Source organism: Sceloporus occidentalis, unplaced genomic scaffold (assembly GCF_023333645.1).
Source record: "Sceloporus occidentalis isolate IW3139 unplaced genomic scaffold, rSceOcc1.0.p SCAF_94, whole genome shotgun sequence".
Classification (NCBI taxonomy): domain Eukaryota; kingdom Metazoa; phylum Chordata; class Lepidosauria; order Squamata; family Phrynosomatidae; genus Sceloporus; species Sceloporus occidentalis.
In genome coordinates, this window is record NW_028317074.1 from 2666959 (window position 1) to 2724095 (window position 57137).

General features: G+C 42.0%; 1 protein-coding gene across 1 annotated transcript; it reads left to right on the forward strand.

Annotated features, from left to right (window-relative positions):
* Positions 1 to 9934: 9934 nt before the first annotated feature.
* On the forward strand, positions 9935 to 37821 carry LOC149284403 (cytochrome P450 2D15-like). Its single transcript, XM_089496805.1, has 9 exons — positions 9935 to 10147; positions 23264 to 23435; positions 23663 to 23815; positions 27885 to 28045; positions 29022 to 29195; positions 34934 to 35075; positions 35751 to 35938; positions 36745 to 36886; positions 37637 to 37821. The coding sequence occupies exons 1-9, from the start codon at positions 9935 to 9937 to the stop codon at positions 37819 to 37821; spliced, it is 1530 nt and encodes a 509-aa protein (XP_089352931.1).
* The last annotated feature ends 19316 nt before the right edge of the window (positions 37822 to 57137 follow it).

Genomic DNA, 57137 nt, shown 5'->3' on the forward strand with positions numbered 1-57137 from the left:
CGATAACTTTTTAGCTCTTCTGGGTTCTTATTTTTTTTAAGAATTGGAAGGATATTAGCTTGTAGAATTTCTTTTGGAAGTGTACCCGTATTGGCAATTTCCTCAAAGGTCATAATGAGTGGATCTAATATTTCTAATTTCATAGTTTTATAAAATAAATTAGTAAACCCATCAGGACCTGGAGTTTTAAACTTTTGAAGATTATCGATAATATTACTTAGTTCCTTCTTCTCTAATGGCCTGTACATAATTTCCTTTTGTTTTTCGGATAGTACTGGTAAATTTATTGTTGCCAAGTATTCTTCTATATCAGTATCTTTCACCTCAATTGAGCTACTGTAAAGTTTTTCATAATATGATTTGAAGCCCTCCGCTATATCTTCTGGAGAAATTCTCGTACGACCATCTGAGACAATTTTTATTATTTTTTCATTTGCTCTTTTCTTTTTGAGTTGATTACTCAGAATCTTATCTGGTCTGTTGCTTTTATGATAATATGTCGCTCTGAGTTTCTCCATGTAATATCTTGTTCTTTCTAATTCCTTTTGGTTAATTATATCTCTAATAGTTTGTACTTGAGTTATAGATTCTAATGTGGGATTTAATTTAGTTTTTGAGGCTAAATTATAATATTTTATATACAATTCGTTTAATGGCTGCTCCCTATTTGTTCTCATTTTTTTCTTTATTTTAATAAAGTGACCTCTTATGACTGCCTTATAGGCACACCATCTAATAGCATTTGTTGTTTGGTCTATTTTATTTTCTAGAAAAAAAGCTTTAGTCATCTCTGTAATATACTTACTATTCTCTTCAGAATGTAAGATATAATCGTCCAGACGCCATGTTGTAAATGGCGTTGGCTCCCATCTCTCTTTTAGCTCAAAAATAATATAACTATGATCAGACCAGACATTATCATACATCTTTATATTTTGTAATTGAGTTAGTAAAATATCATCGCCAAAAGTCATGTCTATTCTGGAGAAAGTATTATGTACTTTCGAAAAATGGGAATAGTCTCTCATTGTAGGAAATTTCAACCTCCATAAGTCGTATAGGTTCGCTTTTATTATAATTTTACGAAAGGATTTTGACCTTTTTATTAGGTTTTTATTAATCGTTTTCCTACCCGTCTCTTTGTCCATTTTTTCATCTAGGAAACAATTATAGTCTCCAGCCATAATAAGTGCTCCAGTTTTTATTTTATCTACTTTATCTAGAATTCTTTGAAAATATTATAATAGAGCTGTATTAGGGAGGTAAATATTAACCAAAGTATATTTAATATTATTAAGAGTCCCAACCCAAATAGGATAGCACCCATCTACATCTTGCTCCAAAAAATTCATTTTGATCTGTATTTTATTAGAAAAAGCAATAGCTACTCCTCTCTTTTTTTTTATCTAACATCGAAGCATGAAAAATGGTGGGAAATAATCTACCTCCCCATTTGATTTTATCTATAGTACGCCAGTGAGTTTCTTGAAAAAAGGCCACATCTATTTTGTCTTTACGTAAGCAGGAATAAACTCGATTTCGTTTAATCGGCGAATTTAGCCCCTGTGTATTTACCGAAATACACTTAATCCCCATTTTAATAGGGGATCTTGATTTTCATCATCTAAGGGGATCACCATTCGCCCGAAAATCTTATCAATTGGTCCTATCTCACCCCACATCTCCCCTGCTCCATCTCGAAAAAAAGCATATAAATACATATACATATTAAAACATATAAAGGGACTAATTAATATTACAAAAAAATTATACCTAAACAAAAATAAACTAAACATATGCATCAAAGAAAAAACTTGTTTATCTCGATACATGCTTAGGTTCTTATTGAACCCAAAGGAGGAGAGCGTATGGGTTTCCTAGATGGCATAAGGAGCTCGGAGACACATCGGTATATATCGTAACAAAATTAAATAAATAAAAAAATAAAAATAAAAAAAATAAAAAAAAAACAAGAAAAAATAAATTTAGGAAATTCTTAATAATAAAAAGATAAATAAAGTGCAAGTGCTATAGTGCAGTCATATATAAATTTCATTTCTAATTTAAGCCTTGAAGCTTAATTGTTATCCGTATATTGTGTGAAAAAAAAAATTTATTTTTTTTTTTTTGGCCAAAGGAAGAGAAAGATTGAAATCTTCTCCCTTTTTTTTCTCTTTTCTCATTTTTATCCTTTCTTTTCTCTCTTTTCTTTTTTCTTTTTTTCTTTTTTTCCTTTTTTTTCCCCTTTTTTCTTTCCCTTTTTCCTTCTTTTGGCCAAAGGAAGAGAAAGATTGAAATCTTACTATAGATATTGAAAAGAATTTAAGGATAAGAGAACAATATAAAGTGCAGGTGATATAGTACCGTCCATATAAAGAATTTCATTTCTAATTTAAACCATGAAAAATAGCTTATTATCCATACTATGTATACAATTTTCTTTATCCGAAAAGCTTAAGGTGCAAAATTGTGCACTGTAGTAATGTGAATAATTCATTTCTAAATTTGGAGCCACTTTAATTATAATTCCAATAAGAAAAAGTATATATATATAGTTATAGTGCATACAAGAATTTTATAATTATCTTCTTAGAATAATTAAAAAAATAAAAAAAAAATAATAAAAAAAAAAAAAAAATAAAAAAAAAATTAGGAAATGCTTAGTAATAAAGAGATAAAATAAAGTGCAAGTACTATAGTGCAGTCATATATAAATTTCATTTCTAATTTAAACCTTGAAGCTTAATTTGATCTCCGTATATTATGTGAAAAAAAATTTTAGCCGAAAGAAAAAAGACATTGAAATCTTATTATATATATTGAAAAGAATTTAAAAATAAGAGAGTAATATAAAGTGCAAGTGATATAATACTATCCATATATAGAATTTCATTTGTAATTTAAACCATGTAAAATAGCTTATTATCCATAAAATATATGCAATTTTCTTTATCCAAAAAGCTTAAAGTGCAAGATTGTGCAATATGGTAATGTGAATAATTAATTTCTAAATTTGGAGCCACTTTGATTATAATTCCAATAAAAAAAATATATATATAGTTATCGTGCATACAAAGTTTTATGATTATCTTTTTGAAAAGTAAAAAAAAATAAAAAAATAAAAAAATAAAAAATAAAAATAAAACACTATTTAAAAAAAAAAAGCTTAGTGATAAGAAGATAGTATATAGTGCATGTACTGTAGAACGGTCATATAAAGATTTCATTACTAATTCAAACCGTGAAGCTTAATTTATTCTCCCTGAGATATGTAAAGAGTTTTTTATCCAAAAAGGAAAAGTGTCAGACCCGGCGGGGACCACCTACCTCGCTGCGGGGTCCTTCCGCCCGGACCACGATCCCCGTCGGCCGGCCTCCTCGCGACATGGCCGCACGGTCCCAGGACCGTGCGCCACGCCGAGTCTCGGGTCCCGCGTCGCGGGAACCGTCAGGCAGGAGGTCTACTCCTGCCCGCGGACCTCCCGATCACGGCGCGGCCCTGCCTCGTGGCGGGCTGCGCTCCCGGCCTCGCGGTCTGCGTGCACGGAGTGCCGCACACGCGCCGCGCTCTCGGAGAGGAGGGGGCGGGGCTTAGCCCCGTGATGCAACCTCCCTCTCCACAGCCACCAGAGGGAGGGGGAGGAGATAGACACGGCTCTGTCTACCTCCCCTCAGGTGTAGCACTCAGGGTGGGAGGGGATCAGGTGACAGGGGTGGATACACATTACCTGCCCCTATATAATCCCCACAAACCTCTGCACCAATGCTTCTTTGTTAAGCTTCCTCATAGCGTATGACCTCCCTGTATTCTTTGAATCCCTGGTATCTTGACTATTTGGCTTTCGTCCCACGTTTATGCTGTCTGCTGCCTGCCTTGACCTTTGGACCGTGACCCCGACTCTTCTATTGGATTTGCCCCTCTTTGTACTGCGTACTGGACTTTGTGTAGTGGTGCCTGCGCCACGCTCCGCACCCCCCCACCTGACAAAAAGGGACTGAAACCTTATTATAGATATTAGAAAAGGATTTAAGAATAAAAAGATTTTTTAAAGTGCAAGTAATATAGTACCATCCCTATAAAAATGTAATATCTAAATTAGACCACAGAACATAGATTATTATCCATAGAGTATATACAAATTTCTTTGTCAAAAAAGCTTAAATAATTATACAATATATTAATGTGAGGATTTCATTTTGAGTTTGGAGCAGCTTTAGTTACCAAGCCATTTAACAAAAAATTCTTATGCATTGCCATGCAAACGTAGATTTATAGTTGTCTTCTTATTCAAGTATATAAAAAATAAATAAATAAATAAAAAAATAGATAAATAAATCAAATTTTGTTCTGTTTTATCCATTCTTTTAATGTATTTGAGTTCATAAATGTCTCAGTAGAGCCGTTCCAGAATATTTTTATAGCCCTCGGAAAGATCCATATATATTTGATGTTCTTTACCCGTAAGTATTTTAAGTCATGAAGAAAGGTTCGTCTCCATATCCTAGTTGCTGGAGATAAGTCGGGATAAATTTGGATTTCAGAGAACTTTTCATTCATTGAGGTATTCTGTCTTCGTGATTTTAATATATTTTCCTTCCAATAGGCGGAAATGAAAACAACAATAACGTCTCTAGGAATATTATCTACTAGCTCTTTAGGCTTCCTCACTCGGTAACATCTTTCTATTAGATTGGGAGGCAGCTCTTCTGCTATATTCATATCTTTAATCAACTCTAGAATAAATAGTTGCAGTTTATCTATTACATAAGATTCAGAGATATTCCTGAAACGTAGATTTGATTTTCGAGAACGGTCTTCCAGTTCTGTAATCTTAATTTGTAAGCCTTCAAATTTATTTTCTAGGGACATAATCAAATCTGAGGTTGTGTTCTGTTGTTTCTCCAGTAGTTCATATTTAGCTTCCACATTTGTAATTTTTGTAGATAAATTAGCAATTTCCAACCTAATATCAGTAGAGCTAGTCAAAATTTCCTGTTTTATGTTCTTCAATAACTCATCTAGAGCATCCTTTAATGTATCTTGTGCAATTGTAGTAGGATCAGGACGAATAGGGCTAGAGAGAGTATCCTCCATAGAAGCCATTGAATCCGCCTGAGAAAAATCCAGACAGTCTTTAGTTTGTCTTGGTGAAAAAAAGACCGTAGCTCCTTTATTTGGTTTAGAGTCTTTTTCGCCTTTTTCTTTACTTTTTATTATCTGCTGTTTAGGAGGCATTTTAAATATTTATATTTAAATTGATAGCACTATGTGGAACTGACAAGCCCATATCGATATTATAAGAAAAGATACAGTGGGATATCTCTAAGTTGTCTATATAAGCTGGATACATACAAAACACAGAAAAAAAAAAAGAGACGGGGAGATGAGGCGCGTGACGCACGCTTGGACGTGACGTAGCACGCACCAGTAGGAGGAGGACGATGGACTTCCACGCGGCGTGTGCCGCGAAATAGGAGCTTGCGGAGTCGGTCGGTCGGTCGGGCGGGAGAGGGAGCTAAACATAGACGGAGGAGGATGATGGGCTTCCACGCGGCGTGTGACGCGAAATAGGAGCTGCTGAGTCGGCTGAAGCGGGAGCGGGAGCTAAACAAAGACAACCAAATAAAAACGGTTGGGCGCTCAGAGCTCCTAGGTGTCCCTTTTGCAACCCCCGTGATACGGAGAAGAAAGAACTGCCGGTAGGTCCGGTAGCTGAAGCGGAGGTGGAAAGTAGCCGTGCGAGACATTGAGCTGCTGAGTGGGTGAGGGAGACGTCCTACCACTGTCGCTCTGCTTCAAATATTTGTTTGTCCCGGGGATGGTATGGCGGCCGAGACTGCCATGATTGACGCGTTCTAGCCGTTCCAGCTGTGCGTCAGCCGAGTTTCAATTTGGCTGGGCCGATACATCTTCATTAAAGAGCTGACATCAAAGAAGAGAAGGCATAAATACTTTATATGTTTATTTTCTCCATACTTCGGGCTGTGACGTCTGGCTGATACAGAATTGGGCAGATAAGTGCCTTCAAATCTATACTCTATACTTCTACTGTTTCATATGAATATATTTTCTGTGTTGATGAACTGATTAGAAAAACTTATGTGGGCCTAAAGCTATACAATTTATACGTTTTACCTTCTTTAAACATAAGAACTATTTACTCTTCTTGGCTGACGCCTTATATATATATTTTTTATTTTTATTTTTATTTTTTAAAGAAAAGAAGTGGAAATTATCGAGGAAAACTGAATATAAAATGTTATCTGGGCTTAATTACCTTTAAATTACGGCCTATATTTTCCTTCAATATTAGAAGTATTTATCTCACTATGTTGATCTTCCAATCTCATTGTCTAAAGGGTATCCATCTTCTGAAGGACCTTATGCTGGAAGACGACTGGTTTACCAGACTGCACTTGATGGAAGTTTACCTAGCGGTGCCGATCCACCCGGATTTCCGGAGTGCCTGAAGTTCCGCATCCATTAATCTCTGTTCCGCCACCCACCTGCGTATCCTGAACATCCTCTTTGTCTGTAAGGGAGGAGATACAAACTCTATATGGAAACCCCTTACCGTTTGACAGATCCAGGCATCGGAGGATATCTTGTCCCAGTTGTGGGCGAACAGTGAAATTCTCCCCGCCACATGAGGAGGGAAACAAGGGTAAGAAAGAAGTGTGCTTGCCCACGCCACAGCGCCCTTTGGGGATGAAGGAAGATCCTCTGCCTCTTGCTCCACTTCTCGGGAAATACGGTCTCTGTCAGAAAGCCCCTTTTTGCAAGGACCTCTGAGGGAAATCCCTGAAGCCTGAAAGGCTCAAAGGAAAGCTTCGCCTTATTCCAGGATATGGAAGGGAAACGTGCCTTAACGAAGGAGTCCCCAAATAAAAGCCTATTGGCTGCTGCTGCTCCTAGGTCTGTTGAAGCTGGGTCCATACCAAGGAGGGCTGCCTTGCATTGTTCTGTGGTTTTGGCCACATTCGCGTTGCCTAGCAGACACACGGTGCGAAGAGCCCAATCTCGGATCAGCCCTAATGGTTTCCTAATATAATAAGAAATACATTTCGTAAAGGTATCCACTCGGATAAGCATGGATGCTTGATTTTAACTGGATCAAGTAAAGGAAAACCCTTTTGTCTTATAAATCAGCGTCAGAATTCCCATCTTCAATATAGATGGGTACAGTATGTTAGAATCCTCTACATCAGAGTAGTCAGAGGTATAAGGAGAGGATGGATGGGAAGCGGTTCCTTATCTGAAGTCTCTTGCATAGTTGCCTTAGCTGTAGAGATGGCTTGCTGAATGGATTTCTGTAGAATACAAAGAGTGAAATCCAGTGCCAAAATAAAAGCGAATACAAAATAATAATAAAGAAATACTCTCCTTCTTCTGATCGAGTGTACAGCTGCAACCCTATACAACACTCTCCACACAATGTTGAAAAACTGATTCAAATGGTTTGGGGGCAAGTCTTGGGGTGGGGGCAGAGTAGCATACCACCGGGGGATGTGGCATATCTGTAAGTACAAGACATATCAGGGGGCACAGTGGCATATCTGGAAGTATAAAGCATATCAGGGGGGCACAGTGGCATATCTGAAGGCATAAGGCATATCAGGGGGCACAGTGGCATTTCTGGAGGTATAAGGCATATCAGGGGACACAGTGGGATATAGGGAGATATAAGGCATATCAGAAGGCACAGTGGGCTATAGGGAGGTATAAGGCATATCTGGGGGCAGAGTGGCATATAAGGCATATCAGAGGGGCAGAGTGGCATATAGGGGGCATAAGGCATCTCTGGGGGCTATAAGGCATATCCGGGGGGCAGAGTTGCATATCAGGGGGTATAAGGCATAGCTGGAGGTCAGAAGGCATAGCTGGGGGGTGTAAAGCATAGCTGGGGGGGCAGAGTGGCAAGCCTGAGGACAGATGTGCATAACTGGGAGACAGATTGGAAAACAAAAGTCAATACAAATGCATTTTTCTCAATCAGTTTTTATTAAATATGAAAAAATAGTTTATATGTGAATTAATATTTACTAGTAAAACCTTTTTACATAATAAAATATAGTTTGAGAAATATTATGTTGTTGGGTTTTTGTACCCTTAAAATATAGCTTTTTATTATCAGTTAAATAGGAAGGTGTTTAGAGAAATGCCATTGTGATAATGAGAGAAAATTTACATTAACATGTGACATTGTAAGTTTTTTATTCTGCTGTTTGTTTTTAACACCCAGTTTGTTCATTAAATTATTTTAAATAAACAAAAAACAACAACATTTGCATATTGTTTTTTTATCCGATTAATCGAAAAAATAATTGGCCAACTAATAGATTATGAAAATAATTGTTAGTTGTAGCCCTAGTCAGGTGTCCCAATACTTTCTGCACTTAACGAGCCTTTGGCACTTATTGGGGAATTCTGAGCCTCTGCAATAAATTGAGGGATTGCGGTATCTGAGCCTTTGCATTGCTCCCATCTGCCTAGAAACCTACAATGCATGTTATGTTCTCTAATTAGGACCTTGCTCTACCACACAATAACAACAATTGAACTTACAGTGCAACAAGGGAATTGTAACCTCATACATACCTCCCAAATTTCTCAATCCTGTCATGAACGCACCCTACTCCAAGCGTGCGCGTGATTTGGTTCTGGTGGTAAAAGGGTTAAAATTTATATTGTATATGGCAGTATTTTCAAAATAAAGCCCTAAATTGTTGTCTTTTTTCCCAAAGATTAGACAAGGAGGTGGCCATTTCTTCATTCGCTTTCTAAAGTTCTGTAGCAGAACACAAATGGAATGTTGCACGTCGCACATACACAAACACTCTAGCATCGAAGAACTTGGAGAGGGTCCCACACTTACAAATGGCAGTTTTGCACTGCTGCACTGAAGGGGTTATACAATTTCCATTGGGTAGCCAGCCGCCCCTGCATGCTTTTCCTCTCCCACGAAAAGGGATTTGTCACATGACGCCACAGTCCTCCATAGATCTGTTTGTCTTTCCCTCTCCTGTGGGGCCCCATCTTGACTATCGCACACACACAATCCTGAAGTTAGCTTCTTATTCAGTGATAGACGTTACCTCCATCCCATGTACCAAAGTGGCCCCAGTAATGCAGCTGATCAGACACATCTCAAGACTGAGGTATTTTATATAGCTACTGAAGAATGAAATGAATTCTGCACAAACATCACATGGATGTTTCAAAAGTCTTAGGCTTGTGAAGTGCAAGCAATTCTCGCAGAACATTAAGCAACTTTTAACTCAGAACTGGTTAAAACCTACAAGTCTGGGTCATGAACCTCGAAAAAATAGGGAAAAGGTGTTGCGCTTGTATCTAAAGACAAAGAGTCGTGTCTGAACATGTCTATGATTGGTAGATATGTATGGTATCAGAAGCCAAGCATATGCAGCTGTACAATGTTTTCATGGGAATATTGTGATTATTGTGCAGTGTCGTGTCATATGATGGTGCTACATAAAACAATAAATAATAATAATATTTTACAAAGCGTTTCTGAGCAGAATCCGCCTCTTCTATCCTGTATCCTCTTAAAGCCCTGCAGTATCTCGATGTATGAGAAACCTGGAAATAAATCCATACAATAAGTAAATAGATCATCTGGTGCTTATGTACACATTGAGCTATTGTTTTTTTGATATTTTCATATTCTTCAGAGTTATGAAGATAAGGGGTGGTGCTTAGTATCAAAGGTCTTGTTTCCAGAACACTCTGTACAGCTCAGTGGAAATAGGAGTTGGCTTGCTGGGTGCGCTGTCAGTGCCAGAGATTTCAGCACAGCAACATAGGGAAACAAACAGACAACACACAAACTAAGAGTGGACGTTGAGGGTAGCAGTTTAGCTCAAGTAACTTTAGAGATTTTTATGAAAGTTAGTGGCATAAAAATAAACCAGGATGAGTCTGCTGCCTGAGATTCAGTCATTCTTTCCTGTGACATTATGTAACATCATTGTTCTGTTCATTATTTTTACCGCCTCCCTTCTGCTGCTGGACTTCATGAAACGGAGAAAAAACTGGCCCCGTTTTCCACCAGGGCCCCCTTCTATACCCTTCCTGGGCAATATGATGGATGTAGACTTTAAAAATCCACACATCTCTATGAGTCAGGTAGGTCACAATCAAGTATTTTTTGTTTGCCTCCTTGCTTGCCTCTCCTCACAGTGTTTTCCTCTAACTTTCTTCTGAACTAACCCAAACACTTTTATTGTATAAAAAAGATCTCATCCATCTTCAGCCCTCCCACTGCTCCCATAGCTAGCCCTAGAGTTAAACTGTCTCAAATCGCCTGTATTTTTTACAAAGCATGCATAAAGCAATATACCACTGGCTCATATTTTGTACAATATTGCACTCATCGTCTCCATAATATACATGCACTTACCCAAGCGCTATTTGTTTTACTATGTTCAATAACAATAACATGACACTGGACATTTAGATCCAAAACAGGATGCATACATCGGGAGGGGCCTGTAGAAACACAACCTTCAGGGGGACCCTTGGATGTTGTGTTACACCACTGATGTTTGCATCTATATATTTCCACGTTTGGTTTGCACAATGTAGCCACAGTAACATTTTTGCAATTTATTTTTTCTTAGCAGCCCAGATTTGTATTGCTCAATCAAACAGTCAATTAGATATCATGTTACCTATGATTACACCAAGATGTAATATAACTTTTTATATTGCAAAAAACATTGATATGGTTGATTGTTGCTTTAAGCTGTATACAGTTTTCCGGCCCAAAATGTGAAGCACACAACATAAGTTGTGGTGAGGAAGGGGTGATAGAAAACGGCTCCACCTGAAATTAGGGGGTAGCAGAAGCATTATTAACCCCTTAGGTCAGTTAATGACCAATGATCACCACGTCATGGCATTAAACAAGCTTAGAAAGCAATCTAAGATCACAAGATAGACATTCATAAAAACAAATGTTTTGATGGAGTAAATTGGATTGGCCGGATTAAAAAATGTCCAAAAAATGGCATAGGCACAGACTGACCAAAACAAAAAAAGTGCAATTCCCAAATGTGGCCTTTTAGCCCAAAACAACCAGACAAACCCATGAATAAGTGGTATCACTGTACTCGGGAGATGTTGCGGAACACATATTGGGGTGTTGTTTGGACATTGCATAAACCATGGGCTGTAAATTCGTACCTAAAGCACAATGTGTGTACAAACTTTGACAAAGGCTGGCGGTAGAATTAGTGCATGTAAAGAGTTAAAACACCAGATTTGAAATACCCTGGAATGTCTAGTTTAAAAAAATATAGGGTTTGATGGGGTAAATTGAATCGGCCAGCTTTGAAGATGTCCCAAATAGGACATTGTGGCAGAAGGACCAGATGTCAAGGTTCCAAGTAAAAAAATGCGCATTTCCCAAATTTTGCCTCCCAAATAACCTGACAAACCCATGCATAGATGATATTACTGTACTCAGTATTACTATATTATGTTGCTGAACACATATTGGGGTGTTGTTTGACAGTGGCTTACACCAAGAACTTTATATCCATACCTGATGTCCAATTTGAGTGAAAAAAATACAAAACAAAATTACTACCACAAACTTTGGCAAAGGCTGGTGGTAGAATCTCGTGCTTGGAAAGGGTTAAAATACCAACAGTTAAAATACTTTGGGGTGTCTAGTTTTTAAAAAAAATATGATTTGATGGGATAACCATGGGGGCAGTATGACCAGGTGTTAAAGCTCCAAGTTAAAAAATGTGCACTTCCCAAATGTGGCGTTTTACTTCCGAGACAACCCGACAAACCCATTCATTGGGGTGTTGTTAACAAACCCAGGCACAAAATTAGGAGGGGGAAGAACTACTACACCAGGGGTGTCCAACCTGCGGCCCTCCAGCTGCTGCAGGACTACATATCCCATAATGCTCTTTCAGCTAAGGGGCTGACTGAGGAGTATGGGAGATGTAGTCCTGCAGCAGCTGGAGGGCTGCAGGTTGGACACCCCTGTACTACACCCTAGGCTTATTCTTGCAACATTTTTTCTCACATCAATAGAAATGAAACATTGTTTATCAAACATTGTTTATCGCATGATGTCCTATGGAACCTCCATGTGTACAAGTCAGCCACTTTTACTCCTCAGACAGTTTTATGCAGGCGTTAAGAATTGTGCCTCACACTAAGACAGTTACTCAGTGTAGTAATATGACACGCAGTCACAACCCTATTTTGTCATGACTGGCACAACTGCCAAAATCCAAGCAAAGCAATAGTCACTGAATCTTTCTAGGTTAAAAAACATTTGCACCAGGATTTCAATACTTTTAAGGGAAGTGTAAGTGTTCTGCTATAGATTATACACTCACTGGCCACTTTCTTAGGTACACCTTGCTAGTACCTGGTTGGACCCCCTTTTGCTTTCAGAACTGCCTTCATTCTTCATGGCATACTTTATTCAAGGTACTGGAAACATTCCTCAGAGATTTTGGTCCATATAGACATTGCTGCAGATTTGTTAGCTGCACATCCATGATGGGAATCTCCTGTTCCACCACATCCCAAAGGTGCTCTATTGGATTGATATCTGGTGACTGTGGAGGCCATTGGAGTACAGCAAACTCATTGTCATGTTCAAGAAACCAGTTTGAGATGATGTGAGCTTTGTAACATGGTGCATTATCCTGCTGGAAGTAGCCATCAGAAGATGGTCATAAAGGGATGGACATGGTCGGCAACAATACTTAGGTAGGCTGTCGAGTTTAACGATGCTCAATTGGTACAAAGGGGCCCAAAGTGTGCCAAGAAAATGTCCCCCACACCATTACACCACCCACCACCAGCCTGAACCATTGACACAAGGCAGCTGGAATCGAGACTCATCAGACCAGGCAACATTGTTCCAGTCTTCCATTGTCCAATTTTGGTGAGCCTGTGCGAATTGTTACCTCAGTTTCCTGTTGTTAGTGGACATGAGTGGCACCTGGTGTGGTCTTCCGCTGTTGAAGCCCATCTGCTTCAAGGTTCGATGTGTTGTGCACTCAGAAATTATATTCTGCATACCTTGGCTGTGACGAGTGGTTATTTGAGTTACTGTTGCCTTTATGTAATCTTGAACCAGTCTGCCCATTCTCCTCTGACCTCTGACATGAACAAGGCATTTTCCCTGCCATCCCAGGTGACAGTAAGGATAGACTCCTCCTCCGTACCTGAGATAGGGCAGGACTCAAAACTTTAAAAGCCCCTCCCCTCCTGCTAGCCCCAGTGTTTTTTCCTGGCCTACATCAGGTAGGGGGGACTCGTCATCCTTTTTGTTATTTTCTCCGGCTCTAGGCTGAGCCGTGTTTCCCTGGGCTAAGCCCCCTTCCTGGGGGATACCTTGCACCTTAACCTGGGTGGCTGGTGCTGCGCTGCCCAGCACTTGCTACCCTACCTCGATCGCAGCGACGGTGGTCATCGTGATGTTGGTCGCGGCTGCGGCTCCGCTGGCTGTGTTCGGCGGAGTCGCCAGGGTAGACGCCGGTGCACCTCTTACGTTCCAGGGAGGCTTTCCGGTCAATGATTCAGTGGCTAGATGCTGCTGTTGCAGCGTGCTGACGGCGGCCATAATGGCGTCGACCGACTTCCGGTTCAGGCTTTCGCACTTCCTGTAGTGCGTTCCAAGTCTCGTTCTTGCTCAAGATTTTAATTTTTGGCGCCAAACCTCCGCTGTTGCGGCTTACTGCCTGATTTCAGCCATTTTTTTCAGTATATATGTAAGGTAGGGGATTTTGCTGCTTTGTGTGTTCCGGCTGTTTGCTTTTGGCTGGGTGCTGTTGCATCTTTAGTTATGTCGGCCCCAGGGGCGTAACTAGAAGCCTCAGGGCCCCGGTGCGAGAATCTGTTAAGGGCCCCCCCAACCCAATCTACCCTCCTCTCACACCATCTACCCCCCCCTTCTCAGGCTATCTACCCTATCCCTACCCCCTTCTATCTACATTTTTTTTTTGTTTTTATTTCCTTTTATTCGCCAACCTGACCCCCTCCAGTTATGCACATCTGCCCCAGGCTTGCCACTCTGCCCCCTGATATGCCTTTTAACCCCCTATATGCCTCTCTGCCTCCAGAAATGCCTTATACCCCTATACGCCACTCTGGTTAAAAGGCATATAATGGGACAGAGTGGCATATAAGGGGGTATAAGGCATTTCTGGAGGCAGAGTGGCATATAGGGGGTTAAAAGGCATTTATAGAGACAGAGTGGTATATAGGGGTTAAAAGGCATTTCTGGAGACAGAGTGGCATAAAGGGGGTTAAAAGGCATATCATGGGGCACTCTGCCTCCAGAAAAGCCTTATGCCCCCCTATATGCCACTCTGCCTCCCCGATATGCTTTATACCCTCCTATATGCCACTCTGCCCCATGATATGCCTTTTAATCCCCTATATGCCACTCTGCCTCCAGATATGCCTTTTGACCCCCTATATGCCACTCTGGGAGCTTTCACCCTTCACGCTGCTCTGCTCCCATCACTAGGCGGCCATCGCATAGGCCGGCGCTGCTTTAATACATTTTTAAAATTTAATATGGCAAGCCGGACCAGCTTGCCATATTAAATTAAAAAAACAAGTATTATAGTAGCGCCGGCCGGCTGCATCAGCACCCAGCGGTCGCTTAGATTAGATTTCGGGCAGCCTGGGGGGCAATTGTCCCCCTGCCCAGCTTGCCCCTGGCGCCGGAGGCGGCTTCCAATCCCGCTCCGCCGGCCGAATCTGCGGGCCCACCGGGAAATTTCCCGGTATCCCGGTGGGCCAGTCCGGCCCTGCTTGGGCCCCCTTGAGTGGCAGAACTCCAGGGCCCGGCCGCAGTCGCGACCCCTGAGACCCCTGTAGTTCCGCCACTGGTCGGCCCCTGATAACTCTGAGCCGCCCTCTGTTGAGGACAAGCCTAAGAAAGCTGTTGCTAAGTTCAAGCATGCCCAATGCTCCGGGTGTCACAACGCTTTGCAGGATTCAAGGAAGAAGCTCTGCTCCGCTTGCCTGAGATCCGTAGCAGTTTCTGAGCCGTCTGGGGCTAGAGAGTTTTTGACCTGGCTTAAAGAGGAGATGCCTATCACCACCGTCCAGCAGTGCAAGACCCTGCTCTCCTGGGACGTCAGCCTTTGTTATCTGACTCTGAATTTGACTATCCAGAGGTAGAGGAAGGAGAGATCCGGGAGGAGAGTTCATTTTTGTTCCCGGTGGAAGAGGTTGAGACTTTGATTTCCGCTGTAAGGCCAGCCATGCATTTGGAGTGACCCCTTCTTTGGTGCCAGCTTCTCCAAGCAGTCTTTTCCTGTTCATCCTGCGCTATCTGACATTAACAAGCAGGAATGGCACGACCCGGAAAAGAGGGTTAACCTGTCCAGACGAGTTAAGTGCATGTTTCCCTTTGATGAGGACTTTGCTCATTTTTTTGCTACCCCGCTGGTAGACACTGCTGTTATGAGGGTGTCCAGGAAGACTGCTTTGCCGCTTGAGGATGGCTGTCATTTCTCTGACCAGATGGAAAAGAAAGCTGAAGCTAAGAAATCATTTGAGGCGTCTGCTGCCGTCCTTAACCCCTTAACGTCCATTGCCGGGTCAGGCACGTCATGCAGAACGGTCACTTAACGACCTATGACGTGCCTGACACGTCATGAGACTTAAACAAGCTTAGAAAGTGATCAACGATCACTTTCTAAGCTTAAACGGTGTTGCTGTAATGCCTCGATGTCGAGGCATTCAGCAACACCGAGATCGGCATGATGGGCCATGTCTGGCCCCTCCCCGGGGCGTCAACATCTGCCATACATTGTATGGCGGCGGACGCCTGTTTTAAAAGCGTTTAGGAGGCGATCAACGATCACCTCCTAAACTTCAATGGTGTCGCTGGAATGCCTCGATCAGGAGGCATCCAGCGACACCAAATACTTACCCCAGGGCGGGCTGTGACCGCTCCGGAAAGCGGTCACAGCCGCAGCTGCACGCAGTCTTCGCCATCCGCAAGATGGCGGCGGCCCGGGAAAAAAAATAATAAAGTTGAAAAAGTTCGCTAGACGGTCTCCAGACCCTCTAGAGAACTCTGGCTCCACTTGCAGGTTGAATACAGGTACTGCATTCAACCATACAAGTCAATGGAGCCCAGCTTTATAATCACTATGTGATTAGTAAAATATTTAAAAGAAAAAAAAAAAAACATTTAAAAAAAAAAAAGGAAAAAAAGAAAAAGCTTAAAAAAAACATGGTAACATTTAAAAATTATTATGCTTTAGAGGAACTATCCAGTTCCAGCAAAATGTAAAAAAAAAAGTCCAAAAAGAGTAAAATAAATAAAATAAAAAAATAAAGTTTATTATTATGAGCAAGTGCTAAAATTAGCGCTGTATCTTCCCAAAAATCCTGACGTGGAAAAATTTAAATAAAAGCATTTCAAATACCCAAGGGGTGTCTAATTTAAAAAAATGAATGGTTTGATGGGGTAAATTGGAGTGGCTGGGCTCAAAGATAGGGCATAGGCACAGACTGACCGAAATGGGGGGAAAAAAAGCGCACTTCCAAAATGTGGCATTTTAACCCCAAATACCAGACAAACCCATACATGTGGGGTATGACTGAACTCGGGAGATGTTTCTGAACACATATTAGGGTGTTGTTTGATAGTGACGTATACCTGGAGCTATACATTTATACCCAAAGTACAATTTGTGTGAAAAAAATACAAAAAAAAATACTACCACAAAGTGTGGCAAAGGCTGGTGGTAGAATCTGATACATGGAAAGGGTTAAATACTACCATTTTAAGTACCTTGGGGTGTCTAGTTTTCAAAAATATATGGTTTTATGAGGTAAATTGTAGTGGCCAGGCTCAAAGATAGGGCATAGGCACAGACTGACCAAAATAGGGAAAAAAAAGCGCACTTCCCAAATGTGGCCTTTTAACCCCAAACAGCAGTCAAACCCATGCATGGGTGGTATCACTGTACTCGAGAGATGTTGTTGAACACATATTAGGGTGTTGTTTGATAGTGACGTATACCTGGAGCTATAAATGTATACCCAAAGTACAATTTGTGTAAAAAAAAATACCAAAAAAATACTAACACAAAGTGTGGCGAAGGCTAGTGGTAGAATCTCATGCATGAAAAGGGTTAAAATACTAGCATTTGAAATACCTTGGGGTGTCTAGTTTTCAAAAATATATAGTTTGATGGGGTAAATTGAATTAGCCGGCTTCAAAGATGGTCCTATTAGGACATGGGGGCAGAATGACCAGATGTAAAAGTTCCAAGTTAAAAAATGTGCACTTCCTAAATGTGGCGTTTTACCTCCCAAACAACCCGACAAACCCATGCAAGGGGGGTATGACTGTACTCGGGAGATGTTGCTGAACACATATTGGGGTGTTGTTTGAAAGTTATGTATACCAGGAGCTGTAAATCCATACCTGAAGAGCAATTTTAGCGATAAGAAACACAAAATAAATGACTACCACAAAGTTTGACAAAGACTGGTGGTAGAATAAGTGCATGGAAAGAGTTAAAATTCTAGCATTTGAAATACCTTGGGGTGTCTAGTTTTCAAAAATATATGATTTGATGGGGTAAATTGCATTGGCCGGCTTCAAAGATACCTGAAATGGCACATGGGGGAAAGAATTACCAAATTTGGAAAAAATGGTTTTGAAATAGCAAAACGCTACTTGTACTTAATGCTCCATAACGTGCAGAAAAAAGCAAAAAAACATAAAAACATTGGGTATTTCTAAACTCAGGACAAATAGTAGAATATATTTAGTAGGTTTTTTCATTAGCTTTTTTGGATGAGTAAAAGATTTTTGGGGTAAAAGTCAGAAAATGTGGGTTTTTTTTACATTTTTCATCATATTTTATAATTTTTTTTATGGGAAATTAGATAATATGATTAAAACAATGGTATCTGAAGAAAGCCCTTCTTGTCCTGAAAAAAACAACATTTAATTTGTGTGGGTTCACTAAATGAGTGAAGAGAAAATTACATCTAAACACGAACACCGCAAAAGTGTTAAAACAGCCTCGGTCCCAATGGTACAAAAGGTAAAACAAAGCCTGATCCTTAAGGGGTTAAACCAGGAATTGCTTCTGCCTCAGTTTCCAGAACAGTCAAGATTTGGCTGGAAGAGGATTTTGCTTCCAAGACCTCCAGGGAGACTATCCTCAAGAATGTTGCTGCCGTGAAATTGGCCGTGGATTTTCTCTGTGATGCCTCCATTGAAAACATCAGGATGACAGCCAGAGCTTCGGTGCTTTCAGTTGCAGCTAGAAGGGCCTTGTGGCTTAAGGCCTGGGCGGCGGAGAATACCTCTAAGAACAGACTTCTTACTATCCATTTTAAGGATAAGACTTTATTCAGGGAAGAGCTGGAGTACCTTTTGGAGAAAACCACAGGGGACAAGCATCGGATGCCTCAGCGAAAGCCTCCTACGAAAAGACGGCAGTCCTTTTGGCAATTCTTCCCGGGACAATCTAGAGGCCATGGTTCTAGATTCAACCCCTCGTCCAGAGAACAAAGCTTCCGAGGCAGATTCCCTCGAGGAAGGGGGAGATTTGACAGACTCGCCTTCCCCAAAGTGTTTCAAGACCCCAAGAACTCTGCATGACACCTCCTCCTTTCCGATGGGAGGAAGGCTTCGATTTTTCAGGGACAGTTGGTTCTCACTCACCTGAGATCCTTGGGTGAGAGCCATTGTATCGCACGGCTATCGTCTTCAATTTCGGACCAGACCTTCAGACCGTTTTTTGATCTTCCTCCAGACCAGGCAAGGCGGTCATTTTTTCTGGTCCCCAAGAGGCCGGGATGTCTTCGTCTAATAATAGACTTACGCTTTTTGAACAGTCACCTCCAGTTTGTCTGGTTCAAGATGGAAACCGTAAGATCCACCCTCGACACTTTATGCCTCAACAACTTTATGGCTTCATTAGATCTGAAGGATGCATTTTTCCACGTTCTCATCCATCCATCTCATCAATGTTTCCTGAGAGTGGCGATTCCTCGGGTTCAGCGGTCCAGCATTTTCAGTTTCAAGCCCTTCCATTCGGATTGTCGGTGGCCCCAAGAGTCTTCACAAAACTTTTGGCAGTTGTGGCGGCCCATTTCCGTGTTCAGGGAATTTCAGTCATTCCTTATCTGGACAATTGGCTTATCCATGCCGGGTCGGCGCCAATTCTTCAGGTTCACCTTTCCACGGTGGTCAACACGTTACAAGATCTCGGCTGGATTCTGAACGGGGACAAACCCTGCACCGTTCCCTCTTAACAACTAGTGTTTCTGGGTTTTTGCCTGGATTCCTGCTCCAGGAAAGCTTTCCTTCCTCCTGCCAGGATCAAGGGGATTCGCTTCCTAGTGCGCAGGGCTCGCTCTGCGCACCGAAGCTCCTTGAGGTTATGCATGTCCCTGCTGGGCAAGATGGTCTCCGCAAGGTATGCGGTGCCCTGGGCTCTGGCCCACATGAGAGTTCTTCAAAGATTTGTCCCCAACCAGGCTTGTCTGTCTTCCACCGCATGTCAGAGCTTCCCTCTCCTGGTGGCGCCAACAGAACATCCTTGGTGCGGGGAGAAGATGGTCTCTTGTCTCCAAGGTACTTCTCACCACCGACGCCAGCATCAGCCGATGGGAGCTACGTATCAGAACCTGTTCGTGCAGGGTCTCTGGTCTCCAGCTACGAAACTTCTTCCCTTGAACTGTCTGGAGTTTCTTGCAGTAGAAAGAGCTCTGCATCACTGGGAACATCTGCTCGCCGGCAAGGACATTTTGCTTCGCTCCGACAATCAGGCAGTGGTAGCCTATGTCAACAGACAGGGGGGCACAAGAAGTCCTCGACTGCTCCGTATATCGCTCAGGATTTCCTTTTGGGCACAGGCCTGTCTCATGACTCTGTCCGCTGTTCACCTCAGAGGGACTTTGAATTCTCAAGCAGATTTCCTGAGCAGAACTCCTGTCCTGAGCGGCGAGTGGGCTCTGCATCCGGCAGCCTTCGACCTCATCGTCCAACAGTGGGGCTTACCCGAGATCGACCTGATGGCATCCAGAGACAATGCTCAGATTCCTGTCTTCTTTTCCCTCAAGCCTCAGGATCATCCCTTGGCGATAGATGCCTTCTCCCAGGAGTAGAATTTCCGTCTCGTCTACGATTTTCCTCCATTTGCTCTGATCTCCAGGGTCCTACAGAAAATCAAGAAGGACCGTGCCTCTGTGATCCTGATAGCACCAGACTGGCCAAAGCGCGTCTGGTATTTGGACCTGATCACTCTAGGTCTCTCTCCCCCTCTGAAGCTCCTGGCTTGGAGAGACCTTCTGCGTCAGGGTTCATTCCTGCACCCAAACCCTGCCGTGTTGCACCTGACGGCCTGGAGATTGAACGCAAACTGCTGAGAGCGCAAGTTTTTTTTTCCTGTGGCTGAGACTCTTATGCAGAGTAGAAAGAAGGTTACCTCTCTGCGATACATTAAGATCTGGAAGAGATTTCTCGGTTGGTGTTGTTCCAGGGGAATTTTGCCATCTTTCTGTTCCTTGGCCTCTATTCTGGACTTCTTCCAGGAGGGATTCGACAGTGGACTTCAACCTTCTACTATCCGGGTGCATATTTCTGCCATCAGAACCAGGATGGTTCCGTGGGACCCGAATCTCGTCCTTCGTAGACTCCCATTACCTCCCTTTGAGCCTCTTCAGTCGGTTTCTCTGTATTTATTATCACTGAAGACAGTCTTTTTTTAGCCATTACTTCTGCTCGTCGGATTTGTGAATTTCAGGCTTTGTCTACGAAGGAACCGTTTCTCCGTTTTTCCCCGGATAAGGTGGTTCTCTTTGTACTGCCGGAGTTCGCACCCAAGGTTCAGTCCGCTTTCCACAAGAACCAGGAGATCGTGCTGCCTACCTTTTTTCCTGCTCCTGGCTCAGCTGAAGAAGAAGCTCTTCACACTCTCGTTCTGAAGAGATGCCTCACCATCTATTTGGAACGGACTCTGCCCCTGCGTAAGTCCTCTCGTTTGTTTGTGGCCTCTTTGGGGCCCAACAGGGGTGTCAGCATCTCCAAGTCTTCCATTGCTAAATGGATTGTTGCGGCCATCAACTTGGCATATTCGGCAGCCGGCAAACCTGCTCCTGTGGGGATCTGTGCTCACTCTACTAGGGCACTCTCCACTTCCTGGGCCGAAAGATGTTGTATTTCGCCTGACCAGATCTGCAAGGCAGCTACTTGGCGAACTCTCCACGCTTTTGTACAGCATTACCATCTCGACCAGATGGCTCAGGAGGACTCTCTTTCGCTCGGAAGGTCCTTGAGGCTGTTTTGTCTCCTTAAGTTTACTCACCCTTCTGCTCAGGTACATCTATCCTTAGTGTCACCTGGGATGGCAGGGAAACAGGAACTTCTACTTACCGAGAGCTTCTTTTCCCTGCCAATCCCTGGTGACAAGTTTTTGTTCCCTCCCTTCCTTTTATTAAAATTTTGTTGCATCAGATTGCTTTTCCTGTGTGGTCTTTGGTATTCACTGGGGTTAGTAGGAGGGGAGGGGCTTTTAAAGTTTTGAGTCCTGCCCTATCTCAGGTACGGAGGAGGAGTCTATCCTTAGTGTCACCAGGGATTGGCAGGGAAAAGAAACTCTTGGTAAGTAGAACTTCCTGTTTCTCCACACAACTGCCGCTCACTGGATATTTTCTGTTTTTCAGACCATTCTCTGTAAACCTTAGAGATGGTTGTGCATGAAAATCCCAGTAGATCAGGAGTTTCTGAAATACTCAGACCAGCCCATCTGGCACCAAAAAACATGCCATGTTCAAAGTCACTTAACTCCCCTTTCTTCCCCATTCTGATGCTCTGTTTGAACTTCAGCAAGTTGTGTTGACCATGTCTACATGCCTAAATGCATTGAGTTGCTGGCATGTGATTGGCCTAATAAATTGGCCAGTGAGTGTAAGTGCTAGTTGCATTTTCTATCAGTTGTATTTGAAATCCAGTAGAAAGTATTTATTTTTGAAAAGTCAAGACATATTTAATCATCATGAGAATATTGGCAAACAACAAACTGTACAAGCTAAACTTGTTTCACTGGGCGCTTACGCATAAGCATCAGTCATGAATACCCTATTGAAAAAAATCTCCAAAAATTGCTCAGCAGCAAGTACTGATACAATGCAGTGGATTCATTTGTTTTTATAGTTGAACTGTATTCTGTTTTACAGTGTGCATGGGAAATGGTGGAGTAATGCAGGCCTCTTCGGCTAGGTTTGACTTCATTTTCTTGAAGGTGCTTCCTAGAAGGTTGCACATAGCCCACTGGTTTGCTTATTGGGCTGATGTTTGTGCATGCTTTTTGCAGGTACTGTTGTAATTGTGAATAGTACAGCAAATAAAATATGGGGGCCCTCATGGGTTTAGAAGTTGAGGTTATCTCAAAGGGGATAGCATTCAGTGAAATACATTGCACCAAATTACCAAATGGACCTCAAGCCAGTCCATATGATTATGTCAGCGTAGCTGCACATTATGTATGTATTTATGTATGTGTTGTGTGAGAGGAGGTGCATTTACTGGTACCTGAAATCATATGTATGTGTATGTATATCTGAAGTGTGCATATATTTATGTATTTCCCATTCAACAGGTAAAAAGGATAAATTACTAAAAGAGCAACTTTAAAATAATTGTGTTGCGTCATTAAAGTTCCAAATGATCAACAGGTTTTAAAGCTTAGGGCCATAATGTTACTGAAAAACAAAGTGATACTAATTGATTTCAATTATAACATAATATTTTTCTAATAGGAAGATCTGTTCTAAAAATAAGCTTGAGCAAGTTGAAGAGTAACTTTCACCATACTTTCAGTAATGTAATGTTACTAAATAACAATTTAACATGCCTCGTGGAGTTCACATACATAACCAGCAAATGCTGCCATCTCTATATTTCCCTTTAGTCACCATACATTTTGTATGATCAATGTATACTTTCAGTTAATGAGGTGGTCCTAAATGTGCAGTATGCATGACTACAATTCTAAAATTACAATGACAAACTGCTACCTAATGCAGAATAATATAAAAGACAACTAGCAGAACAATGATAATGACTCTTAAAATAGCATGATATGTGATACCAAGAATATTTGCCTAATGCAGTCAGACTTTAAAGTGTGTCATAAGAGTTAATGTCTTACATGTGACCTCTTGATGCCAAAAGGTATTTAACAAACATTTGGTTGTGTTTCTTAACAGCTGAGTAAAAAGTTTGGGAATGTCTTTAGTCTCCAATTCTTTTGGAAGAATGTGGTGGTGCTTAATGGCTTTGAAGTCATGAAGGAAGCTTTAATCAACAAGTCTGAGGATATCGGGGATCGTCCTAGATTTCCAATATACAAGAAGCTTGGGCATACCCCCAACAGCCAAGGTATCATTTTGCTAAAACTGGTTAAATCATAGTGGAATGATTACAATTTATTGAATGTTACACACTAAAGTCAAATATGTGTCTGATTCTGTAATTTTCTTATGCAATAAGGAAATAATTGACAATACGATACCCTTCATATACATAGAAAAAAGATATCAGCACAATCATTTAAGAGTTACAATTTCTGGAAATCAAGGTATGTTTATTTAACAAAATACATCTAGGTTTGGTGCTAGCACGATATGGTACATCCTGGAAGGAGCAAAGAAGATTCACACTATCAACCCTTAGGAATTTTGGCATGGGAAAGAAATCATTGGAGCAAAAGATAACAGAGGAAGTTGGATTTTTATGTTCCAGATTCCAAGATGAACAAGGTAAGTGACACATGACAGATGACAAATGTGGTCAGTGTGGGAGCTATGTTTTATAACATGTCCAGGATGCATGCCTATATACTCCACCATTGCATTTCTCTATTGTGGCTAGGTCACATATTCTCATACATATTTTACAAAGATTGCAGAACAATTTGGGCACCTAAGGTTTAGCCCTTATGCTTTTAAAGAAACAATACTCTGTGGTACACAGAAAATGTTTCAGCTCTTGTTCCAGAAATATCTTTTTAGTGTAGGTCCCTCATAAAGCATAATGATGTCAGTGAGTTAAAATAGCGAATCACCTGCCAATTCCATCTTTTCTTTTATTGCAGATCCCATGTGTAGCCACAGGCCGAATACACATGGTCTTATGCTGCTAAATTATTTACAGTTGCTGGCCTTGAAGTGCCAGGACCAGGGCCGGCCCTACCATGGAGCAGAGTGGGGCCCCAGGCGGCACTTTTGAAGAGGCGGCACTTTGCTGCCCCAAGCGCCTTTTTTTTAATTTATTTTTTAGCGGAGAGAGAGGGGCGCCGAGTGGTTTTCGCTTATCAAGTTGTCAGTACCCGCTCGGTGCCCCTCTCTCTCCTCTGCGAGCCCTCTAGCTCGGTCTCGGTGCCGGCTTGTAATGCTGAGCGCCGGAATATGACGTTGAGAGTGGCAGAGCAGGGAGACTCACCGCAGGACTGCTGAAAGGTAAGTGAAGTACATAGGGTGGCATTTTAAACTTCGCCCCAGGCGGCATTATGTCTTGGGCCGGCCCTGACCAGGACCAATTTTAAATCCTTGATACTCCTAAAAAAAATGATTGTTTCCACTGATTGGGTTCCCGTGCACATGAATTGAAAGAGATATTCGATCGCTGCATTAGTTGATCTAACACCGGTGCTGACTGCCAGGAGATGTGCATAGGCAAACACATCTTATGAACAGAAAATAGCTGGAGAGGGGGCAAAGGGGAAAATGCAAATAGAGGGATTCTGCCGAATTTCCCCGTGCATTTGCAGGCAGGAACATTATTTATTAAAGTGTATTTGTTTTACCTGTAAAATGCGTGAAGATCTCTGATCAAAGTAGGAACCTACTTCATTTATTTATTATGATTCATTTGTTTACTTTCTATTCACAAATTTAATTTATAAAGAAATAAAAATTAATAAATAATGTATATCGATTGGATTCAGAGTTCCATTAATAATACTACATAATACATATTACTATTTCACAAGAAATAAAATACAGTTGACTGCAGGAGAGTCAAGTGGATACGATTCAACCTGATACTTGCTTGCAGGCCCGGACTGGCCATCGGGCACACCGGGCATTTGCCCGGTGGGCCGGGCCACGGCAGGGCCGCATTTACTTAGGGGCTGATGGAGCTGCAGCTCCAGGCCCCTACCTACGGCCGCATTAACGCAGGGCATAAGGGGCACCTGCCCCTTAAGCCCGCCGCAACTGCAGGTCCGCCACTCTAGGGGGCCGGGAAGTCCCCACCAAGGCCGGCCTTACAGGTCTGCGGCCGCACAGGGTTTAAATAAAAACATCGGGGTTTTTTTTCAACTTTATTTAACATCCTCCATGTGGATGGAGGTTGTTAAATAAAGTTGGGAAAAAAAACCTGATGTTTTAATTTAAACCCTGTGCGGCCGCAGACCCCTAAGCCCGGCCCTGGTGGGGGCTTCCCGGCCCCTTAGGGCAGGGCCGACCTTTGGGGTGTGCGACCGCACAGGGCGCCACACTCCAGGGGGCGGCGGGGGGCGGTCCGCACCGGGTGCCGCTCATCAGGGGGTGCCGACTTGCGGCACCCGGCACTCCTCCAGAGACGGACAGTAATGTCCGCCGCTGGAGGAGCAGGCTCGCAAGGGAGCGGTATCGGAGGTCTTTAACAGACCTCCGGCTCCCTTGAGTAATCACTCAAGGGAGCCGGAGGTCTGTTAAAGACCTCCGATACCGCTCCCTTGTGAGCCGCGCGGCAACAGCTGCTGTACGCCGGGGTCTGTTGTCAGATCCCGGCGCACAGCACTGAAGCCGCGCCCACCGCTGTCCGTGCCCTCTGACCCGGAAGAAGACAGAAGAACTGAAGAAGAGGGAAAGAAGAAAGGAAAGGTAGGAAAGCATTAAGTGAGAGTGGATTGGTATGTATGTGTGGTTTGGTATATATACGTGTGGATTGGTATATATGTTGATTGGTGTATATGTGTGGATTGGTATATGTGTGTGTGGATTGGTATATATGTGTGTGGATTGGTATATATGTGTGTGGATTGGTATATATGTGTGTGGATTAGTATATATGTGTTGTGTGGTATATACGTGTGGATTGGTATATGTGTGTGGATTGGTATATGTGTGTGGATTAGTATATACGTGTTGTGTGGTATATACGTGTTGTGTGGTATATGTGTGTGGGTTGGTGTATATACGTGTGGGTTGGTATATACGTGTGGATTGGTATATACGTGTGGATTGGTGTATGTGTGTGGATTGGTATATGTGTGTGGATTGGTATATGTGTGTGGGTTGGTGTATATACGTGTGGGTTGGTGTATATACGTGTGGGTTGGTGTATATACGTGTGGGTTGGTGTGTACGTGTGGATTGGTGTGTACGTGTGGATTGGTGTGTACGTGTGGATTGGTGTGTACGTGTGGATTGGTGTGTGTGTGTGTGTGTGTGTGTGTGTGGATTGGTATATATGTATGGATTGGTGTATATGTGTGTGGGTTGGTGTATATACGTGTGGGTTGGTGTATATACGTGTGGATTAGTGTGTACGTGTGGATTGGTGTGTACGTGTGGATTGGTATATGTGTGGATTGGTATATGTATGGATTGGTATATATGTGTGTGGATTGGTGTATGCGCGTGGATTGGTGTATACGTGTGGATTGATGTACGTGTGGATTGGTAAATGCGTGAGAGTGATGGGTGTTATGCTGTACCATTTCCAATGTCTTTTTCATGATCTAATTATGCTCTAAAAGTACATCATAACTCCCATCATTCTATACTGTTCCATACAGTGGCAGAGCTGGGAGGCAGAGGCCTTGCACCCCCGCCGCAGGACTCCTGAAAGGTAAGTGAACTTCAAAGAGGGAGAGGGTAGATAGTTAGGAGGGGGTAGTTGCGGCGGGCTTAAGGGGCTCTGCATTAATGTGGCCATATAGGACCAGCCAGTCTGGTCCTGACTGGGCCTATTTTAAGGTGGGGGCCTGGAGCTGCAGCTCCATCAGCCCCTAAGTCAATCCTGCCCTGCCACAGGCGCGGTCGCAGTTGCTGCTTGCTCCGGCAACAAGGTAAGTAGGGTGAGGGAGGGGGGTGCAGTGAGAAGTGGGGAAGGGGGTTACATAGTGAGAAGGGGCAGATAAGATGTGGAGAGGGGATAGTGTGAATGCGTATATGAATGAATGAATGAATAAATGTGTGGATGAATTGTGTGAATGCGTATGACAATTAATGAATTCATGTGTGGATGAATTGCTTGAATGATTTGTGAGACTGCATTAATGAATGTGTTAATGATTTGTGTGAATGATTAAATGCAAAGATGGTACATGAAGGGTGGGCTTTAACAATAAATAAATAAATAAATATGGGCTGCTCGGGCTTAAATGCCCGGGCCTATTTTTTGTCCCAGTCCGGGCCTGCTTGCTTGCAAGTTGCAAATGTGAGTTGGAACCAAGTTGGACCCCCTATTATGAAAGGAGGGTGACATCACACCCTTCTTGCTCCCAGTGCCCAGTGAGAATGGAGCTAATAAAATGTAAATTAATGAAAGATGCTGGCATTCTGGGGAACAATAGTTTTGGAATATATATATATATATATATATATATATATATACTTTATATCTATATGTTTATGTGTGAGTAGTTATGCTTTGAAGCATTTGTAACTTCATTAAAACTATACACATATATATTTTAATTCATTAGCTAGTAATTCTATTTAAATTAAGACTTTATTATGCGCTGTAATTTAATTCCCCATGGTGCTTAATTTACAGAAAAAAACCTTTGGATTTGAGGTATTTCATAAGAATGATCAGAGTTTTTCTTTTCCACAGGCCAACCCTTCGATCCTTGCTTCATCATTAATAATGCAGTCAGCAATGTGATCTGCTCTATTGCCTTTGGAGATCGCTTTGATTACAATGATGAGAAATTCCAAAGACTGCTCTATCTTATGAACAAAACTTTAACCAGAGAGTTTGGACTGGTGGCTCAGGTAGTTTACTATCTAGCTTTAACTGTATATTTTCAGTAACATTAATACAAACGGTGGACTCATCTCTGGTATTAGTACCAGAGATGTCTCTAGGCTTAATGATTCTCCCAACAAAAGTTAAAAGTGGCATAACACAATTAATGTTGATTCATTGATTAATATGTTAGTGTTCCGTTTATAAATCATTCAAGTACTGAATAATAGTTTAGCATCTCAGCTGGTAGCTCTCAATGGTATCAGTTGCTATACCTGAATACAAATTACTTTTTTTTTTACAATATCTTTATCTTTATGACAAGGAATGGTTTTCACTAAGGGCATTATTATAACCATGTGGTTGCTACTATTTCTGTGTCACTACAATTAATATTTGTGAAGGACTATTAAATAATTAATAAAAAGTATCAGACTCATCTTTATAAAAATATTATTTGCCTCACATATAAGTAATCTTTCTTAACAACCATCTATACCACCTTCGATACAGCCATGTAAAATCCCAACAGGTATATTCTCAATAGTGTCTAGGATATCATTGATGCGTATGTTGTATTATTTTATTTTGTATCATTTTGTTATAGTACCGTAATTCTTTGATCCTCCTTCTATCCAGAAGATCAAACTACCTAGCTGATTCCCTGCAATCACAGGACTATACATAGTAATAACTCCACTACCACAGATCAGAATTTGATGCGGCTATAAGAGGGCCAAAAGTGGAACCTTAATAAAATAAAGGGTTGGCGGGCTCCTGCTCTTCTTTGCACTGGGGGAAGCTGGATATTTATCCTTAGACTCCATGCTAGGAGCCTATTGGCAACAGCATCCGCCACAGAAAAGAAGGTAGCACCTGGCTTTCAAGCTATAGCAATAATTTAAAAAAGGCTGTCTGCTTCCTAGTAGTTAAGCTATGAAGACTGGAAATTGCTCTTGCAATGCATAAAATAACAATGATAATGTGAATTTTGTCTTCTAGGTTTTAAATGAAATTCCATTTCTAACAAATATTCCTTGGCTTATAAACTATGTTCTGAAATATGAATATGATATTATGACGTTTCTAAGGGAAATGGTTTCAGAGCATCGTAAAACTTGGGATCCTGATGACATCAGGGATTTTATTGATGCTTATCTTCTGGAACTGGAAAAGGTAAGCAATGTAATGATTAAAAATGCAAACTGTTTGTCTGTTTGGACTCAAAGTGCAAATGAGTTACATGGGATTATGTTTTAAGATTTCAAAACTAAAGTTCAACTTCCATATTTGCTACTGACAACTCGCATTTGGACTTGCATTTAGTAACAGTCAATGTACATCTGCTTGACACTGAGTCAAATTGATGTGAGTTTGAGAAAACAAACAACGTATTGTTTTACTAACCCCCAAGTTGCTTGGAAGGTATGAATGCAAATTGCAACACTCCAAAGGAGATGAGGTGTCATGTAACCACTCCATAAACAGTCTCTCATCCCATACCATGTGGAATTGATAGGTTAAAACATAATAAAAAAAACTCTAAGGGGGACATAGAGTCCACCTATTTCCCACCACCTATCCTGGTATGCAAGACAGTTTAACCCTTTTGAGTCCTTAATTCTCTTTTGCTACAGATTGTAGGGGTTTAAAGGAATTTAAATATATTAAAATAAAAACCTACCTGTGGCAGAAGTACATTGCTGAGCCAGACACAGCTACCCCCCTGGACTATGCAGTCTCGTGGGCACTTGCCCACATTCAACCTGGGCATCAGGACCATGGTTCCTCCTGTGGGGAAATATGGGGGGGGGGGGTCACTAGTCATTACAGGTTAAAATGTACACAGACAATCTGCTCACACCATGGGAGGCCCATAAAGTGGTCCAGGGCCACTGTCTCCCTAGCAATAGTACTCTACTTCCTGGCATCCCTTCAGATGTCTGGTGCTAAGACCAGCCTGGCACTCATGGTGACAGATCCCATCAGGGAGAGTGTGGTGTTTAAACCAAATATAAAAAGGTTTGTCTACTTTAACAGATATTTAATAAGAGACACAAACATACAATAAATGAGTGACAGCCCAACATACAATGCAACACTTTCCAAGACTAACCTGCAACCTAAAGGTCCAACATAACCCAGCACACCACCGATTACCCCATCCATGCAGGATGGTGGGCAGAGAGAGACTGAACTAAGATTTTGCATTCAACAGGCATATTGAATCACTGTAGGTGTGCCCTCATTAACATATCAACAGACATGTAATACAAGAAGAGTTCAACTGGCAAAAACATAGAGGGTTGTATCCAGGGGGATCCCTCCTCTGATTGCTCCCTGTGTGGTGAGCAGAGCGAGGTGGTAGCATCCGCATCGGCGGACGTTACGGAACAGAATACTGCTCTCCGTTCTTATGCCGGTAAGGGAGGAGCATGTGCACAGCGGTAGAACGCACGCCCAGGAGGCGTTGTGTTCCACCGAAGATCTGATCGCACTACTGAGCATGCACGGATCAGTTTTTCTTCAGGGCGCGAAATCCAAATCTATATAAAGCTGTGTAGTCCAGGTTTGCAGCAGTGAGGCTTGTCAGCACTGGATATCCGTGGCACCAGCCCCTCCACGCGGATTGAGGAGTTTTAAGGTAAGATTTATGGATCTTAATCTTGAAAAGCCACTGTCCTGTTATTTTTTTCTAAATATATTTATTTTACAAAAAAAAAAATTCGGGGGGGGGGGGTAGATGTCTGGTCCGGTTTCTCCAGAAAAACCTGAAAGAGATAAAGCGTTAAATCCTGCTCCTAAGAAGGCTGCTTTTAAGTCCAAACATGTATTGTGCGCTGAGTATGCCACCCCCTTGCTGGACAGCTGCAAAAAGAAGTTACGCAATCCCTGCTCAGCAGAGCTTTTGGCTAGAGAAAAACAGAAAGACATGCAGTCTTTTTGGGTTGATTTCAAGACAACCTCGCACAGACTTTTGAAATGTTCAAAACAGCGTCTGTTAGCCCTTTTGAGCCCAAAATGGATAAGTCTCGTAAACGTAGATGGGCACACTCCTCTCCTGAATCTGATTTGTCCTCTGGAGAGGTTTCCAGATCTACTAGTTCAGGCTCTTCTAGAGAGTATTCAGAGGATGAAACCATCTTTCCTCCACAAGAGCTTCGTAAATTTTGCAAAGAAGTCTCAAAGCTGCCTCAAAACCTGGGACCTCTAGACCTGGAAAACATCCTAAAGGGTTTCCTATGTTACCTAAGCTCTAAGCTCTCATGCATAGGGAATGGAGCAATCCTGGCAAGAGACCCTTTATTTCCAAACACTTTAAGCAGCTGTTTAAGCTGTTTAAGCTTTAAGGTTCAAAAAGAACCACAATCCCTATTGGTGAAGTGTCTGGTCTCGAAGACCCTATGGATAAGAAGCTTTATGGCTAAGATCATGGATAAAAAGCTCAGCTCTTGTCAGAATGCCTCACTCTTGTCAGAAATGGTGTGATAGTCAATCCCAAAACATCATGAGTTTCAGGGTGTCTACTCCAGACTGTTCCTTGAATGTTCGCAAAACCAGATGGATACTTCCGCCCAGTTTTGGAGTTAAAAAGAGTCAATGTCTGTATTCCATACCAACATTTCAGAATGGAAACTATCCTCACGGTCACCCAAAATCTGGATGTCAACTTCAGTGTCCGAGCACGTTTTAGCCCAGCTGAACTGGTGGAGGAGGACAGATCATCTCACCAAGATGTCTCAAAAATAGGCTGGGGAGCTAATTTAGCCTCTTCAGACAGGGCAAGTGGTAGCTAAACGATCTGACGCATATAAGGGGAAGGGACAACGGTATTGCAGATGACCTCAGCAGATCCCGTTGGTCCCAAACGAATTGGTCCCTGGACAGAAGAATCTTCTCTATCCTAGTGCTAAAATTCGGCCTGCCAGAAATCGACCTCATGGAGACCAGAGAAAACAGCAAACTTCCAGTTTTTGCCTGTCTGTAACAGATGGGACAACCCTCAGGTGTTGGACGGCTTGTTGGTGACATGTAGGTTCTGGATGGCTTATGGTTTTCCTCCGGTGGCGATGATACCTTGTGTCCCCCTCAAGATTCAAGCAGACAAGGCCAGAGTCTTGGCAATTATCCTGTATTGGCCAAATTGGAGTTGGTTCTCAGAGCTAAGAAGAATGGCAATTTCATTTTGGGAGCTTTCAGTGTCAGCCCAGCTGGTGGAGAACAGGAACTTTTCGCCAGAAGTCATTTGGATGTTCAGTTTGACGGCCAGGCTGTTACATGGCTGATATCCTCCTTAATTTGGTTCGAAGGTCCACCTCTAAAATTTATTTTGGGGTTTGGAATAAATTCATCTGCTGGTGCTACAACAGGGGTTTGGATTGCTTTTTACCATCTACGAGTTCCATCCTTGAATTTTTGCAAGATGTTTTTTTGCAGCTTTTAATGTCTCAACCCTAAAATGGCAATTATTGGCCCTGACTTTTCTCCTGTCAGATTTGGCCTCACCGACATCTCCAGAAGAAACTCTATGGCACAAATTAGATGTCCGAAGAGCTCTATGACTCTATATACATCACACCGCTCCTTTTCGCAAAGCGGATCAATTATTTGTATTTTGATCATCAGTTTGCGCAGCTTCCAAGCACACTATCCAGATGGCTTACAGAGACTATTCTCATCCCATATTACAGCTCACTCCACAAGAGCTATGTCAGTGTCATGGGCTGAAAAGACTTCCGCATCTCTTGAAGGATATATGTAAGGCAGCTACCTGGTCTTCCTTCAATACATTTGTCCAGCATTACCGACTAGACATCTCCTCCTCTGCGTCAGATTTCGGGCGCAAGGTGCTCCAGTCAGTGTCCTCTTAACTATTCCCTACCAAAAAGGGATCTTGCTACATCCCCTCTGTACTGCCACTATTTGTCAGGAAAAAACAGAAATTGTTTGTTTGGGCAGTACTTGTTTCCCTCCCTCATGTTGCCTGTATTAAATATATTTTTTGTGTTCTTGATACTTACTGAGGATGGGTGGTCCGGTATACTCTTATGGGGTAAGAAGGAGGAGGTGTCATGATTGACTCATGGAATATAGTGGATGCATGGAAGGGTAATCCAGCAGAGGTGGTTAATTCCTGTGTGTTAGCATTCAATGGGTTAATCTGATGTTGATTTAAATTGGTTTCTTTGTACATGCCCTCATGTTTTCTTGAAACTGAATCTGATTTAGAGGCAATGCAGGGACCTCAAAGCAAAACTCCATGATATACTCTGATCATCATAAGAAAACATCTGGACTTAAGGAGTTCCAAAAGGCCTACTTATTGGATAAACTTGTGAGTGAGGGTCCTGTGTTTAAGTCCCTTTGTTTTTAAGAACTGTTTGCTGTTTTATTTTTATTTTGTATGTCTTGTTTTTTGTAATTGTGGCACTGTGTAATCTTTGTCTTTTTGTTATTAAAATATTCATAATCTAAGTCGGTCTTTGGGCTCTAGTATTGATATCCACAAACCCTAAGAGAGGAAAACACGTTACCATATTGTTATTAAGTTCTTCAGGAGATATATATATATATGTTGTTTGCCCGGGGTTGGGTTGATATATATATAGAGATAAATGTTCTAATTCGGATTTCTCACGAATGCGGTATCAAAATCATGAGTGGAGGCAGACTACCTGGGGGGATACAGGCAGGATTTGGGGGTTAATTTGGTGTAATTCATGCCTTGTTAAGGGGTGAAGTTAGTAAATCCAGAAGCCTGGTGCTATTAACCCCTTCATGCCCACGCCCTCCACACAGTCACGGCTTGGCAAGTAGTCCTGACCGTGACAGGAGGAGTTGGGGGGAGGCTTAACCCTTTCTATTTTAGCTCCTTGTCCCTAGGAAGAACATCAACCCTCTGTACTGCCACTATATTAAGGAAAAAAGAATTTACGGTGAGAAAAAAAAATTCAGTTTTTTCATTCACCATCAACTTGCAAGCTACTTTCAGATGATATAGTTGGAAAGTTCCTTTCCTACCATTTTGTATGGACTTTTTCCAGGAACTCACTCAGAGTCATAGAAGAAGATTGGAACTTAATGTGTTGTATTAAATGTGATTTGCCAGGAACTACAGTTTTGCAGGCTGATCCTCAGCTTGCTAAGACTCCACTCAATCATTGACTCCTGGTACCCCAGCCCTTGGACTTCTGTCATATTCTCACCCCATCCTCAGGTGTTATTCCTGTTGCAAGTCCACTATTTCTGCACCTATGGAACTGTTGAATGTTTTTCTGTATGATGTGATTGCTGTATCATCTTTGTATTTTTCATTACTTTTTTATTTCTGGTGTAATGCTTGTCATAGACCACATGCAAATGCTATCACTGTGTGTACTTGGTTAAGTTGCTACTGGTCATTCCCTAAATTGCTTTTCAGTTTACCTTGTATGTAATCTATGCTGAGCTTCTGAATAAACTCAATCAAGCTACTTTTATACATATTGCTTGCAGATGTTAGTATGCAAGCATTTGTGACTTCAGCCAATTATGGTTAGTTGTGGTAACTTTGATGCAACCAACCACTCAACTTTGGTCAAATAAGAAACCTGTTTCAGTTTCCTTAATAATAACACGCTGGCTTGAGAGCACATTACCTTCTTGTCAGCAAAAAGCCTATTGATGTTTTGTGCTTGATTATCCAGTTTTCCTCATCCCAATACTGAAAGGCAGAAGCAAAGAAGCAACCTTTTACGTTTTATATGTAACAATAATTACTTAACAGTATAATCATCATGTGTAAAAACAGTTATTACAAGATTCAAAGCAGCACTTTGAAAGCAATCCTCGCAAATAAAAATAGTAAATTAGGGAACAATGCATTATGAATCCATATGATGATCAGTATGCTAAAATAAAACTTGTCTTTGCAGGTAAAAGAAAAAACTGATAGCAGCTTTAATGAGACTAACCTGCTATTCACAACATATGACTTATTTTCCGCTGGGACAGACACCACATCAATCACTCTGAGATGGGCCATGTTCTTCATGATGTTACATCCAGAAGTCCAATGTGGGTATTGTTTAGTATATAGTAGCTACATAAGATTTGTTTTTAAATATTGTTGGCTATGTTAAGAGTATTTTTCTCCTGGTGGTAATTTAAGTAATAACAATACACACGCTAAAACAGTTATAAATGAAAGCCATCTGGTTGCTAAACCCCATCTGGTTTAATTCATCTACCCATGAGTTGCAAATGAGTTGATGTGAGATTAACTCTTAGAGTGATGACCACCAAAATATATTTTTATTACCAAGCTAAGCACAGGAGGCTAGCTAGAATGTATGTATCAACTACATGGAGAATACTGCCTCATTTCCCTTCACTAAAAAAATTAATGCAAAACAAAAAAAAATGCAGTAGGCTTGAATGTATGTGCGCGAGTTATACAAGGAAGCCTCATAAGCATCAAAGCGAAGCCATATCAGTCATATGATTCAGTAGTTTGTTAAATGGGACATAGAGTTCTAGTAAATTTCTATCTATCTATCTATCTATCTATCTATCTATCTATCTATCTATCTATCTATCTATCTATATGTCATTTTATGCTGCATACTCTATTAGATATGTATACATATATTAAGTGAAATAGTCAAATACTGCCTATAGAGCAAGTCATTAAATATGTATAGCAATATCCATATGTTTATCACAGTGAATGAATACCATATTCTTACTCAGTGAAGGTCCATAATGAAATTGACCATGTAATTGGAAGAGGAAGACAGCCAACAATGGCAGACATGTTAGAAATGCCATACACCACTGCAGTGATCCATGAAATCCAACGATGTGGGGATATTGTACCTCTGGCTTTGCCACATATGACTTACAGAGACACCGAGATACAAGGATATTTAATTCCCAAGGTAAAATATCTATTTAAAATCTCCAAATGTGTTCCAGAATTTCAACATAGATCAAAATATGTAGTTCTCATATGTAGTTATTACATTTGAATAACTACAATATTTTATTATATATGTTATCTTTGTGTTAATGCAAATGTGTTCATAGAAAGCAGAGGCTTCTAACTGTATTTATTAACCTGTAGTTGTCAGTCGAGTTAAAGTTACAACTGCTAGATATTTGTTAGACTTAAATATCAAAATTTCTCTGTGACCAAAGATCAGTCGAAACCACAGCTTTTAAGACTTAAATAGGTTGATTTATTTTACAAAGCTTATGTATACATACAGAACCAATCGTTGATAGATGATAATGACAAGCTAATATATCTTGAGTGCTGTACACTTTTCTTATTGAAACAATGTCATAGAGAGTGGAAGATAGGGAGTTGAGTTATAGAGGGATAGAGAAAGTAGGCATCGAGAGGATAGAGATAATCTCCATGTTATCTAATGAGTTTTAATAGTCATTTTCTATATTGGTCAGTGTTAAGTAATTACCATCTATAGCAAGGGCATATCTATAAATTTTACCATTAGATTATATCATACAAGTCGTCCAAAGAACCTCCCCTAATAGTTCTGTTAAGACACATGTTCCTATCATTCATGTTTCACTTACACCTAATGTGAATGTATATTTAGAATAAAAAAACAACCAACTCACATAATCATTCCTCAATATCATGAAATGGTCTTTTTGTTATTTATAAATCAATTAAGGCATTTTAAATATATTCTGTAAATGCTGACATTTACATTCATAGGGTACCACCATAATTACCAACTTGTCATCAGTCCTTAAGGATGTGAAGGTCTGGAAAAAACCAATGGAATTCTACCCTGAGCATTTCCTGGATGACAATGACAAGTTTGTGAAAAAGGAAGCCTTCATGCCATTTTCTGCAGGTAATAGAAGACAGGGGATCAAAAAATTAATAAATGATCAAAAAAGATGTAATACAGACTAGACTTGTGTGTTTTCGGATTCATACAAATTTTATTCTATGAATTTTGTCACTACTTCTTCTCTTGACTCTTCTTGTTCTACTGTCTTCTTTCCTCGTCTGCTTTTCCCCATGTCTCATTTCCTCGTCCACTTCCCCATGAGCCAGGCCTCCCGTACTCACTTCTGCAAAAGGGTGGAGCCTTCAGGGACATCATCTGCCTGTGACTTTGCTCTTTTGCCGAAGTACTCCAAAAAGCCAGAGAAAGAGAGCTCCATAATTTTTACATAAGTGTACCGGTAGACCTGGTTCACAGTGAAGTGTATGAAGAAAGAAGACAGAATAACAAGAATAGCCAAGAAAAGAAGCGGAGCTGTGGGAAAGGAAACTGGGACACAAAAGTACTTTACTGCACTCTACATGCAGTAAGGATGGCCTCTTACTTATGGGCTGCTGGGACTGAGGTGCCAGGGCTAATATACTATATCTACCATGAAGTAGGTGGGTTTTTCTCCCATTTCATCAAATGTGTAACATGTTTTGAGAAGTGAAAACCCGTGTGGTTTTGTGATTTCACAGTTAATATGAAATGTTCATATTGTCAGATACCACTACACCTTTCGGCTCTTTTCCCAGATACTTTTAGTTTCCTTTGAGTGCTAAAATGAAAGTGTCCACTAAATGTGTAAAATAATACTTTTTTGTTCTCAAGGTCGTCGGGCATGCCTAGGAGAGCAGCTTGCACGCATGGAACTTTTCCTGTTCTTCACATCACTCATGCAGAGGTTTAAAATAGAGATACCCAAGGACCATCCACTCCCAAGAGGAAAAAATGGCGTGTATGCACTTATGTTTAGCCCATATCCATACAAAATGTGTGCTGTAGCAAGAATGTAGTGTATTAACCTGTTAAGTGATCTTGTATGTTACACTTAACCAGGCCTGGACTGGGACAAAAAATAGGCCCGGGCATTTAAGACTGAGCAGCCCATTCTTATGAAAAAAACATATATATACATATACATATGTAAAACTTGGTCATTCAACATGGGAAGCCTGAAGCCACAATTTAGTGCAACTAATCCTTGAAATAAATATTAAAGAGTAAATAACACAATACCTTATCTTTTCCACTAAATGATTTCAGGGCCTTGAATGCTTTGTCCCTTGAAGTCACTACAAATTCAGGAGGGCTTTTTATCTGTGGATAAGTAAAAATGAAATAGTTCCTACTGTAAACTAAGTGCCAGGAAACAGATAACCAAACACACAAACCAGGACAGGTTTTTCCACACCGACACCCAAACACTCGCACACCAGGACAGGCTCTGCCACACCGACATCCAAACACACACACCCCAGGACAGGCTCTGACACACTGACACTCAAACACTCACACACCAGGACAGGCTCTGCCACACCGACACCCAAACACTCACACACCAGGACAGGCTCTGCCACACCGACATCCAAACACACACCAGAACAGGCTCTGCCACACCAACACCCAGACACACACACCAGGACAGGACTCCCCCCAGCAAGCCCCTCCCTTTATTATTGATTTATGTGACGGGCCCATCACATATACGCATTAGACATGCATTCTTAACTACATAATAAGTATTTATCGCTTGAAATTGAAATATGCTTTCAAAATAACAGCTGAACTGGCAGTTTCTTTAATATTCGACCCTGCTACCGATATATATATATATATATATAAATATTCGACCCTGCTGCCGATATGTATTAATATTAGACCCTGCTGCCCATATATATTAATAGTAGACCCTGCCGCCCATATATATTAATATTAGACCCTGACGCGCATATAAATATTAGACCCTGATGCCGATAGCAGCTGTAGATCAACACATTAACACACAAACCCAGATTTGCATGCATAGATCAACTGAAACTCCGCACTGAAGGTATAGATCAAATAAACAAATTACACTTAACCAGCCCTGGACTGGGACAAAAAATAGGCCCGGGCATTTAAGACTGAGCAGCCCATTTTTATGAAAAAACATATATATACATATGTCATACTTGGTAATTCAGCATGGGAAGTGCGACTAATCCTTGAAATAAATATTAAAGAGTAAATAACACAATACCTGATCTTTTCCACTAAATGATTTCAGGGCCTTGAATGTGTTGTCCCCTGAAGTCACTACAAATTCAGGAGGGCTTTTTATCTCTGGATAAGTAAAAATGAAATAGTTCCTACTGTAAATAAAGTGCCAGGAAACAGATAACCAAACACACAAACCAGGCTTTTCCACATTGACACCCAGACACACACACACCAGGACAGGCTCTGCCACACCGACACCCAAACATACACCCCAGGACATGCTCATTTAGACAATTCATCCACACATTAATTCATTAAGTCTCTCCCTCATTCAGACAATCCATCCACACATTAATTCATACTCACTCATTCACACTTATTTCAATATTCTTACTACCCCATCTCCCTCCCTTACACATTTTCTACCCTCTTTCCCCCTTTCTACCCCGCCGAGAGGTTGCTAGGCGCCCCTCTATCTCCTCCGCGTCAAAAAAAAGAGTGTTTCTATTCACGCTGCCTTGGATCCGGGAATGTGGTCACCCGAGGTTGTGTGGTTCCAAATTCGGTGTGGGGGGGCAACGGGGGGGGGGGCAAGGAATAACCCTTGCCCCCCCCTGTAGCTACGCCACTGAATATGCGAATAGTGAGATGGCCGTCTTTCACTTTGAAAACTCGTTATGGATTTTTTTTTCTCAATTACAGCTAGACTGGCCCGGCCCACCTGGCTTTTGCCCGATGGCCAGTCCGGGCCTGCATGCATGCAAAATGCGTGCTGTAACAAGAATGTAGTGTGTTAAACTGTTAAGTGATCTTGTATATTACACTTAGCCCATATCCATACAAAATGTGTGCTTTAGCAAGAATGTAATGTGTTAAACTGTTAAGTGATTTTGTATATTATCTGCTGTTGTAATTAAAAAGTCCAAGCTTCAATGTTAAAAACACTTTTTAGGCAGGCTTAAAAAACATACTATATGTTATTTTTATCATTTAACAAATGCAAAGAGAGTGAACAGAAGAAAAGTCGAAATCAAATCAATGCTTGGTGTGATCACGGTTTGCCTTAAAACAGCATTACTTCTTCTAGGTACACTTGCAAAAAGTCAGTTATTTTGCAGGCATATAATAATGTGTATGATTAAATAAGTATATGAAACACATGCTAATGATCATCAATTTAATATGTAGGTTGAAACAACCCTCCCCCTTGAAAGGGCATCATTTGACATCACAGGGTGGGCCCTAAAGGTGTAGGAGGTGTACCATGATTTTTGAAGACACAGATGTAGGAGGGGTTGTTTAGCCTGTTTTCTTTTATTCTGGAACTTAGCTGTCTGAGGAATGGCTAATTAGGGTGGCACTAGTGAAAATAAATTGCAGGACCCACTGAGGGCTGGGTCTCTAATGAATGACAAACCATGCTGGGAATGTTACTCTGGTGCTACGCCTATGTCAGTACTGTCAGGAACTGCAGCCAGTCATCACGACTGCATCAGTTAGCCAATTATATTAATACATTTGATAAGTTGCTTCATATATTTAGCCTTAAAATAAAACTGTCACCATGTTCAATAACACTGTGGCCTTTTGTCTCCATGTCTCTTTGTGCCTTTATTTAAATATAATACAATGGCCATTTTGACAATTTACCCATCATGCTTTGGTATTTAATTTAAAAAGATGTAATACAGTGCTTGTACTTAAAAGGTCAAAAGAGTCCCATGCAGCATCAACAAATAATGCATTTAAAAGTACTTTAAAAGTAAATTAATATTAATATCCTTGAAGCAGCCAGCAAGCATCAGGGAGACACTTTCAATAAAATCTATGGGAGCCCTTATTATGCATGTACACAAGGGGGTCTCATTAGATCCCTCCTTTGCTAAGCTAGCATAGGAGCTGACTGGTGGCTAGTATTTAACTGTCAGGAACCGGCTCCATACAGATGATTGTAATGTCCCAGAGCGCCCAAAGATGGTGTTCAGGAGTTATTGCGCAGTAGCGGAGTAGGACAGGGCCTGGTGCAGAGCGACTGCACCTAGGCTTGAGCAGCCACATACCAGCGCCCTGACATAGCAGCTGATGTTAACCAGAACTTGGAGATGTCCTGCAGGCATGCTGGAGCAGGCATGATACATAGCAGTAGCATCATGTGCAGGATGCTGCAGGCTGGGAGTATGAAAGCTAAGCAGAGTACAGGAGAAACATAGCAAGCAAGGGGGACAGAGCAAGGAGCAGGGGACAGGGAGACCGAGCAAGAAACACAACCGGACAAGACATATATAATACAGGGTACAACAGAGAACAAGACAAGGAATACTCAAGATCCGACATGAACAGGACAGGACACCCCTCTACCAGGGCTTCAGAACAGGATACCCCTCTACCGGGGTTTCAGGACAGGACACCCCTCTACCGGGGTTTCAGGACAGGACACCCCTCTACCGGGGTGTCAGGATCCACTCTCTGCTGCCTGAACCATGGCTGAATTATACTTCAGGCTAATACTTCAGTTACCACTAGTGGCCACCCTCCTCCCTCTGGAGTGATCAGAGCCTGATTATCAGGTACAGCTGCGCCTCATGAACTTACTGAAGCCCTGCCTTTAAAAGACCTGCCCTGCCCTTCAGACAGGGCCTTGACATTGAAGTTTTAGGGCTGCCTTGCTCTGAGCTGCTGCCCGTGCCCGAACCTGTGCCCATTCCTGAACCCGTGCCCGTACCCGTGCCTGAGCCGGTACTCGTGCATGATCCAGTACCCGAGCATAAGCCTGTACTCGTGCATGAACCTGTACATGTGCCTGGCCCGGTAGTACTCTGTTCCCGTCCGCCCTGCCAGTGGGCCTCCGTTCCCGTCCGCCCTGCCAGTGGGCCTCCGTTCCCGTCCGCCCTGCCAGTGGGCCTCCGTTCCCGTCCGCCCTGCCAGTGGGCCTCGTCTGTGCCTGAACCTGTACCTGGACTTGTACCTAAACCTGCCTGTGGGCTTACCTGCCAGTGGGCCCGCACCCGAGCCTGTACCTGTGCCTAAACCTGCCTGTGGGCTTACCTGCCAGTGGGCCCGAACCTGTACCTGTGCCTGAACCTGCCTGTGGGCTTACCTGCCAGTGGGCCCGCACCCGAGCCTGTACCTGTACCTGCACCCGAGCCTGTACCTGTACCTGCACCCGAGCCTGTACCTGTACCTGCACCTGCACCTGCACCCGAGCCTGTACCTGTACCTGCACCTGCACCGAGCCTGTACCTGCCTCAGCTCCCGTCTCTCTGCCTCAGCTCCCGAGCCTGTACCTTCCTCTGCTCCCGTCTCTCTGCCTCAGCTCCCGTCCTTTCCAGTTCTGCTACTCTGTCTGTACCTCTCTCTGTACCTCTCTCTGTCACCATGCATAAAGGGGTACAGACAGAGTCCCCCGTATCCCCTGCACATGGACTCCTCCCAGACCTGCTCGCCCGGGTCCTGACAGAATGTCAAGGCCATACCAAGGAGTCCGCGGGGATGACTGCAGTTCTGGAATTACTGGCGGGAATGTCTTTTGCAGCTGTGTAAATCCGTACGGTCTGTGTTGGAATGCGAAAGCACCAAACAAAAGCCTATGACTGTGACCAAAGGCAAGAAAGCACCACAGAAGAGTGTTAAGCGTGAGCCTCTCACCAAAGAAGAGAAACAAAAATGGCGAGAGGACAACTTGTGTTATTATTGTGGTGAGACTGGTCATAGGATAACGTATTGTCCGTGAAGACCTGCTAAGTCACCCGCAACCCACACTGACCAACCCTGTGCCCAGGAACCTGCATATGACACCAGCAACCTGTCACAGCTGGAGCACACCCTGTCTCTTCCTCAGCCCGGTGAACCAGAGGCTTTTCATGTCACGGCACCAGGAGAACCTACGCCATCTCAAGCCATGTCAGAGGATCTCCAGACCATGTCGGACGACCCTGACTGGTCTGACATGCATTATGCTTCGTCTGAGGCTGATATGGCATACTCACCCGAGAACAAAAACACCACGGCTGTTTGTGCGGTTGGGACCACCACTCCCATCACTCACAGGAGGGTACATAGGAAATCCTAGACCGCTAGACACTCCCTTGGGGCTCCCGGTAACGTCCTGGCGTCCGATGGGACAATCGTGCATAGGAAAGACCTCAACTGCTACGAGCAACAGCTGCGTGAGCAGAAATCTGTTAAGCCTGGCACGCCGGCCCCGAACCGGTCCGGTTCCTGCACAGCCCAATCCCGTTCTTCAGAGCCCTGTGTACTCGGCACCTTTGTAACCCCGGGTTGTGGGAGTGCCCAGGCCAGCACACCCAAGGCCATGTCACCAGAGTGTGTGGTGGCGTCTAATGGGACTATTGTACGCCGGGGTGACCTGCACGTTTTTGAAAACGCTCTACGGGCAAGAAGAGCATTCAGCACCATTGGCTACTGTCACACTGCCGTCCTAGGATCGCCCGGAGGCCGCTCCTTGAGGGGGGGGGTACTGTCAGGATCCACTCTCTGCTGCCTGAACCATGGCTGAATTATACTTCAGGCTAATACTTCAGTTACCACTAGTGGCCACCCTCCTCCCTCTGGAGTGATCAGAGCCTGATTATCAGGTACAGCTGCGCCTCATGAACTTACTGAAGCCCTGCCTTTAAAAGACCTGCCCTGCCCTTCAGACAGGGCCTTGACATTGAAGTTTTAGGGCTGCCTTGCTCTGAGCCGCTGCCCGTGCCCGTGCCTGTGCCCGAACCTGTGCCCATTCCTGAACCCGTGCCCGTGCCCGTGCCCGTACCCGTGCCTGAGCCGGTACTCGTGCATGATCCAGTACCCGAGCATAAGCCTGTACTCGTGCATGAACCTGTACATGTGCCTGGCCCGGTAGTACTCTGTTCCCGTCCGCCCTGCCAGTGGGCCTCCGTTCCCGTCCGCCCTGCCAGTGGGCCTCCGTTCCCGTCCGCCCTGCCAGTGGGCCTCGCCTGTGCCTGAACCTGTACCTGGACTTGTACCTAAACCTGCCTGTGGGCTTACCTGCCAGTGGGCCCGCACCCGAGCCTGTACCTGTGCCTAAACCTGCCTGTGGGCTTACCTGCCAGTGGGCCCGAACCTGTACCTGTGCCTGAACCTGCCTGTGGGCTTACCTGCCAGTGGGCCCGCACCCGAGCCTGTACCTGTACCTGCACCCGAGCCTGTACCTGTACCTGCACCCGAGCCTGTACCTGTACCTGCACCTGCACCCGAGCCTGTACCTGTACCTGCACCTGCACCCGAGCCTGTACCTGCCTCAGCTCCCGTCTCTCTGCCTCAGCTCCCGAGCCTGTACCTTCCTCTGCTCCCGTCTCTCTGCCTCAGCTCCCGTCCTTTCCAGTTCTGCTACTCTGTCTGTACCTCTCTCTGTACCTCTCTCTGTCACCATGCATAAAGTTTTGACCAGCTAGGTATTAGTTGGTTCAAAATCATATTATCGCTGGTTATAGGTATTTTTTTTTGTTTACTTTCTTTTTGTATCCCCCAGACAATATAATTTAAATCTCCTTTAGTGCAAGATTCTTCTTCGATTTTATACCAAGTTTCTTGGTTAGCGTCATCAAGCTGCATCCTAAGAATATGAAGGAGAACATACGTTTGCTGATGTATTTTAAGAATTGGAGCTCCTGTACCTGCCTGCGAGATCTTCTTCGCCATTATATCCATACTGATCCTAGGGATTTTCCCTTTCCAAATAAAATTATTGAAACTAGATTGAACCATGTCTAACCAGCTGCTTGGAATTATCAAAGGAATTAATCTAAATAGGTACGTCCATTTTGGTAGGAGATAAGATTTTAAAGCATTAATCCTTCCCCACCAAGAGAGGCCAACCTGACTCCACTCTTTTAAAATTTTATTAGTGAATTTTATTAGTTTTAATACATTAACTTCCATAATCCTAGCTATATTCTTGGGGATCTTTATACCTAAATAGGTTATTTCTTTTTCAGAGTCGTTAAATTGGTGTTCTTTTTTAATTGATTTTTTTGTTACTATATCTATATTTCTATATTGTATCATAGATTTGTAAGAGTTTAGCTTATAGTTAGAGACTTCACTATATTTTGTTAATTCAAGCATTAAGCTCTTTAAAGATGTTAAAGGATCTGTTAAAGTTAGAATAACGTCATCAGCACCTCCCCCGGGTTAGCCCCCCCATATTAAATTTTTTTACAAAAGATCATGGCATTTGTTAGATCATTGTTAGATCAGGTTTGATCAACTGTTTTTTTCGTTAGATCTACTCTAAAATAGGCAATATTAACAATCTTTTTCAGGGGGGGCTAACCCGTAGCCAGCCCCCCCTCAACAAAAATTTCAACAAAATGTTACTGATTATGATAGCTCTACGTTAGATCAGGTTTGATCAGACAAAATTTTTGTTAGATCTAGTCTAATTACTGAGATATTGCATATTTAATGAGGGGGGGCTGGCCCCCCCTCAACTGAAATTTGGATTTTTTTTAATGGATCTTGGTAGATATTCGTTAGATCAGGTTAGATCAACTGTTTTTTTTCGTTAGATCTACCACGCAGGAGGCGGTATTCACAATCCTATTTTGTGTGCGGGGGATGGGTACACATACGGTCTGGCCCCCCCTCAACTGAAATTTGGATTTTTTTTAATGGATCTTGGTAGATATTCGTTAGATCAGGTTAGATCAACAGTTTTTTTCGTTAGATCTACCACGCAGGAGGCGGTATTCACAATCTTATTTTGTGTGCGGGGGATGGGTACACATACGGTCTGGCCCCCCCTCAACTGAAATTTGGATTTTTTTTAATGGATCTTGGTAGATATTCGTTAGATCAGGTTAGATCAACTGTTTTTTTCGTTAGATCTATCACACAGGAGGCGATATTCACAATCCTATTTTGTGTGCGGGGGATGGGTATACATAGGGGCTTGCCCCCCCTCAACTGAAATTTGGATTTTTTTTAATGGATCTTGGTAGATATTCGTTAGATCAGGTTAGATCAACAGTTTTTTTCGTTAGATCTATCACACAGGAGGCGATATTCACAATCCTATTTTGTGTGCGGGTAATGGGTATACATAGGGGCTGGCCCCCCCTCAACTGAAATTTGGATTTTTTTTAATGGATCTTGGTAGATATTCGTTAGATCAGGTTAGATCAACAGTTTTTTTCGTTAGATCTACCACGCAGGAGGCGGTATTCACAATCCTATTTTGTGTGCGGGGGATGGGTACACATACGGTCTGGCCCCCCCTCAACTGAAATTTGGATTTTTTTTAATGGATCTTGGTAGATATTCGTTAGATCAGGTTAGATCAACAGTTTTTTTCGTTAGATCTATCACACAGGAGGCGATATTCACAATCCTATTTTGTGTGCGGGGGATGGGTATACATAGGGGCTGGCCCCCCCTCAACTGAAATTTGGATTTTTTTTAATGGATCTTGGTAGATATTCGTTAGATCAGGTTAGATCAACAGTTTTTTTCGTTAGATCTACCACGCAGGAGGCGGTATTCACAATCCTATTTTGTGTGCGGGGGATGGGTACACATACGGTCTGGCCCCCCCTCAACTGAAATTTGGATTTTTTTTAATGGATCTTGGTAGATATTCGTTAGATCAGGTTAGATCAACAGTTTTTTCCGTTAGATCTATCACACAGGAGGCGATATTCACAATCCTATTTTGTGTGCGGGTAATGGGTATACATAGGGGCTGGCCCCCCCTCAACTGAAATTTGGATTTTTTTTAATGGATCTTGGTAGATATTCGTTAGATCAGGTTAGATCAACAGTTTTTTTCGTTAGATCTACCACGCAGGAGGCGGTATTCACAATCCTATTTTGTGTGCGGGGGATGGGTACACATACGGTCTGGCCCCCCCTCAACTGAAATTTGGATTTTTTTTAATGGATCTTGGTAGATATTCGTTAGATCAGGTTAGATCAACAGTTTTTTTCGTTAGATCTATCACACAGGAGGCGATATTCACAATCCTATTTTGTGTGCGGGGGATGGGTATACATAGGGGCTGGCCCCCCCTCAACTGAAATTTGGATTTTTTTTAATGGATCTTGGTAGATATTCGTTAGATCAGGTTAGATCAACAGTTTTTTTCGTTAGATCTACCACGCAGGAGGCGGTATTCACAATCCTATTTTGTGTGCGGGGGATGGGTACACATACGGTCTGGCCCCCCCTCAACTGAAATTTGGAATTTTTTTCATGTATTTTGGTAGATATTCATTAGATCCGGTTAGATCAACTGTTTTTTTTTGTTAGATCTATCACACAAGAGGGGGTATTGACAATCCTATATAGTGTGCGGGGGGATGGGAATACATATGGGTTGTCCCTCCAACCGAAACAAACTGTTGATCTAACCAGATCTAACGAATATCTACCAAAATCCATAATTGTTTTTCCAAATTTCAGTTGAGGGGGGGCCAGCCCGTATGTATACCCATCCCCCCGCACATAAAATAGGATTGTGAATACCGCCTCCTGCGTGGTAGATCTAACGAAAAAAACAGTTGATCTAACCGGATCTAACGAATATCTACCAAGATCCATTAAAAAAAATCCAAATTTCAGTTGAGGGGGGGCCAGCCCCCCCTCATTAAATATGCAATATCTCAGTAATTAGACTAGATCTAACAAAAATTTTGTCTGATCAAACCTGATCTAACGTAGAGCTATCATAATCAGTAACATTTTGTTGAAATTTTTGTTGAGGGGGGGCTGGCTATGGGTTAGCCCCCCCTGAAAAAGAGTAGTTAATATTGCCTATTTTAGAGTAGATCTAACGAAAAAAACAGTTGATCAAACCTGATCTAACAATGATCTAACAAATGCCATGATCTTTTGTAAAAAAATTTAATATGGGGGGGCTAACCCGGGGGAGGTGTCATCAGCATATAGAGAAATTTTTGCTTCTTGATCTTTAATGGGATAGCCTTTAATCTCTCTATTGTTTCTTATATTAATTGCCAGAGGTTCTATCGATAGAATGTATAGTAATGGTGACAAGGGGCATCCTTGTCTTGTACCATTTTTTAAATAAAAATATTCAGAGCAGATATCTGAACCCACTATCCTCGCAGAAGGATTTGTATATAACATTTTTATGGCATTCGATATCCAACCTGTAATCCCAAAGGTTCTTACTGTTTGTTCCATATAGCTCCAATTTACCCTGTCAAACGCCTTTTCGGCATCGAGAGACAGGGTAATAAGAGGTAAGTTTAGATCCATCTATTATGTCTATGAGACGTCTTGTGTTATTTTCAATATCTCTATATGGAACAAAACCAACCTGGTCCCGGTGGATTATAGTTGGTAATATTTTCTGGAGCCTATTAGCCAAGATTAAAGAGTAGAGTTTAATGTCTACATTAATCAGTGAAATGGGACGGTAGTTACCAATATCTGTAGGTGATTTGTCTTGTTTTAAAATAGGCAATATATTGGCAAATAACATCTCGTCAGGGCACTTCCCTTCTAAAGCCATTTGGTTAAATGTTTTTGTTAAATGAATGGCTAGTTCTGACTTAAATGTTTTGTAAAAAAAAATTCCAAAGCCATCAGGCCCTGGAGTTTTATATTTTACCAGATGATTAATTACTTTAGTTACCTCATCCTTTGATATAGGTTTATTTAACAATTCCCTTTGGGAGGCTGTTATTTGAGGGATGTCAGTATTATTCAAATAGGATATAATGTCATTTTCTGAAATGGACGTTGGTAAGTTATACAAATCGTGGTAAAATGTCTTAAATCTATCAGCTATGCCGTCTGGAGTTAAATAAGTCCCGCCATGGTCTATAATTTTTGTTATTTTATTCTTAGCTCTGATCTTTTTCAGTCTATTAGACATAAATTTATCTGTTCTATTGTTTCTATAATATAATTTGGCTTTCAATTTCTCCATATTTTTAACTACTTTATCCATCTCTATTTGATTAATATTCTCCTGTAACATTTTAATTTCCTCTGATTTACTTTTAGTGGGATTTTCCTTGTTAGCTCCTGATAACTTATATAAGCTTATATAGAGATCTGCTAAAGCTTTATTTTGTTTCTGTTGTTTTTTTTTTTATTTTATAAAGTGCCCTCTGATGACGGCCTTATATGCGCGCCATATAGTTTGTGCCGTTATACCTTCCGTTTGATTTTCTTGGAAAAATTTTTTTGTTGTCTCCAGAATATAATCTTTATTCGCATCCTTATAGAGCAAAGAATCTTCTAGCCGCCATTTTTTTCCGGTAAAAATAAATTTCTGTCATTAAACTCAAAAAAGACTTGACTGTGGTCTGACCATACGTTGTCTTTTATATACGTTTTTCCTATTAATTTTTGCATAGTAGAATTACCTAAGATTAAATCGATTCTAGAATAAGAGCAATGTCTTTTTGAGAAGTGTGTGTATTCCCTAACGCCTGGGTGCATTAGCCTCCACAGATCGTAGAGGTAATTTTTTCTGATTTCATTACTCATTGCTCTTGCTTCTTTTTTTAGTCTTTTGTCTACCATATTTGGTCTCATAAATTTTTTGTCCAGATCAACATCCAAAACACAATTAAAGTCCCCTGTTATCAGGAGATTGCCTTTTTTAATTTGATTAATATTCTCCTGTAACATTTTAATTTCCTCTGATTTACTTTTAGTGGGATTTTCCTTGTTAGCTCCTGATAACTTATATAAGCTTATATAGAGATCTGCTAAAGCTTTATTTTGTTTCTGTTGTTTTTTTTTTTATTTTATAAAGTGCCCTCTGATGACGGCCTTATATGCGCGCCATATAGTTTGTGCCGTTATACCTTCCGTTTGATTTTCTTGGAAAAAATTTTTTGTTGTCTCCAGAATATAATCTTTATTCGCATCCTTATAGAGCAAAGAATCTTCTAGCCGCCATTTTTTTCCGGTAAAAATAAATTTCTGTCATTAAACTCAAAAAAGACTTGACTGTGGTCTGACCATACGTTGTCTTTTATATACGTTTTTCCTATTAATTTTTGCATAGTAGAATTACCTAAGATTAAATCGATTCTAGAATAAGAGCAATGTCTTTTTGAGAAGTGTGTGTATTCCCTAACGCCTGGGTGCATTAGCCTCCACAGATCGTAGAGGTAATTTTTTCTGATTTCATTACTCATTGCTCTTGCTTCTTTTTTTAGTCTTTTGTCTACCATATTTGGTCTCATAAATTTTTTGTCCAGATCAACATCCAAAACACAATTAAAGTCCCCTGTTATCAGGAGATTGCCTTTTTTAATTTTTTCTATTTTTGACAATATTTTGGAAAGGAGATTAGACGGAGCCTTATTAGGTAAGTAAAGATTTACAAGTGTAAATGTTATTTCATTTATATTTACTATTAGGATGATATATCTGCCTTCCTTATCCCTTTCTTGGTATTGAATATCTACATTTAATGAATCAGAAAAAATAATTGCTACTCCCCTTTTTTTTTTGAGTCGTAGAAGCATGGACAAATCTTGAAAAAGGTCTCCCACCCCATTTTCTGTTGTCATTATCTAACCAATGGGTTTCTTGAAGGAGAGCAATATCAATCTTTTCTTTTTTTAGAAACGCAAATATTCTGTTTCTTTTAGATGGTGTATTTAGACCCTGAACATTCACTGATACGCCTTTAATCATCTTTTACAAGATGTATAAAGGAAATTTTTCCTGATCTCCCCTGTCCACAGTCCTCCTGCACTCAATTAACATCAACCATATAACAAAAAACAAAAACATATGACATTTAAAAACTAGTACCTTGAGAATAAACTCCAAGGTTCTCTCCAACATATTGGACATGGCTCTTACTATACGAGTCATGACTCTACGAAGAGGTTTGTTCCAACCAATTTTTCAGTTCTGCAGCTTGATAAATAATAGTAGGATGACCCTCCCAAATAATTTTAACCTTCTTTGGGAAGCCCCAACTGTAGAAAATTTTATGATCACGTAAAATTTTCAGTTCTTCAGAAAAGGATCTTCTCCATATGCGAGTCTGAAAGGATAGATCCGGAAAAATCATGATATTTTTATATGTATTATCTTCTGTATTCCTTTTTCTATTTGTTTGTAATAAGAGTTATTTATGGAAAAAAGATTGGAAATAAATAATAACATCTCTAGGTGCTGCTTCAGGGGCATTTTTAGGTTTGTTTAAGCGATGATATCTTTCCATTTGAATATTGAGTTGCTGAGTGTCTTTGATCATAGATTTAAAGAACTCTTCTAGATACATTTTTAGTTTATCTTGAGTTATTGATTCTGGAATACTCCTAATCCTCAAATTATTTCTCCGCATTCGGTCTTCAAGATCACTTATTTTATCTTCCATTTTAGTTACTTTTTCTTCCAGCCCTCTCATTGCATATTTCATCTTCGGTAGATCTTCTATGTTTATTTCTATGGCCTTTAGTTTGTCAGTTAGTTGTTCCAGTTTAGTGTTCAGCTCATCAGCATTTTTATTCATCTGTGTTTTTAAAACAGTTGCTTGAGAGTCTAAAGATTTTTTTAAGTATGTTTGAGATAATGTTAAAGAGCACTATGAATTGTTTGGGGTTATGATGTGTATATATATACCGTATTTATCGGCGTATAACACGCACTTTTTAAACCAAAATACGAAGTTAAAACCCTACCTGCGTGTTATACGCCGATAAATCCTAGAGCTGCACGATTTGCAGCGACGTCTCCCTCACTTCCGGTCCTGCAGAGGGTGCGTGTTATACGCCGGTGCGTGCTATACGCCGGCAAGTACGGTATATATATATATATATTTTTTTTTTTCCTTTTCTTCTCACTCTTGGGTAATACTATGCCACAACACTATTAGGGCATTATCACACTATATTCCATATTATACAGGATACCGTTTGGTGAATAATCTTTATCACACTATGAGGGTATTAACATAAAACAATTTTGATATTATTTTTACTTCACATAATACTAGTAATTAATTAATTTACACTCAAAATAATTTCAATATTGTTTTTATTTTTTATAACATTAGAAATTTATTGATTTTTACCTCTAATACACTGTATGATTAATTTTAAAACTATCTCCTTGCGGTTAATACTATACTATAATATGCAGACTATTTAGGATGTTTTCATAAGACAGGGTTTTTTTTTTGGTTTTTTATTATTTACTAATTTTATTATATAGGGTATTGTTGAATGGAAAATAATCCCTAACACATCACTTGAGTACTAGTATTGTCACGAACCGAGGACACAGGTTGATAAGGAGCCCAGGTGCAGGGGATACGAGGGGCTCTGTCTGTACCCCACGATGCATGATGGCTTGGAGTTGGTACAGACAGGCGTCAGAAATAAACCACAGACAGGAGATGCGGATTATAAATTGTATTGTATATGATGTTACAATATATATACATGGAAAGTCTCTTGGCTGGAAGCCCTCTGGTTGAGGCATACACGGCAGGAAGCCCTCTGGTTGGGACACACACGGCAGGAAGCCCTCTGGTTGGGGCACACACGGCAGGAAGCCCTCTGGTTGGGGCACACACGGCAGGAAGCCCTCTGGTTGGGGCACACACGGCAGGAAGCCCTCTGGTTGGGGCACACACGGCAGGAAGCCCTCGGGTTGGGGCACTCACTGCAGGAAGCCCTCGGGTTGGGGCACTCACGGCAGGAAGCCCTCGGGTTGGGGCACTCACGGCAGGAAGCCCTCGGGTTGGGGCACTCACGGCAGGAAGCCCTCGGGTTGGGGCACACACGGCAGGAAGCCCTCGGGTTGGGGCACACACGGCAGGAAGCCCACGGGATGGGGCACACACGGCAGGAAGCCCACGGGATGGGGCACACACGGCAGGAAGCCCACGGGATGGGGCACACACGGCAGGAAGCCCACGGGATGGGGCACACACGGCAGGAAGCCCACGGGATGGGGCACACACGGCAGGAAGCCCTCTTGCAGGGCACACGACACGACTAGAAGCCCTCTTGCAGGGCACACGGCACGGCTAGAAGCCCTCTTCCAGGGCACATGGCAGGTTGCCCACTTGCAGGGCACACGGCAGGTTGCCCACTTGCAGGGTACTCTACTTGGGAGTCCACTTAGTGGGGCGCAGGCCGCAACTCAGGAACACGGCAGATTGCCCACTTGCAGAGCACACGGCAGGTTGCCCACTTGCAGGGTACTCTACTTGGGAGTCCACTTAGTGGGGCGCAGGCCGCAACTCAGGAACACGGCAGGTACTGGAACAAGGCAGGCACTGGAACACGGCAGGTACTGGAACACGGCAGGTACTGGAACACGGCAGGTACTGGAACACGGCAGGTACTGGAACACGGCAGGAACAAATCAGGAACCAAACAAGTAGTCCTCCAACTTCAATGTCAAGGCCCAGACTGCAGGGCTGGGCAGGTTTATAAAGGCTGACTTGATCATGAGATCAACTGCAGCTGGACCTGATAACCAGTCTGAGTGGTTCTGAATGGCAAGGGCGGCCACTAGTGGCTGGAAACATGAAATGAATGGCACAAAGTTTAACCAAGTCCATACAGCGAAGGGTGAACGTTACAAGTATAAGGGTCCCAGTATCATCCTTATTTCACATATTATTAGAAATCAACTGATATACACAACTAACACAATGTATTTTTTATTTTTTTTTGCTACGTTATAACACTTAGGACATCACTACTTTATAGACCATATCACATAGGACAATTTTGTATGGTGAACAGTCCTTATCACACTACGGGGGTACTAATACAAAACGATTTCAATATTGTTTTTATCTTTCATAACACTAGAAATTAATTGATTCACATGGTTTACACAAACGTATCGACTAATTTTAAAATTATTTTTTGTGGCTAACACTACATAACAATATTGAATAGTTATATGTAGATTATTTAGGATCCCATTATAAGATGGGGTCAGCATTTATTTATTTATTTATTTATTTTTCTCACTCTTGGGTAATACTATGCCACAACACTATTAGGGCATTATCACACTATATTCTATATTATACAGGATACCGTTTGGTGAATAATCTTTATCACACTATGAGGGTATTAACATAAAACAACTTTAATATTATTTTTACTTCACATAACACTAGAAATTAATTAATTTACACTTAAAATAATTTCAATATTTTTATTTTTTATAACATTAGAAATTAATTGATTTTTACCTCTAATACACTGTATGATTAATTTTAAAACTATTTCCTTGCGGTTAATACTATATTATATTATGTAGACTATTCAGGATGTCTTCATAAGACAGGTTTTTTGGGTTTTTTTCTCTTTTATATAATGGATACCATATCTGAATAATCCTCATCCTCTACTACCCATTACTTAATCCCCTAAATCTCCCCTGCCATGAGCTCCATTTTTTGGATCTCGGACCGAATTTGCTGACTTTTGCTCAGTTATCTTCATAGAAAACATGCTTTATTTTTGTCAGCACAGTCACGCATATTAAAAATAACCAACACCTTGAATTTAATTCCCATGAGGCTCAGCCAGACATACTACTTCAAAGATGCTGGCTGAGCATCATTGGAAGAGTAGTTTTTTAAATTAAAAAAGGCTAGCCTCCCTCCCAGGACCCTGCCTTTACACACACCTGCCCATAAACACACATATACACATGAACCGCCTTTACACACACATATACACGCACACTGCCCTTACACACACACACACATATACACGCACACTGCCCTTACAAACACACATATACACGTACACTGCCCTAATACACACACATATACACGTACACTGCCCTTACACACATATACACGTACACTGCCCTAATACACACACATACAGACGTACACTGCCCTTACACACACACATGTACACGTACACTGCCCTTACACAAACACATACACACATGTCCACTGCCCTTAAACACACACATACACTGACCTTACACACACACACATATATACATGTAGACTGCCTATAAACACACACATATACACTGCCCTTACACAAACATATATATACACATACATTGCCCTTACACACCAGCTATACTGCTCTCACACAAACACCGGCCCATACACACACACACAAGCTTAGAAACACATACATACACTGCCCTTACACCCCTTTCCATCATCCTTCTACCTCCATCCTGTATCCTGCATCCTGTGGTGGGAGCACAAGGTCTGTCTCTTCAGACCTCGCTTTACTTCTCCCTCATCACTACGTGTCGGCTATTGCTGCAGAGCGCAGGGATGATGTCATCATCCCCGCGCTCGGCATTATTTGCCGGCGCGTAGTGATTAGGGAGCAGTGACCTCGCGCTCCCTATTGTGGAGCCGACTAGAGGGAGATTGCGATCTCCCAGCTAGTCGGTAGCTGCTTATCGGGCATCTGTGCGCCCCCCGCAGCTGCATCTGAGGTGAGTACGGATCTTGCCTTACCCTTCCTCTACCCCTGCAAAGAGGGACAGCGGGACAGAGACACAAAACCGGGACTGTCCCACCTAAATCGGGACAGTTGGGGGGAATGCACTTCTTTGGCTGTGCTGCTGATCCTTAGTGTTGCAGTTAACTAACTGCTCTGCTATTTTGGTATCTGCACTAAGGGTACTTCCAAAATAGCAGAGCAGTTAGTTAACTGCTCTGCTATTTTGGTATCTGCACTAAGGGTTCTTCCACCTGCAGCCACTATGTGCTGATCACCTGTTACCTGTTTAGAAGACTAGATTCTTTGCTCAGTTATACTTTGCATATTGAGCATGTGTTGTGGCCTGTTATATATCTGACTGCTTGCCTGTGTAGGCTTCTGGTTATCTTTATGTACCATGGTGCTGGACCTAGGTGTGATTTGTGTCCTTCAAGACTGTGCTTTGCAAGTGTGTGTATTCCCTGCAGTTGGACTCTACTATTAGACTGTGTCCCTGTGTAGGACCCTGACAGATACCCAAACACACTCATTCACTAACATACCCAGACATGCACAAACTTTAACATCCAAAGAAACTAACATGCACACAAAGGTTCACTAACATACCCATATACAGTATCTCACAAAAGTGAGTACACCCCTCACATGTTTGTAAATGTTTTATTATATCATTTCATGTGACAACAGTGAAGAAATGACACTCTGCTACAATGTGGAGTAGTGAGTGTACAGCCTCTATAACAGTGTAAATTTGCTGTCCCCTCAAATATAACTCAACACACAATGTCTAAACCTTGGCAACAAAAGTGTCAATATTTTGTGTGGTTACCATTATTTTCCAGCACTGCCTTAACCCTCTAGGGCAGACCTGGGCAAAGCACGGCCCGCGGGCCACATCCGGCCCGCTGAATAGCTCGGACCGGCCCGCAAAGAGTGTCCTGGTGACTCACCAATGAGTCCGGTGTCCCCCCCCGCCCCGGTCACTTACCTTAAACTCCTGTGTTGGAAGCGTTTGTCTCGGGTGCCGGCGCTTTACGCTGGGCGCCGGCATATGACGTCAGACGCCGGCGATCAGCAGTGAAGCGCCGGCACCCGAGACAAACGCCTCACGCTTCCAACACAGGAGTTTAAGGTAAGTGACCGGGGCGGGGGGGGGAGATCCTGAGAAGGGGGGGTTAGGGAGTTAGAGGGGAGATACTGAGAAGGGGGGTTAGGGAGGGAGGTCTTACTGTGTGTGTGTGTCTTACTGTGTGTGTGTGTATCTTACTGTGTCTGTGTGTGTCTTACTGTGTCTGTGTGTGTCTTACTGTGTCTGTGTGTGTCTCACTGTGTCTGTGTGTGTCTTACTGTGTCTGTGTGTGTCTCACTGTGTCTGTGTGTGTCTCACTGTGTCTGTGTGTGTCTCACTGTGTCTGTGTGTGTCTCACTGTGTCTGTGTGTGTCTCACTGTGTCTGTGTGTGTCTTACTGTGTCTGTGTGTGTCTCACTGTGTCTGTGTGTATCTTACTGTGTCTGTGTGTATCTTACTGTGTCTGTGTGTGTCTCACTGTGTCTGTGTGTGTCTTACTGTGTCTGTGTGTGTCTCACTGTGTCTGTGTGTGTCTTACTGTGTCTGTGTGTGTCTTACTGTGTCTGTGTGTGTCTTACTGTGTTCATAGCTTATTCAGTTATTGTAATAAATATTTTAGCCCATTTTTTAGCTCAAAAT

What these genes read in the sequence shown, in the direction of transcription:
- LOC149284403 (XM_089496805.1), top strand. Translation starts at nt 9,935, where the DNA reads ATGAGTCTGCTGCCTGAGATTCAGTCATTCTTTCCTGTGACATTATGT. An exon ending in CACACATCTCTATGAGTCAG is followed by an intron (nt 10,148 to 23,263) that starts GTAGGTCACAAT and finishes GTTTCTTAACAG; the next exon opens with CTGAGTAAAAAGTTTGGGAA. An exon ending in CTTCATGCCATTTTCTGCAG is followed by an intron (nt 36,887 to 37,636) that starts GTAATAGAAGAC and finishes TTTGTTCTCAAG; the next exon opens with GTCGTCGGGCATGCCTAGGA.